At 35.7% G+C, this 72089-nt stretch overlaps 3 protein-coding genes across 3 annotated transcripts; 1 reads left to right on the plus strand and 2 right to left on the minus strand.

Moving 5' to 3' along the window:
* The first annotated feature begins 5898 nt into the window (after positions 1-5898).
* LOC121415627 lies at positions 5899-33707 on the plus strand. The gene is made up of 3 exons (XM_041608917.1): positions 5899-6040; positions 16165-16256; positions 28946-33707. The coding sequence occupies exons 1-3, from the start codon at positions 5899-5901 to the stop codon at positions 29882-29884; spliced, it is 1173 nt and encodes a 390-aa protein (XP_041464851.1). The 3' UTR covers positions 29885-33707.
* A 7393-nt stretch (positions 33708-41100) lies between these two features.
* On the minus strand, positions 41101-50497 carry LOC121415637. Its single transcript, XM_041608928.1, has 5 exons — positions 49633-50497; positions 46951-47074; positions 45708-45836; positions 45060-45176; positions 41101-42197 (listed from the first exon to the last, which is right to left on the minus strand). Exons 1-5 carry the CDS (start codon positions 50490-50492, stop codon positions 42123-42125), a joined length of 1305 nt encoding a protein of 434 aa, XP_041464862.1. The 5' UTR covers positions 50493-50497; the 3' UTR covers positions 41101-42122.
* Positions 50498-52808: 2311 nt separating this feature from the next.
* LOC121415648 (zinc finger protein 862-like) lies at positions 52809-64763 on the minus strand. Its single transcript, XM_041608940.1, has 3 exons — positions 63733-64763; positions 63206-63418; positions 52809-54162 (listed from the first exon to the last, which is right to left on the minus strand). Exons 1-3 carry the CDS (start codon positions 64053-64055, stop codon positions 53595-53597), a joined length of 1104 nt encoding a protein of 367 aa, XP_041464874.1. The 5' UTR covers positions 64056-64763; the 3' UTR covers positions 52809-53594.
* Positions 64764-72089: the final 7326 nt, after the last annotated feature.

The raw sequence follows: 72089 nt of genomic DNA on the forward strand, positions 1-72089 counted from the left end.
AAGGTGGAAAATGTGCATTAGAAATTGCACATGGTGGTAGTCATAATGGACCCCTATACTACATTCAACTGTTTCCCGGCCATTGCGTTGATTTTTTTCATACCTGGTACCACACCGTACCATGTATGGAAATACGTGGTACAGAAAAAATTACGCAATTTCGGAATTTGAAACGGCGCTACTCCTATTTTTTAAGGCTTATTCATGATTTTGAGTGTGGATTTTGGATGATTTGTGGAAAAACGAGGTACGGTACAGAATAAAAAGACGCAACAACCACTTGCCCGATCGGGCAATTGACTTTTAGAGGTGCTTGCCCGCACGTCATTTTCACTTGCCCCGGGCAATCGGGCAAGCGGGTTTGTCGCGCCCTGGACACTGAGAATTATTCAGAACTCAAATGGATGAAAACCTACAACTCTTCACAATTTTTTGTGATATCTTTGTTTGGCTGTTATTGGAGCTAAATTGTTGTCAGGAAAAAATTTTATAATTGGAATGAAGAATTGCAGATAGAATTGGAAAGCTCCATGTATGCCAAAAAAGCAGGAAAAAAATTATGGCAAGAACAAGTCCAAAACTGTAGATATCATCAAAGAAAGTAGAATGCATAATCTGATAAGCAGAAAAATCATATTTTTTTTCCCATTTGTATAAACCTTTGGATTCACAATGCTTCTATTAAACAGAACATGACACCACAGTCTTTAGGCTTGTGAAAAGTACAAGAAAACATTTTTTCAAAGTCCATTTTGGAGCTAATTTTATTGAAGAAAATGGCTGTTGTGGTCATCTATCAAACAAGCATAAGGATCAGCAACCTGTGAATCTTTTGGATTTAGTTAATGGACCTAAAAAACATCTTTGCTCTTGGAAAATGAATGCCTAAAAATGTATGAACATGTATCATCATGATATCATAAAATACTTGTATCAAGATTCGACATGATCATTGATCAACTAGATGTTGATTTGGTACCTACCAGTATTCTATCATTTGAAAAGAAGACAATGTGCATTAGGACATTCTTTACATTTGATTTTGACAAGAAATATGTTAAAGCAATCATATTTGCAGATTATACTGTGCATCTAGCATCAAGTTGCTACAACTTGTTTGAAGTTGTAGCAACTTGATTGTGCAACTTATACTGTTTAATCATATTTAAAAATGTACAAATCATCAATACAATAGCATTTGTTCCCCCCAAAAGTAATAAGAACTTCTTACAAGGTACTTTCAATGTATTTTAATTGTGTCTGTCTGTGATGTCCGCCCGAGATGTCCATCCGTGATGGAAAATGTTTGCAATTCTCTCAGAAGTTTGATATTGGTTAAGAATTTGATGATATGCTGAACATAGAAGCTAACATACATGTACCTGAGTATTAGTTGCATTAAAAATTATTGGTCTATGTTAAGCTATTTAGATAGAAACAGTAAAAATGTACAATTCTGAAAACCACATTTCTATCATGTCCATCCGTGATATGGCACATTTAGTGGATACCTATGTTTGTAGGTAACCATGGCAACAAACTTTTTTCATCATTCAGCATACTTTGTCCTACCCTTCACTATAAAACACAAAGGAACCTTGTTCATCTTATTCCTAATTTGTTACAAGCCTTCAAAATTTTCAAAGTCTATCAAATGTCCGTCCGTGATGAACCGATCACGCTCATATCTGAAAGTATATGGACCTAGTTCATGAAGCTTGGACATAAGATTAGTCAGGTATTACAAAACATCCTGCTTGAGTTTCAGGTCACATGACCAAGGTCAAAGGTCATTTAGGGTCAATGAACTTTTTTCCAAATTGGGGGGTATCTGTTGAATTACCATCATCACTTAAAATGTTTATGGATCTGATTCATGAAACTTGGATATAATAGTCAATGAACTTTGGCCAAATTTGGGATTTGGGATATTTGTTGAATTACCATCATAACTTTGAAAGTTTATTGGTCTAGTTCATAAAACTTGGACATTAGAGTAATCAAGTATCACTGAACATCCTGTGCGAATTTCAGGGGAGCGTTTCATCAATATTTTCATCCGACAAGTTGTCAGATCTGACATCTTTCCATGATTTTGATTGGCTGAGAGGCACTGTTCCTATGGTAACTATCGGATAAAATGGGACTTGTCGGATAAAACGTCTGACAAGTCCTTTCATGAAAAGCCCCCGGTCACATGACCAACGTCAAAGGTCAATGAAATTTGGCCATAATGGGATATCTGTTGAATTACCATCATAACTTTAAAAGTTTATGGACCTGATTCATGAAGCTGTGCCATAAGAGTAATCTAGTACCTTTGAACATCCCGTCCGAGATTCAGGTCACATGACTAAGGTCAAAGGTCATTTAAGGTCAGTGAACTTTGGCCATGTTCGGAGTATTTGTTGAATTACCGTTACCATTATATCTCTGTATTGTATTGGGCTAGTTAATAAAACTTGGACATAAGAGTAACCAAGTATCACTGTTCAGGTCACATTATTTGATTGCTGTCTTAACTTTCAAAGTGTATAGATATGGTCGCATGTCATAAGGTGGTCCAAATTCGCGAACAGGGTATAAATGGTCAAAATTTTTTTTGTTGATATGTTATAGCTATTACCATTCTCTAAATAATGGGAAAGTTTTAAGTCTCAAATACCTTTATTTTTCCTTAAAATGACTAATTAACAGCTAATTATTACATAGACGTCAATGTAAATGTGAATTTTGAAATGTGTTTTTCTCAAATTGGACCTGCTGCACATAAAATGGTGTCAAAAGTTAATGTAACATTGGATCACCCTAGTAAATTGCAGTTATAATCTTGAAACATCAATGATTAAATCTGTACCAAAAATCGAATAATTATCTATTATTGTATGCATATTAATTATACTAATTAATTAACAGTATTTAATTTCACATTTTTGCCCCCAAAATACCCGTCACTGTATTTATATGCTTGGCAAAATGACAACATCATGGGTAGAAATGTTTGTTGCAATGATACACAACATTTGTACTAAAAATTAAGATTACAAATTAGATAATTAACCAAATCTCTCCAGTTTACTAATTGATTAGGTTGCAGATCAGAGCTGACATACACATGTATTCCATTGCTGCATATTTTCAAAATTGTCAAATTTTTATGACATTTAGTTGTTCCCTGCTTTAAAACTCCCAGAAATATGAGGATAACAGTCATATTACATATTATAGTAAGTTGTTAATTAGGTTTAATTAATATTTTATCATTTACCGCATCCACCGGCTCCGCCACCCCTGTTACTTCAAACTTAATGTGCACTAGTTTTTGTTCCTGATATTGTATTGATCTAATTCATAGTAATATATTTAGCCTATAGTTCTAGCTTCAAAATGAGATATTACTCAATAAATTTGGTCAAGATGCTGTAATGTAGCAACAATTTATCCATGGCACCGTGTGGAAAATTGTTCATACGCCACCCTTTTTGCATACCCAACTTATGAAATGCGACCATATAGTGTATAAAATGTGGATATAGGGGTTATCAAGTATCACTGACAAGTTTTAGGTCACATGATCATGGTCAAATGTCAATGAACGTAGTATTTTATTATTTTATTGTAGTTTTCAAAGTCAGCACTGCTGCTACATGTATATTGAATCGCGTGATGCAGGTGAGACAGCCAGAGGCATTCCACTTGTTTTGTATTCCTTTTACATTATGTCAACATGAAATGATAATATTTTTTGTCTCAGGTCCGAGAAAAAAAACGGTCTGGGTAAAAACCAAAAAAATGGCCGCCCAAACCCCCCAAAATTATAGTTTTGGCCACAACTTCTTTATTTGGTGATCTTTTTCTCTGGTTTTCATATGTTTTGGGGGGCAGGCAATTTGTTTTTCCCAAAATTAGTACTTTTAAATCATTATTTGTAGAATTATAAGGTGATTTTACTTAAATTTACTAGCCCACATATCTTGGACTTATTACAGGCTTAATGCAACAACGGTTCCTTGGCATTTGCTCTTCTGTAAATTTCGCTATGAATGGAATGACCAACTTAAACCCTGGAATTAAAAGTATACCCCATCCTAAACCTAACATTGCAACCTAACTAGGCCTGTTTCGGGTACACGTGTACACGTGTACACGTGTACACGCACGGTCAAGTCAGTGCACGTGTACAAAATTCCATCACCGTGTACACGGTAGCATCTGCATAAAGCTTGCGTGGGACTGTAAAGTCAGTGAACAAGCTCACAGCCTCACATTAATTCTTAGTTCTAAGACACTGCACATGTTTTAATCACTAATATGTCAATATATTTCAATTAACCTTCCAAAATCGCCGATTTAATCCACATTTATTGTGGAGACTCAAGTTTTTGTACCACACGAAATGGGTATGCTCCGGTCAGTGCAGGGCCCTAGTTAGCGCCGACGTTCGTTGGATGCGCATTTTGCATACTGTACCGTACATACATGCACAGATCGCTGCAGAATTGAGTGTAACTGAAGTTACCGATTGATTTTCATTATTTTATTGCCGATTTGAGGAGCGTGTGTTTGTAGGCTTGTAGCACAGGTGTATGAGCGTATTACACCTAACGAGACTCTCGAAAGCGTTCTTCAATCACTTTTAGAGCCAATTTGAGGATCACCAATTGCGACAGCGATCATTGCTCCAGTTACTGTGTTATACGCTCATAAACATATGCTACAAGCCTACAAACACACGCTCCTCAAATTGGCAATAAAATAATGAAAATCAATCGATAACTTCAGTTACACTTAATTCTGCAGCGATCTGTGCATGCATGTACGGTACAGTATGCAAAATGCGCATGCAACGAACGTCGGCGTTAACTAGGGCCCTGCACTGATTTACTTTTGCATTCTTTATTAATTTAATGCGCTGCTACGCTGAGTAAACTTTTTAATTGCACCAATTTTTGTGGATTGATACTTCTAACTTCTCAGGTAAGCTTTAAAACCGTGACTTAGGCTACATGTAGGAAACACTGAAAACATACTGTAACTCACTCTCACTCAGTGTTTACAACGTGTACACGACCGAAAAACACGCCGTGTACACGTGCATCAAAAATGGACTTTCAAACCGGGCCTAAACCTAACCCTATCTAATAGAGCCAGGGTGCTACATAAGCACTTGCCCCATTGCCCTGGCAAGTAAAAGTTAGAGTCAGGCAAGTGTTTTTAATTAAAGACCAAAACTACTCGCCCGAAATGGGCAAGCAAAATTCTCACAGTAGAATGACCAAAAGTAGGGTCGATATATGATATTGACCCTAATTTTGCTCATGGCAGGCAAGATAAACTCACTTTGGAAAAAGAAATGCAAAAACAAGGTAGATCAGTTCATGTCAAAAGAGAGAAAAGGGGCAATGGTTTATATAACCACAAATCTTTCCTTTGAAGAGGTAAAACTTTTTTTTCAAGGATTTTTCAAGCAAATTAAATAGTATTTAGGGCAAGTATATCCAACTATAAAAAAATTTACTTGCCCAACTGGGCAAGTGTTTCTTAAAATTTATGTAGCACCCTGCTTAGACAAAATAAAGCCTTGAACAAGTGTCGTCCCACCACGCCCAGTTGTGACCAGAGTGCAAACATATTCATCAATTTGTAACTAGCCCACATAGCTTGGATTAATTATAGGCTTACGCCACAAGTTAAAGTTACTGCATTAGTGAGCCAACTATTTAACAAACATAAAAAAATGCAGATTCATTGAAATAAAAAACAGTGGGCTGATTGTTGTAACATTAGTAGCAAGAATCAGCTTGGCATGCTGTGATAAAATTGTTCAATTTCTTCCAGTTACACAATGAATAGTGTAATTAGTTTTAAGTCTCACATTTTTTCTGCTTTTATTATAAGATGACTGAAACTAAACTGCATCTTGACAATATTACCAAGTGCCCACAACCATCATCAAGATGGAACAAGTACTGTGACGAGGAGCCTGATGAAGCCAGTATTCCATATGAAGTTGGCTGCCAAGGACTTGAAATTCCATCAGGTTTGTCTAGATGATAAAAATAAGGTTGAATTTGGAGCTACATGTATTTGCCCTTTGGTATCCTTTGGCATGGTTAGCTACAAGTTTAATCTTATATCATGGATAGATTGAAGTATTCATTTCATATTTATCATCTGTTTTCTCTCCATTCGCCCCAGGAGGGTGTAGTGCTGTTGTCGGGAACAAAAATCATGTCGACATGCCGCATAAAAAATTAATCCCGACATCGACAATGCCGACATGGACAAGGATCGTAATTTAGGCTCCCTGACATTTTTGTCTCGCCCACCAGAGGTGAAGGCGAGACTTCAGGATCCAAATGTCCGTCGTCCGTCCGTCACAAACCTTATGACACCTAACTCCGCAACCGTATGTCACTTTTCAACAAAACTTGGATGGTAGATGTACTTAGGTGACCTGCATGTTATGCTGCAGTCGGAGGTCACCTGTTAAGGTCAAAGGTCATTTTCAGGTCAACATTAAAGTTTATGTGCAAGGCTCTTTTGACAAGTGTTATTCCGTCCCAGTCATTTCACAATCAAGTTTCGATACAATTCTGTTGCGTGCCCTCGCAAATCTTGATATTTCTGGTTATTTTCATAAGGGGGTGAGACACAAAATTGATTTTGCCTTGTTTATTTTCTGAGGAAATGACGCGGCGGGGGATGGGGGGGTTTAGTCCAGATTGGACGATGATATAAACTCATATTCAAAATTGAAAAGATTATGGAATCTTCAAATTTAAACCTATAATATACTAGTAGTATTATAGGTTGCCCAGCTGGCAACTAAAGAACAAGTTGAGTGAGAGCGGGGGCTTTGCATTTGACTTCAAAAAGAATTTAAAGTTTCAAGTTCTATTTTTGGTCCAAATTAATCTGACTTCCTAGCTTGCTTGATGGGCTCCACATTTTACCCGTTTGAGACTGAGCCCTTTATATATTCATGCTGGAGTCTCATGTTATAGTGAAAATATTTCAATCTCCGACCGTTTTACCGAATTCCAGTAGTGTTTCAAGTAAATTTTTTAGATTTGGCAATAAAAAGTTCAATCTGGATATGAAGAATATACATATATAAATATGTTATGTATTTATGCCTCCGGAGACAAAGTCTGGAGGGGGCGTTAAGTGTTGCCCCTGTCCATCTGTCTGTCCGTCTGTCCCCCACTCAAAAAATATTTAATGGATTTAAAAAATATTTGGTGTGTAGGTAGATGACACCAAAATACAAGCTCGAATTCACAGTACAAGGTCTAAGGTTGAAGGTCACAGCTCATTAAATATGCAAGATGATTTCCTCATGATAACTTATGAAATAATTAACGGATTAAACATTTTTGGGTGTGTAGGTAGATGACATCAAAATACAGGCTAAATTCGAATTCGGATTCCACAGGTCAACCAGACCAAGTTCGAATTTGGATTCCACAGGCCAAAGCTCAAGGTCACAGCTTATTAATATGCTCATTTTCACGGTCAAGGGTGTAACTTTCAAAATTCAAGATCAAAATTTCAAAATGGACTTTCATAAACATTTCTAATAAAACAGGTCAATAAATGTCTAAATTCTTCATTTCTGTCTCTTCCGGAGCTTAATTTACTTGAAAAAATTATGTGCAATTGTGGAAAATTGAATATAATCAGTCTTTTGATTTTATGACAAAAATTACAATTTTTTTGTGGAAAATATTTTCATTTGTCATTTTCATTCATAAATCAAATGTTCTTTGAAGTTTTTTAAAGTTTTGGAGTCAAACTTTATTAGTTTTCTAAAAATTTCTATGGGTTTTTGTCTCACCTGCGAAGCAGAGTGAGACTATAGGCGCCGCTTTTCCGACGGCGGCGGCGTCAACATCAAATCTTAACCTGAGGTTAAGTTTTTGAAATGACGTCATAACTTAGAAAGTATATGGACCTAGTTAATAAAACTTGGCCATAAGGTTAATCAAGTATTACTGAACATCCTATTAGAGTTTCATGTCACATGACCAAGGTCAAAGGTCATTTAGGGTCAATGAACTTAGACCATGTTGGAGGGATCAACATCGAAATCTTAACCTGAGGTTAAGTTTTTGAAATGTCATCATAACTTAGAAAATATATGGACCTAGTTCATGAAACTTGGACATAAGGTTAATCAAGTATCACTGAACATCCTGCACGAGTTTCACGTCACATGACCAAGGTCAAAGGTCATTTAGGGTCAATGAACTTTGGCAGAATTGGGGATATCTGTTGAATTCCCATCATAACTTTGAAAGTTTATGGATCTGATTCATGAAACTTGGACATAATAGTAATCAAGCATCACTGAACATTTTGTGCAAGTTTCAGGTCTCATGATTAAGGTCAAAGGTCATTTAGGGTCAATGAACTTTGGCCGAATTGGGGGTATCTGTTGAATTCCCATCATAACTTTGAAAGTTTATTGGTCTAGTTCATTAAACTTGGATATTATAGTAATCAAGTATCTTTGAACATCCTGTGCGCGTTTCAGGTCACATGACCAAGGTCAAAGGTCAATGAACTTTGGCTGAACTGGGTGTATCTGTTGAATTACCATCATAACTTTGAAAGTTTATGGATCTGATTCATGAAACTTGTACATAAGAGTAATCAAGTATCACTGAACATCCTGTGCGAGTTTCAGGTCACATGATCAAGGTCACAGGTCATGTAAGGTCAATGAACTTTGGCCATGCTGGGGTTTTTTGTTGAATAACCATCATATCTCTGTAAGTTTATTGGTCTAGTTCATAAAAAGTGGACATAAGAGTAACCATGTATCACTGAACATCTTGTGCGAGTTAGAGTAGTATTCAAAGGCAGCACTGCTGCTATATTGAACCGCGTGGTGCAGGTGAGACGGCCAGAGGCATTCCACTTGTTGAAATTTATCACAGATTTGGATTTTGACAACAAAGTGTTTAAAATTACACTTCTTCCAAGAGAAAGAGGAAAGCAAAAATTAATGTACATTTACTTCTCCATGAAGGTTTATTACTAACACAAATCCCATGGAAATCAGATACCAAATAAAAAAGTTGGAAATTTCTCACAGGTGTGTTTCGGAGGCTTCAGTTAACCAAAGTATGTGTTTCGGAGACTTCAGTCATGTTAGTACTATAAAAGTCCTTTATTAAAGCTGATCACTTAAACAAATCTACCTTTTTCAAATGGCATATCAGTTATAAGACTGAATGTAAACAAAATGAAACAAACTAATGTCTCGTGAATTGGAAAATGTAATTCACGAATGTTAACTATTACACAAAGAGAGCATATTCCAATGCCTTGGTGCCGAGATAGGTAAACATTCAGCTTTAAAGGGAATATAGTATAAATAGAAATGCATCTAATACAGAAAAGAATATTTATGATGCATAAACAAAGTGATGAAATGCCGAAACTTGTGTTTCAGTGGCTTTGCTAGGGATCACAGAGTGTTTCGGAGACTTTAATCATGTTAACATATCGCGTTTTCCATCATTTAGCTAACAGCTTAACAACTTTTACTGTGAACATTTCCAGGAATAATTATCTGCATTTAATATAGCCATGAGCAAACATGTGCGATTAGTGAAGTTTTCTGTGCTAGGGACTTAAATTGCTTATGATAGCTGGCCACTGCATTTTGTTTTATTTGTTATTGCTTACATGTCTATTTGTTATGTAAATTATCCCTCTATTATGTAATCGTCACAATTTGTCATTCTTTTATTTATTTTTGTACTTTATATACATTTTGATTGTTTTTATATCGAATTACCAATAAATGCAGAAACAACTGCCAATTTTTTTTTATTAATTCCTCACTTTCAGATAAGTACTTAATAGCAGTTTACTTTGCTTTATTCAACAAGCTGTTTTTTTAATAGTACATACAATACATGTAACTTATATGTACATGCTTATAATTCAAAACAATTGTTGGTATTGGAATCTATGGTACTGAATGGTGTTAGGGTAAATGGCAAAAGTACTAACTGTCCGCATATACCTACCTAGAGCTCAAGCTCACAAACTTAATCAGATTATAGTTGAAAAAAAAAATCATTTGCATGTATATTGTTAATCATAGGACATTACTATCAACACAGTCTTCCCAAGGATTTAGTTAGTTATTTTCTCAGTATCTCAGTATTAAAAAGCTGTATGTGCGCTATGAACGCCTAGCTTGGCCGGGTAATATAGGAGCGCATTGAGCACCTAACAAGGTGGATATGTGCGCAATATAAATACCCTCAGATATTATTATTATCTAGGTTTTAAATCACGTTTTGCTTTCATCTTGATCTTTTGTCATGTTACCATATCTTTGGCATTTTTTTTCTTCCCACTTTTTTCTAAACGATCACGTACATCATAAGCTGTACATAAAGTATTTAATCATATGAAATCACATTCTAAAATATATCTTAATACATCTTTCAAAACTTAATATATTTTTTCTAGACAACCTTGCAATTTAAATCTAAGTATAAGACAAAATTTTGAGCAGCTTAAATAAAGTCAACTGAAATCCTTCAAAGCAAACAGATGTCACAGAAAGTAATTTGATTTGAGAAAGTTGATAGGATTAAAATTGCTTAATTGATAATTAATTTGTGACCAGCCATCCCAAATCCAACTATGTGTTGCCAAAAATGAATTATGAGATTTTTATTGAGTGTAAATAATTTCATCTCAAGCTTTGAAATGGGATAAAACATGCCAAAATTAATCCATAATTAACCCACATAAGTCCTTGATTGAATAAAAAAAAAACATAAAAAATAAGGAAAAACAATGTTCAAAGTTTGGGGTCCACTCAAGCTTTAGATGCAGCAATCTCAGAGAAACTCCCAAACAGTCCACAAACAGTTCTGTCAAACAGACCATTTTATCTGATTTTTAAAAAATCTAAGTTTACAACTTGAGATTTTGACTGTATGAAGAAGAATTACTCTTTTCAATGAGTTCGTTTAAAAAAGCAATTAAGAATAGACTAGGAATTAAATCTGGATTTTTTTCTGGTATTCAATTGTAATTAACTATCTTTTGACTACTTTAATGATTTGGTAACAATCTACAGTTGCAACATCATTCAATTCACCAAAATGTCGAAAATGTGAGGGGGGGGGGGGGTTGAATTATTTTGCTGCCAACTGTAGCTATAACATATCAAAAAATAAAATTTTTGACCATTTTTACCCTGTTCTCGAAATCGGACCACCTTATGACATGCGACCCTGTACAAATGAATCTAAACAAAATCACTGATTACGAACATGTACATGTTATCTGATGATAAGTCTGTGTCACTCTGCATTGCTCACGTGTATCCAAGAAAATTACTCAAAAGGGGTAATGCCAATTACTGTCTTTGACCTAGTCTTTGTTACCAAGAGCTGATTGGGATAAATTGTAGTGACAGACTTTTATAAATTGAAAATATTTTCTTCACAATTTCCATCAAAACAGATTGTGCAGAAAAGTAGGCCTATTGATAAAATAATGATAGAAACAAAAGTACTATTATGGACTAAATGTTTAGAGAATGAGATCCCTTTATTTGGTATTCATGCCTATCTTGAAGATACATGCTATTAGAGGTTGCTTAAAATGTACATTAACTTCTCCATACCAATATGTTCATGATGACCTAGTCATTGTAATAACACTATACTTTTTTCTCAGAATCTATAAAAGGATGGTCTGTCCACCAATTTAATTTCTTTGGATGACAAACTTAAAGCCTAAACCTTATAATGGTATGGCAAAGAGAATGAAGCCTCTGAAACATATGAGAATTTACATGTATTTGCATGTACATGACTCAGATGCCTTGATAATTTCAGAAAATGCCAAGATTTATTTTAAATCTTTGTATATTAAAATGTTCCTAAACATTACATTGTATATTTGTGCGTATGTGTGTAAGTATGCACGTATCTACACACTAAAATAACGTGAATTTGATTCAATTCAATCTTTATTTCGCAAAATAGGATGAAAATACTAAGAAACATCAAATAATGTGATTAGATAATAAAATAAATTGCGTGGCTTTCCATGCAGGTTATAAGCAACCTGTAAGGCTGGATCGCCAAAACATAGTACAAAGACAACAATATTGAATAAAAAAACCCAGAATGTAATTATAGTAAATGCAATTTCGGAAAAAGGAGAGAAAAAACAACAACAAAGAATACAAAGAGGGGGGGGGGTAGATATGGTACAAGTAATGCATTGATATCAACTGCGAAAATTAATAATCATTTACTAGAAATTTTTTGTACTGTTTTCTAAAGGAAGATATAAATTATGAATTAGTTATTATTTAGGGAATCTTATTCCATTGTTTGGGACCTACATAACTCAATGATAAACCTTCGTGACTAGACTTGATAGACCATTAATGAAATTTATTGGAAGAACTGGTATTATGATTATGAACTTGATTATTGTATTATGGAATGGTATAGAGTTGTCAGATTTTTATGAAGCAAACTATGCTTAAGTTTATAAATCAAACCAGTATTCCTACTTATCTTATGTAATACATTTATCATATGGTACTTAAAACTCAAAAGATTATCCAATGTGACACCTAAAAAGTTAATGGAATTACTTAATTCGATACGTTTATTGTCGATATAAATGTGAATATGAGCGTTGTCAATTGGATTATAATTATTAGATTTGTCAGTATGGGTTCGTGTTAAAGATTTATTTTTTTTGAAACTAGATGCATCTAGTTTTATTGATACTCAGGGACAACTTATTTGCTTTTTACCAGTCGGAAATATTTTGGAGTTCATTGTTCAGGATGTGGATGGTATTATTTAGATCTTTAGAAGAATAAAAAATACTTGTGTCATCAGCAAATTGATGAAAGGTTAACAAATTACATGATTTACAAAGGTCATTTATATCTAAAAGAAATAACAAGGGGCCTAAAATTGATCCTTGCGGTAACCCAACGGAAACATTTAATGAAGAAGATAAGATACCGTGGACAAATGTATGTTGAACCCTATTTAAAAGGTAATCCCTAAACCAGTCTAACACGATCCCTCGAATTCCATATTGATTAAGTTTGAATAAAAGTGATGAATGGTCCCTAGAATCGAAAGCTTTAGATAGATCTAAGAAAACTCCAGTAACGTGTTCGTTAGCAATAAATGAATCCATTATTTTTTGTTTAACTTTTAAAAGAACTTGCTCACAGGAATAAGTGGGACGAAATCCGTATTGAGAATCACTAAAGATATCATTACTGTTTAAAAACTTATGTAATCGATTATATACTAGTCGTTCAAGCAATTTGGAGAAACATGGTAAGAGGGATATTGGTCTATAATTTACAAATTTATCGGAGTCATCTTTCTTAAAAACGGGACAGATTAAATACGTACTTGAGCTAAAGGCAAGGCAATGGCATAAATGACACGCTTAACAACTTTACAATTTACGTTATCAATTCCACAACTTGCACTACTTTTAAGGCATTTACAAATACTAATCAATTCATTTATATGTACAGGTGATAAAAGGAAGGAACACATTTGTCCGACAATAGAAATGAGAAGAATGAATAGATTGTGGGACCATATCGCTAATATTTTTTCCAATATTTACAAAATACTCATTAAATGCATCAGATATTTCAGTTGGTTGAGAATATATTTTTTTATTACATTTAACACTTTTGGGATTAGATTTTTCTTCTTACCTAATAACTCATTAATAGTTTTCCATGTCTTTTTGTACTACTCTGATTCATATAATATTTTTTGTAATATTCTTGACGAGATATACGACTGATATTGATAAGTTTATTTCTGTTTTTAAATTTACTCTCGTTACTGGCAAGTCTAGTTTGGCAAAATATTTTGAAACATTCTGTTTTTTGAATTAATCTTAAAATTTTGTTGGTAACCCACGGCTTTCTATTTCTTCTTCTCCTTTTTTGTTGTTGAAGTGGAAAATGTTTATCATAAAGTTTGATGAACACTTTCATGAATAAATTATAAGATTTGTCAGCATCGATACATGCTAGTTCTTCACTCCAGTCAACATTATACAGTTCAACATTGATAGAGGGTAACACATATTTACAACTGTAAAATTCAATCACAAATACAAGTTTTTTTGTATATCATTAAAAATATGAAAATCTGATGAAGACATACTCATCCTGTAATTTTGTAGATCAAAACCAAACATGCTGTTGAAAAAATGCCTAATTTTTCTCATCCAGGACATTGAAATAACAAAATATAGTGTTAACTCTTGTTTGAAGCCTCCGACACAAGTGTTAACATAAGTTCAGGATGCCTGTCCATTTGGGGAAATGCAGAGCTTTATTCTGAGCCACTGTATATTACAATATTAATAAACATTACATGTGTGAACTTGCTTTCTTGTAGCTGATGTGTAATTTTTGTAATCTGAGTTAGAAATTGGGAAATGCATGTTTTATGAGTGAAAAATTCCATCTCAAATAAATGTACTTAGCTCAGGTATAACTTAAGAAATAGTAATTTATAAAATCAAACATGTTTTTGCCCTTTAGTAGACCAAAACCAACAATAAAATTTAAATGTGAACACTCTCTTATCTATGAATAAAAAAAAAAACATAACTATTGTTCGAAGCCTCCGAAACAGAATTTTTATGTTATCAGCGAGTTCTGAAAAAAATTGAATTAATATACAAACAATTTCTACCTGAGGCCAGTCTATAAAACATAACATATGATTACAATACAAATTTAACCTGAAAATTTTTGATTGAAGTAACCATAAAATCAAAACAAATGATTTAACTGTTTTGGAGGCTTCAAAATGTTAACGGAAAGTTTGTATCTCTTATTTTCAAACAGCAAGGAATATCTCTGCTATTTATTGACAGGTGAACTAGGTGTACATAAACTATATTGTGATGTATTGATTTGTCAAGTTCCTTTGTTCATATTTATATGAGCGGTCTGTAAAGTTTGTTTCGGAGGCTTCAAAACAGTTAACGGAAAATTGACCTTCATCAGTTAGGCTTTGAAAAAATTGTAAAAAGAAGTGGGATCCAAGATATTTTGTTATTATTTGGAAGTTTATACTTCAAATGTTACATAAAGGAGAACTAGGGAGCAGAATTTCATTTTTTGAAAACCAATGCTCGGAATGCAAAGTTTGTTGGCTAGTGTTAACGGAAAATGAAGCCTCCGAAACAACAAATTGGACCACCCCGTTCTTAGAAATAAAGAAGCAGTCACACTAAAAACCTATCTGGTATTTTTCATTGAACATCTAACTTCACATTCTGCATAACAAAAGCAATCCTCAACATTCCAGAAATAATAAAGGACATTAAATTTATGTATTTTATGTACACAAAAAAGTGCAACTTTGGGTACTTATGTGACTGCCAAAATTGAACGAAGTAATGAGTGAAGATGTCTATGCTACCCGAGGTAGCACTCATTGAGGTCACTCATATGCCAAAGCATCTTCAAATTATGTGGCTTTATGAGAATGCTACAGATAAAAACATTGATATTTCAGAGTTACACCATATATTGTGAAAATGACCATATGCGAGTTTGTTTCCACATGATAACTTATGAAATATTCAACAGATTAAAAAACAAATTTGGTGTGTAGGTAGAGGACACGAAAATACAGGCTTATTCGAATTCAGAGTAAGCAGGTCAAAGGTCAGAGGTCACAGCTCTTTAAATATGCAAGTTTTTTTCCGCATGATAACTTATGAAATATTCAACAGATTTACATGTAACAAAATTTGGTGCCTGGGTAGATGACACCAAAATACAGTCAGATCACATCAAATGACCCGACTGTCATATCTTCTGTCAGAGATTATTATCGAAAGGGTAAGTCTTGTGGTCAAATGTCTAAATTTGCTCGTTACATATATGCATATTGGTAATTGCTTGATATTAAGTTTAATCACATTGAATTAATTTCTGATTGCGTTAAGCAGGGGCATCTGTGTCCTTTAGACACGTCAAATTCTAGTTTTATATGTCACAAAATCATAGAAGATGCCTCAATAAAGAATTGCACTTCATGAGGTTGCCATGGTCATAATAACACTTGTTTCATTCCCTTTCCCTATCAGAATATGTTATTACAGAAAGGCCATCTCGATTTAAGAGGAAGAAGAGTCAGAACCGCTATAACAGCAACCTACCCAACAAGCGCAGCAGACAGGTATTGAACAAACTGTATGTTCTCTGAACATGTTAGCGCTCCTTTTGTCAGACTTACCTTTTAAAAATAATTACAGAGTGCATATGAAGTATTGCCTTGGAAAAATCAATTGATGACTGTAACTTGCTCTACTATCAGGGTTGTAATAAAACACTTTGTTGTCTCGCCTGCAAACCAGCGCGAGACTATAAGCGTCGCTTTTCCGACGGCGGCAGCGGTGATGGCGGCGGCGTCGTCAACATTGAAACCTTAACCAAGGTTAAGTTTTTGAAATGCCCTCTTATCTGAAAGTATATGGACCTAGTTCATAAAACCTGGATATGTGGGTAATCAAGTATTATCTTGCTTGAGTTTTAGGTCACATGACCAAGGTTAAAGGGCATTTAGGGTCAATGAACTTAGACCATGTTGGGGAATCATCGAAATCTTAACTACGGTTTAGTTTTTGAAATGTCATCATAACAAGTATTTGGACCTAGTTCATGGAACTTAGTCATAAGGGTGATAGTGTGTCATTGAAGATTCTGCCTGAGTTATCGTTTAGGTCACAGGCCTCCCAGGCCGTCTCAGTCGTCGACCACGAGATCTCAGAAAATTTGCACATGGGTTGTTTGAGACATTAACTACAAAATTGTATAGTAATTTATTTCATGCGAATCAATATTTTAGTGCTTATGCTAATTTATGCGTAATTAGTATGCAAAATCATACTTTTTCCTCTAACTCCCTAAATAAAGCTCCAAATGTACTAATTTTTGGGATAGAAACTCTTTGTGGTGTTCTTTTCAAGTGTACATGAAAAACATTGCGATATCAAATAATTTTCTGATGTATTTTATTTCGTTAAGTACGGTACGAGAATTCAGCCAATAGCTGGCTGAATCGAGTCACATGAGATCCCGTTCCATGCTAAACCGCCATGTTCGTTTCTACCGCAGTACTGCCGAAACGTGTTTTGTTTGACTTGTCGGAATTAAGGATTTTATCATGGATAAAGACTCACAAAATTTAACCAAAAAGGATTGCGAGCTTAGTGAGCCCCAGGCAAACTCAGCTCTGAAGGTGAAGGAAATTCAGCCGAATTTTAAAGCCCCTGAAAAGAAGAAATTGAAGTCTTAGACCACAAAGAAAAAGCCCGCGCAGAGCGACAAAGCTATCACTAGCGGAGAGCCCAAGGCTTCTCCGCCCGCGGGCTCAGCCTGACCCGCCCGCAGCAGTGTCACAGGCCGCCCCGGTCGTAACTCCCGAGGTGGATCGCGGGTTTTCCGTATGTTTGTCAAAGCTGGAAACTATGTTCGAGAGGGTGATTGAAACTGTTGAACGTCAAAATCAGGCACATCTTCATGACAATGTCAGTGACAGAATGAGCATTTTCAGCGAGCAGGAAGGTGATCATGAGGATTTTAGACCGTCTTAATCTCCTCGTACTCGCCGTGATTTTCAGGCCCCCTTCATTGAGCTTGGAGATAACAACAGTGTTGCTGATTTTTTGTCAGCAAATCGTGCTGACGCTGAAATCGTTTATTGCCATCAGTGATACCAGAGACAAAAACAGTGAGAACAAGATCCCAGCCATGGCTCAAAACTTCGCTTCCCCGACTTCGATTGGTGAGCCCCTCGAAGAGGGTTTAGCTGACAATATCACGTTCATGATGGGGCAGAAACTGGACAAAAATCTTTGGACGAGGCAGCTGCCCGTTACCTATGCCCCTCGAACTGCCACCCCCTGAAACTCCGAGAATAAATCCAACCATATGGGAAAACATGTCTACAAGTACCTGCCACCTGGACTTGAAATTACAAACGATTCAGACATCACTTCTGAAAGGGATAAATGCACTTGCTCATTCTCTCCCCTCCACGCTGTCTGAAGAGCAACAAGATGCCCTAGCTCTACTCTGCGATGCTAATTTTTCCCTAAATTGCATGAGGAAAGATTGCATTAAGCCCGATATGAAATCTTTTTTTCATCATCTCTGCAAGCCTAATCAAAGGGTAACCAAACTCATTTTTGGAGATGACTTGGGGCGCCAAGTGAAGGAGATAAACGAGGAAAGGAAGACAATGTCCGGAATTATGCGATCAAAGCTTGGCACGAGCAAGGATCAGCACTGTTCACATCCGTACAGTAGGAAACATGATTCTGGTGCTCCTCGTGGACAGAATACAAACGTGAGTGCTGGATCCAGCCGTTATCCAGGACGTGATAGGGATGACCGCAGAGCAGGCCAACGAAATGAAACCTCTAACCAGCCTTTTTTAGGGAAGGCTTGGAAGGGGAAACCACGAGATCCCCCACACACTTTCAAGCCCACAGCAGCGGCAAGAGAGTACAACTACCCATCCCACCACAGGCAAGGCCAGGGAAAGAGATAAACCCAATTAATCCACCACTTGATTCTGGGAAGGTAGGTGGCAATAATTTTCAAATTTATTGGGGGTCGTCTGAAGCCATTTTATTCCTTATGGGAGAGGATTACAAATGATCCTTTTATTTTACAGGCAGTCCAAGGCTATTTAATAGAATTTGATGCAGATAAATTCCCTCCTAAGAGGGAGAGACTGCTAAAATTTTAAACGCATAATGTTGAAGAGACTGCAAAAATTGATTGTGAGATTCAGTCCCTAGAACAAAAGGAAGTAATAGAAAAATGTGCCCATGAACACAAGGAATTCATTTCCGAGATTTTCACTCGTCCTAAAAAGAATGGTAGCATATGACTAATCCTGGATCTGTCTTAACAAAAGTGTGAAGTACCTACATGTATATTTTAAAATGGACAGCATTCATTCTGCCATGACACTCCTTTCACATGGGTATTATTTGGCTTTAGTAGACCTCAGAGATGCTTATTACTAAATCGCTATCCATCATCTATCTCGTAAATACCTTCGTTTCTTTTGGAATGGTATATTGTGGCAATTTAAAGCTTTAATTCTTTTTGGTTTACTTGCTTAGGAGCCATAGCAAAATTAAGTCCCAATGAAAGGACTTGATGTTCATTCTCTGAACTTAACAAAAGTGTGAAGTACCTACATTTTAAAGTGGACAGCATTCATTCTGCCATGACACTCCTTTCACATGGGTATTATTTGGCTTCAGTAGACCTCAGAGATGCTTATTACTTCTTAGAAGCTTGCAAGAATTTGCTCAGTAAACAGAAACCAAGTATTTGTGAGGTTGCCAGGGTGATAGGCAAGATAGTAGCTGCATTACTTGCAGCACAATACTTAGAGATAGACAAATTTGAGTCACTTAAAAGAAACTCTGGGCATTTTGATCGTCACATGACTTTATCATCAAAGCAAAGGCAGAACTTACTTGGGTTTCCCATGCACATTTAGTGTCCAACCCTATATACAGAATGAAATCATCTGTCGAAATTCGTACAGACGCCAGTGGCCAGGGATGGGGTGCCACAGATATGAAATCTAAGGCGGGAGGCAGATGAAATTCCGAAGAGCTAGAAAGGGCCACAACAAATGAAATAAATTACTTAGAGATGTCAGCGGCTAACCTGGGACTCAAAAGCTTATGTCCAGATTTGAGGGACACCCACATATTAATGAGACTGGATAATACTACTGCAGTAGCTTACTTAAACAATATGGGTGGTGTTTAGTCCAAAGCCTGTAATGATATGGCCTCGCAGATATGGGATTGGTGTTGTAAGAGAGGTATATGGATAACAGCTTCCCATTTAGCTGGTTGTGAGAAAACAAGTTCAATGATAATATAGAGTGGATGTTGAACAAGTCAGTATTTGCCCAAATAACTGAGAAATATGGGTTACCAGACATAGACTTATTTGCGTCAAGACTCAATGCACACAGGGTTGGTCGGTAAATACCGCTAGCGGTAATTACCGGTGGTAAATACCGGTAAATACCGTCCGGTAAATAAGATGGGCGTCCGGTAAATATGTAAAAAACGGGAAATATGATTTATAATTATTTTTTTCAATAATTTTAGTTGTTTTTAACTTCTACAAGTGAAAATAAGTGTTCTGAAATAATTAGAATCACAAAACTCATAGTAGAAACACACAAACAGATAAAATCCATACTGCATACATGTATATACATGTACCCAAACACACATACATGTAGGATCTAAGTCCACACATACGTACACAAACTCAAATTATGTTCCTGGAAATTGAATAATCATATTAAAACATATTTCTCCCGGGTTTTTAACCCTAAATCTCCCAGGGTATTTTGATTCTTGTCATTCCGGGGGGGGGGATAAGATCTCAGCCGCGAATCGTGCCATCAAAAAAATTTGCATGATGGTAGAGAATGACGTAATCTACGCAGTTGCATTGGTAAATTTCACTGAATTCATATACATGTAGTCTTATTTTAATTTATTCATGAAATCATACTTTTTGCTCTAATTCACTAAACTAGTCTAGAATGCAATTTTTGCTGAAAATATTCTTTATAGCATTCCTAACAATTGTGAATGAAGAAAATTCTGGTACCAAGACCGATTTCTTATGTATTTTATTGTTTTTTAAATTTCTCTTGTATTTCTTTGTTTTTTATTGTTTTTTCAATGGAAATCGTTCCAGACTTAATTCTGATCATAAACAAGCAAAGTTAATTAAGTTTAATCAGTAAAAAAGAAATAATGATACATTTATGAATTTTGGCTAAATACACAATTTGCATTGGATTTGTACATGAAATCACGTTTATGAGCAATTTTGGGTCTGACATGCACTTACATAATTTTGCGTAATGTCGTCACCGTGTACCCGGGCGTCACAAATTTGGTATCAAAATATGCGTGAGACTTGAAAGTAAAAAGTCAGTGAGCAGCGAGGTCAAAAAATTTTGCGCAGCAGATATACAGCGAAAATTGTCGAGGGGGGGCATTATGCCCCCCCAGAAGGAATTAGGGTTAAGAAATATAAAATGAATTCAATAACAACATAATTGGCATACTTTTAGCTACTGCATGTTTCATGGGAAATGTAAAATAAATAACTTGTACAGTTTGTCATATTCATATTGATTGAAAGCTATTGTAAACAAATCAATCTTGGAGCATGCTCCATTGTTTCCCTTTACAATAGCTTCTTCTCTTTTTAATCAGTCACAGTGAGATCAACAAAATTTCAAAAGAACGTCTGGTGCACATTGATACAAGGATATCCTCGATATACATGTACATGTATGACCAAGGAGATGGTATGATGGAGAAAGATATAGCAGAGATACAATGTAGTGACATCAATGAGGATGACAGAGAAATTAAAGAATCTAAATTAGATGTATATTTGGGATCTTTTTAGTATTTTATTTTTTCCAGCATTTCATGATAACAGACATAGATAACACCCAAACACAAACATAAACACACACACAAACAAACACACACACTCACACAAATGGTACACACCAGAGCAACCATACTGGCCACCTTTCTTTTTATATTCAAAATTTGACAATCCCTATAGAAAACTGAGTGGAAAATTATATTTCCCAGTATTTCCCGGTGAAAAGTGGTAAATACCGGAAAAAAGCGGTAAATACCGGTAAATACCGCTTATTTCCCGGCGTCCGAGAAATAAGCCTCCGAAGCGGGAAATATGCCAACACTCAATGCACAACTCCCTAAATATATTTCCTGGATGCCTGATCCAGGGGCGTGGACAGAAAATGCATTCACGATAGACTGGGGATCGTTCACATTTTATGCCTTCCCACCCTTTTGCTTAATGGCAAAATGTCTTCAAAAGATCCGAGAGGACAAAGCAAAAGGAATCTTGATAGTCCCAATTTGGCCCACTCAACCTTGGTTTCCATTATTGTGTAACATGTTATGGGAAGAACCTTGGGAACTCCCGAACCAAAGGCAGTTGCTAACCCAACCTGTTACAGGCAGACCTCATCTTTTAACTCGTCTCTCTTTTTTGCACTGCAGAGTTGGAGCAGCCACTTCATAGCTCAAGGACTCTCGGAAGAGACAGCAAGTATAATGTCCGCTGGATGGAGACAATCTACTAAACAGCAGTATATGGTATATTTAAGGAAGTGGAGAAAGTTTTGTTTAGACCGTCGTTTAAATTGGACCCATACAAAAGTGGGAAACTTGTTCTTGTTTTAAAAATCTTTGTTAAAGAGTGGAGCGAGCTACAGCTCTATTAACACAGCCAGGAGTGCGTTGGCTTCAATTGTTATTTTGGATGATGAGAGATATTCTATTACAACACATCCTTGGATCATTAGATACTTTAGAGGCATTTTCAATCTGCATACCCCAACTCCAAGATACAGCTTTATTTGGGACATGGATAAGGTCCTGAATTATTTTTGTAATCAAACTCCAGCTCACAGGTTATCTTTGCGCCAGTTAACACTCAAACTATGCACCTTACTTGCACTTGTCACAATACAGAGGATACAAACATTGTCTCTCTTATCTCTTGACAACACGAAAGTGACCGCAGACTGCATCGAAATAGCGACAGAACTCTAAAGCAGAGTAGGCCTGGAAATATTGGTGGAAAATTGACACTCAAAGCTCTACCAACAGACAAGAAACTCTGCATTGTACACTATTTCAAGCAGTACATTCACAGAATCAAACCCCTGAGGAAATCAGAGAAAGGATTCTTTATCTGCTACAAACAGCCACATAAAAAGGCATCAAAGCAGACCATTGCTAGATGGATCAAGTCAACGCTCAAGATGTCTGGGGTAGACACTGATCAGTTCAAAGCTTGTTCCACCAGATAAGCATCTACCTCCTCAGCAAAGAGAAAAAACCTTCCACTAACAGACATTCTGAAACAAGCTGGATGGAAAAGTGAATCCACCTTTGTAAAATTCTACCTAAAACCAACTCAGAATGAATCTTCGTTTGAACAGACAATCCTGAATCAAGGAAAAAGATGATTGGTTACTACTCTTACCTTCTGTTGGGTATGTCACCCTACTTACATGTAACTTTTTACACGCATGACTACTGTGAAGCTTTGAAGTCTCACGTGACTCGATTCAGCCAGCTATTGGCTGAATTCTCGTACCGTACTTAAAGAAATAAAATAGAAAATTAAATGAAAAAATGAAATTGTTAAAATTTGATTAATATTTTGAGTTAAAGGGAGGTTATAGCTGACTTAAAGTCAACGCTTCCCAATTATGAAATCCTACATTGTCCTCGAAAGACCTCTAGAGGAGGAGGCACATGTGTCATCCATCGATCATCTGCCACCACATCCGTAAAGGAAATACACAAGTTTTCATCTTTCGAGCTCCTGGACTTTAGCATCCGTTTCTCACCGTCAGTTCTGCATCTGTATGCAGTTTATCGACCGCCAGCTTCTTCTTCAAACAAACTGACTTGCGGAATGTTCACATCTGAATTCTTCACTCTCTTGGAGTCTGCAGCTATCGATGATAATTGTCCCCTAATAGTTGGGGAATTCAACATTTATGTTGATAACACTAGTGCAAGCTACGTAAGAACCTTCCTCGGTTCTCTGGACTCACTTGGATTTCAACAGCATGTTCAGGAGCCGACTCACCGTGCTGGACATACCATAGACTTAATCATTTCAAGGAGAGTTGATGACATAGTCTCTGGTATCCATCTTCTGTCCAACCTGCCTTCTGATCATTCTGCTGTCATTGCAAGAATTAAGACCGAAAGTTCTGGGAATCCAAGGAAGCGGATCACGTACAGGAAGTTACAGAGTATAGCTATCTGCTCCATCAGACAAGACGTTTTGAATTCATTAGGCATGTCTTTGTTATCATCATGTAAACATGTATAATATGAAATTGTTGGATCTCCTCAATAAGCATGCTCCTGTTGAAAGCAAGGTCATCACAATCAAGCCCAAAGCTCCATGGTATAGTGAAGAAATCAATGAAGCGAAGAGGTGCAGACGTCGTGCTGAGCGACTGATGCTGAAATCTGGACTTTGTATTCATTAACAGCTTTACATTCCAAGCAGGAATGTGACTCTTACTACAGTAAACTCTTTGAGGCCAAGTCAAGCTACTTCAAAGGTGAGATCACAGGATCAGATTCAAAGCAGCTGTTCCAGATCGTGAAGAAATTGTCTTCATCTCTGCAGTCCACCACATTTCCTGATCATGACTCTGATGGGGACCTTGCCATCAGATTTGGGGAGTTCTTCGAGAATAAGGTCGCGTCTATCATTTCTTCATTCAACGTCCCTTTTTCTGATGATGTATTACTGCCTTCTCAGACTGGGATTTCACATGACTCCAACCTTTCAGAATTTGACCTTGTTTCTGAAATGCAGGTTAAGCGTGTCATCAAGTCACTTCAAAATCTTGTAGCTTGGATCCCCTCCCAACTTGGCTAGTGAAGGCATGCCTCGACGAACTCCTGCCTGTTATAACTGTCATTATGAACCTTTCCTCATCATCTGGTGTTGTTCCTGAGTCTTTTAAAACAGCCTGTGTTTTGCCACTTTTGAAAAAAAAACCAGCCTGGAAACCAATGATTTCAAGAACTACAGACCTATTGCTAATTTGCCATTTCTTAGTAAAGTTCTTGAAAGAATTGTTGCTGCTCAGCTCCGAACTCACCTTGATGAAAAGGGGCTGTTTCCACCAAATCAGTCAGCTTATCGCCATTTTCATTCTACTGAAACGGCCCTGTTAAAGGTTCAGAATGATCTTCTGCTTGCTGTGGATAAAGGACAAGAGGCTGTTCTTATCTTTTTGGATTACTCAGCTGCGTTTGACACGCTGGACCATGGTGTTCTTCTTCAACGTTTGGAACATGATTACGGCTTCAGCGGAACTGTTCTTCTTTGGTTGGAATCCTACCTTGCCGGACAGAGCCATAAGGTTGTCGTGAATGGTTTATTTTCTAAACCCTTTTCTCTGCCCTATGGTGTCCCGCAAGGCTCCGTTATTGGACCTCTTTTGTACATCCTGTATACTGGTCCTTTAGGAAGGATTATTAACTCCCATACAGGAATCCAGTATAGTACCTATGTTGATGATACTCAGATATATCTCACCATGAAGCCAGCTGATCGAGGAGTTGCAGTTCAAAGACTGTCTGCCTGCATTGCTGATATCAAGCGTTGGTCATCCGACAACAAGGTTCAGCTCAATGAACTAAAAACTGAGATGCTGCATGTTTTCTCTAGGTTTAGGAGCTCAGGTCATTTACCTTGTTTAGATTTTCTCGCTGGAAATATCAGTGGTTCAGATACTGTAAGGGACCTTGGATTTATTATTGATAACAACTTGACCCTTAACCAGCATATCAGAAATGTTTGTCGTTGTGCATCATGGGGTATTTGTAAGATAGGGAAGTTAAGAAAGTATCTTGATAAATCATCTACTGAACGTAGTGTACATGCCTTTGTATCATCCCATTTAGATTATTGTAATGCTTTACTTGCTGGTTTACCTCAATCTAGTATAGCCCCCCTTCAAAGAATTCAAAATACTGCAGCTAGATTGGTAACCCTCACAAAGAAATTTGAACATATCACCCCTATTCTCTACTCCCTCCATTGGCTTCACGTTCATAATAGAATTATTTTCAAACTCCTTCTTGTCTATGAAATCATCCATGGTCTTGCCCTATCCTACCTTCAAAATCTTATCTCTCTCTGTCCCTCATCTTCTGCAACTCAACGTCTCTGATCTTCTTCTACTGCTCACCTTCGACTATCTCTAGGACCCCGCACTTTTACCCGTTTTGGCGATCTTGCTTTTTCTGCTCTTGCCCCTAAACTATGGAGCAATCTCCCCATCTCCATCCGTAATGCATTTCACTGTCGAGTCCTCCCGGACTCATAATAGCTTGAGTTTTAGATCTCAAGGACATTTATTAAATTTCAGGTACGTTTGTTTTCACAGTACTCATCTGCTTTGAATAATGGCGGTTGAGCATGGAACGGGCTCTCACGTGACTCGATTCAGCCAGCTTTTGGCTGAATTCTCCTAACCTCCCTTTAACTCATAAAATATTAATCAAATTTCAAAAATTTCATTTTATCATTTAATTTTCTATTATATTGTTTTTTTTGCAATTTCTTATGTTTTTCTTAATTTTTTCAATGAAATTTGTTGTGTACTCTTCTGAGATCATAATAAGCATAAAATAAATACATTTAGACCAGCAAAACTAAAAATAATCATACATTTATGAATTATGGTTGAAAACACAAATTTCATTGAATTTATTCACAAACCATGTTTTTGAGCAATTTTGGGTCTGACATGCACTTAAATAATGTTGTGTAATTTCGGAACCACGAACCCGGGTGACGCAAAATTGGTCTCAAAAGTTGCGCAAGACTTAAAAGTATAAAGTCAGCGAGCGGCGCGGACATACAATGTCGCGCAGCGAAAATATCGTGAGATTCGTTGAGGGGGGGGGGGGCCTCCAAGGCCCCCCCCTGGCCTAGATAGGGTTAATACCTATACGTGCATCCCAAAAATAGTCTTGAACGAGATGACATAACCTTGTCGAGTTATGTTTTTATCATATAAATTTTATTGGGAAATTAAGGTCCCCTAGGACCGTTGGGGTTAAAGTTTGCTAGCTGATTTTTTAAATACTATTTAAAGTCCTTTTCTCCATCTTAACCCTATCTAGGTCGGGGTATTTTAGGAGTTCATATGGCCGGGGGGGGGCCTCCCAGGCCCCCCCCCTAAGATCTCGGCCGTCGACCGCGCGATCACGCCGAAAATTGGCATGCTGGTTGCCTGGGACATAATCTCCAAGATTGTATAGTAATTTTTTTCGTGGGAGTCGCTATTAAGTGATTATGCTAATTTATGCGTAATTAGTATGCGAAATCATACTTTATCCTCTAACTCCCTAAATAAAGCTCCAAATGTACTAATTTTTGGTATAGAAACTCTTTGTGGTGTTCTTAGCAAGTGTACATGAAAAAAATTGCGATATCAAATCATTTTCTTATGTATTTTATTGTTTTTTGCAATTTCTTATGTATTTCTTTGTTTTTTGACCTTTTGTTTTTCATTGTTTTTTCAATGAAATTTGTTGGGGACTCTTCTGTGATCATAAAAAGCATAAAATAAATACATTTAGAGCAGCAAAACTAAAAATAATCATACATTTATGAATTTTGGTTGAAAACACTATTTGCATTGACTTTGTACACGAAATCACGTTTTTGAGCAATTTTCGGTCTGACATGCACTTACATAATGTTGCGTAATTTCGGAACCACGTACCCGGAGGACGCAAAGTTGGTCTCAAAAGTTGCGCAAGACTTGAAAGTAAAAAGTCAGCAAGTGGCGCGGTCAAAAAATTTCGCGCGGCGAAAATATTGCGCGATTTGTTGAGGGGGGGCCTCCGAGGCCCCCCCCGGCCTAGATAGGGTTCACGATCGCAAAGCCTTCACATTTACCTCAAGAGTACGATGTCGGTAGTACAGTCTTATTGTTATGCTAATGCAACACTTCCACTTCATTCAAGTACTACCATTACATTTATCTGCGTTTATTTGTAATAGTGTTTCTTTCCCTGTCAAAAAAGTGACCAGAACACTCAGATATGTTTTTTTAAGAACAAGTCCAGCCAAGTCCAGTTGATTTGATTAAAAAGAGAAAAATCAAACTGGTATAACACTGAGAATTTCATCAAAATTTGATGTAAAAGAAAAAGAAAGTTATGACATTTTAAAATTTCACTTAATTTCACAAAGCGTTTATACATGTATGCACATCCTGGTCAGTATGCAAATGAGGAGACTGATGACATCACTCACTATTTCTTTCATATTTTATCATATGAAATCTAAAACATTCTCATTTTCTCCTAATTGTGCAGTGAAACATTGATTAATTCCTCCCTATGTTCCTCCTGGTGTAATAAATTAGCATTGGTTAATTCTATGGTTCAGTCAATTTGGTCCTTATTGTCAAATTTGTACAAAACAAAATAATGTATAAAAACAAACAAACAAACAAAAGAAATAGTGAGTGAGAGACATCATTGACCATCTCATTTGCATGTCACTGAGTTGTGCATCATTGTTTTGTGAAAAATAAGCGATACTTTAAAATGTCATAACTTTCTTATTTTACATTTGATTTTGATGAAATTTTCATCGTAATGGTTTTTTGATATTACCCCATTTATTCAAATGAACATTTTCTGGGATAGACTTGACCTTAAAAATGAGATTATTCTTATGGATTGATGTGCACAATTGAGCAGGAAGGAAAGGCAGTTGACAAAGCAATGGAGACAGAGAGAATAAAGGGGGATAGAGAGTGGTGTTGAGAAATAATTTTAGCTAGTTTAAGGAAAATAATACACAGCTTAAGAATTAGAAGTAAGAAAAAAAACACATTCATCTAACCATGAAAATTTACAACACAAGTCTAAGCGGTGTTCTTTTAACATATTTTGTAAAAAAAATCTTGGGTGTTTTAAAAAGTGATTTAATATGCACCATTTAAAAAGTGCCAACCCTGTCTTCTATAAATTAATATGTTATGGCATCTATATAATTCTTTATTTTTAAGGAATAATGAAACTGATATTTTGTGTGATGGACAAGGTAAATTTGGCTCAATAATGCATCATGTTATGGGTTGGGGTGTTATCCCCTGCAATTAAAATCTAGTATAAATGCAGCACTGCTTTGTTTGAAATTGCAATGTTAATGTAATTTAATGGTTGTACACTTCATTTACAGGAGGGTAGCAGAAGTGATTTGGAAACCTTGCCAGAGTCTAATCAGCAGGAGAGTGGCCTGTACCCTGGATGTTCTTCAGCTGAGGAACCCAATTGGGAAAGCCACTGCTCGCAGGTTGATGTTAGACAGAGGAAGAGAAATATGAATACTTCAAGCAGACAAGCAAACTTGTCCAACCTGGAGAATGACCCTATTACCTACTGTGGCCAGATGACCCAAAAGGCAGGAGAAACTGTTCCTGTCATCAGCAAGGAGAAAGACCAGCAGCAGCATTTCAGAGGAATCTCTATTAAATTTGCTTCACGTCATGATACAACCAATTCCTTTGCAGCTGTTGGATCTGTAAACAGCAAATGGGCTGTGTTTGCAGAACCTGCCTCTGACATTGATGGTGAAGCTGACTTTGGAGAAGAGGAATCACTTGATAACGTTCATTCGCACAGGGAGAATAGTGAGTTGGGAGAGCTTGAAAATTGTGATAATTCTTCCAGAGCATTTTCAACTCCACAAGAAGTTAGTAAACTTGAAAATCTGAACAGTGATGAGATAAGCAGTGTAAGCACATTCCACTTCGCCGACACACAGGAAAGTCATCATCACAGTTGCAGAACGTCTAGACAGAATGACATCAAGGAGTCATATCGAAGTAAGAAAATGGAGTATAAAGGCTCTTTTGATCATCCCGATTGTCGTCCCGTCTCAAGAACTCTCCAGAGTGATATTTTGAGCAACATTCAGAATTCAAGTTCATCTTCCGCAGGGTCAAGATGTCACACGGTTTCTGAAATACAACCAACGGTTACAAATTCTGCATGTCAATGTTCAGGTAAAGCTGCCAGGGCGTTGGGCAGTTGTGACAAAAGTGAACTGGTACGTCAACGGTTTCAAATACCTGATGAATGTCTTGAAGATTTGCCAGATGACTTCGATGTGTGGTAATGGACAATGTTTCGTATGCTTTCTACAGATCCGGTAATTGCTGAATGATAAACTTGAAGATATTCTGCTTGTACAGGACACTTCTGCAAGGTCACCTTTTTCATCTGACCGGTTCATTATAATCCAGAAGAAAAGACTCTAGAAAAGGACTTTGAATCTTGATTGTATCTTGATCACATTGATATATGCAGAACAGTTTTAATTACTTCTGTTGCATCATGCAATCCATGAGCCTGGAGCAAGACATAAGGCTCTCAAAAATCTTTTTACTTGACTTAAACTTAGCGGCATCTATGTCACATTGACAGCCTTGATAAAATTCTGCATAACAAGACTTCAACAAGTATATTAACTTCAAAGATAGGTGCCACTCCTGGTCTATGTTCAACACTACCTTTTCATTGTATGACCTGTCAGCATGGAACATAACATCCAGAACATCTTTGAACTTGACTGATGATTTGAATGCCTTTCCCACAGAGCAAGACACTGACAAGGTGCTGAGAATCTTCCAAGTCAAGTAACATTTCCTGATTCATTTTAAGCCAATTGTCCAGGAAACAGGTATCTTGTGTGATTTGGTGTACTGAGCTGAAATATGGGAGTTTACATTTGAAGGGATGATGGATCATATTCTTTATTATCACTGGCTATGATAGTAGTTTTCTGCTACATACATATATATATATATGTATATATATACAATATATATATACACACATGCATGTGGTTATGAAATTGTTTGATTTAGATGTTGTTGTCTGGGCATGCCCAAGATACATGTACTAAACCTATACCATTCATACTGTGGTCTTGAACAGAATTCTTCCTTTGATGTAAGCCTGGCCAAGGCTTACTTATTGAGAACTGAATTCCGAAATACTCCAAACTCTAATGCTATTTTTTTTTTACTCTCAAGTACATCCTACCAACTGTAAGTTTGTGCAAACAGGCCCTGTTGTTTGTTTCATTAAGTTGACTTTGTTAACCGGAATGCCAGTTACCTTGATTGGTAATGATTTTTAAAAATACATGTATTTTGGGTTTGCCCACTATCAGAATAATGCACCATTGACCTACAGAAGTAGGATGAATGTGTATGCTGATGGCATTGCATTGTGATTTGATGATATGCTTAGAACTACAAGTTCTGTTGAATGTACATGTACAATGTACCTAGGTGTACATATTTTAAGAATGATTTAAGGATAATTGAACACAAGATTAAAAAGGGACTAATCACCGTTAAAATGTTAAATAGCATTATCAATGGCTATGGTTCTCCTGCTAAAATTCAAGCAAAAACAGGATTTTCAATTCTTTCTTTTTACCTTTTGAAAGATGATAGAAAGTGACTATTTCACATGTGTGTTAACATGCTAAACCATTCTCAAGAGGGTACCTTTCCATTAAAAAAAGGAATTGTTCAAGCAGTTTTATTATGGCTGCATGCTGAAATTACAAGCTGTATAAGGTGATTAGTTCCCTTCATTGTAAAAAAACTTGATGTGTGTATGAGCCGCTCTCAGTGTGTCTTTGGATAACATGAATGTGACAATATGTCTTGATCGATGAATGACAGGCTGATCTATGCGATATTTCAGAATTTAGGCTAGTTGTGTGAAAAACAAAATCATTATTGTGATATTTTGACTCTACGAGCAATTAGATATAGCTTGTGCCTAGGTGCTTTATTGATAAGTAATTTGATACCGTGATTCGAAAGCAATGCAGCTCCCTGATCGCGGCAATCGCAGCGATGTCTCACTCTCCATCTTTGAGAGATAATAGATCTCCTTATGACTACAAGACTGTTGGTTAAACCAATTTTTGAGTTACATTGGTTAAACCAATTTTTGTCTCACCCACTGGAGGTGAAGGTGAGACTTCGGGAACGAATCTGAGAGGTAACCTGGGTCTTCGTCCTGCATAGAATAAGACATAGTTTTGCACATCTGAAATCGCCATCATTCTTCAAGTGGTACCCAAATTAATCTTCCAAACACTACTGCAGTAGATGTATGTCTACCTGCAAGACCAGTCGAGCCATTCGTTTGTGCTGTTTTATCAAAGTGTCCTTTAAGTTTTGGTTACAGTTGGTCCAGGCGTTGCAACAGTATTCAAGATGCGGTAAAACTAATGAATTTGCCAAGAGTTTAGCACTTAAAACTGCCATGTACTTCCGTAATCTAGCAAAAAGAGCAAGTCTAGACGCAACTTTTTTTATAGGTTTTGTTTACAAGAGTTCGCCACGTGGTTGTTCATCAAAATTTACTCCGGGATATTTGAAATTCGACACTTTCAATTCTATGTTGTTCAATGAATAGGTTTAGATCACAATTCTTGAGTCTTTGTTGGGTTCCAAAATGCATGTACTGGGTTTTTGTTAAATTGAGTACCAAATGATTGTTCATTAACCAACGATTCACATTTTGTAGATCTTCATTCATGACAGCTTCGATTTCTTGAGTATATGTACCACTGTATGAGAGCTGCATCATCTGCGAACAACATGATTTCACACTTATCTACAACCTTGGTAATATCGTTTACCATGATTGAGAATAAGAGTGGCCCCAAGATAGATAGACCCTGGGGGAACTCCCATACTCGCTTTTACAATTTTAGATGATACCCCTTTTACACATGTTCGTTGAGTTTTGCCTTTCAGGTATGAACTGAACCACTCAAGTTCCTATCCTTTAATACCATAAACAGAAAGTTTCTCCAGTAATAGATCGTGGTCGACGGAATCAAATGCTTTCCTGAGATCCAGCAAAACTACACCAGTCAGTCGACCACGAATGAAGCGTTTGCACCAGAAGAACTATATATTTTATTGAACTCATTTGCTATTTTCTTAGGATCACACAATTCGTTCCCGTTAATATTGAGAATATTTGTAGTTTGTCTAGGTCTAGATATTAACACACTAATGGAAGTTCAATATTTAATGGAAATTTAGAATCTGCTAAATGTTCTTTACAACATCTATACCAAATGGAATTGAAAGCATTTAGATTGTCATCCACACAATATATTTAATTAAATTCTTACAATCCTTGATGTACAGTCACCCATGGATAATACATCTTGAGCTAAATCATTCTTCCACTGCTGCAAGTCTATGTCATTTTTAAAGCCTTAAAGTTCACTGAGTGATCTCACTTGCAGTCTCATATATAGGTCTCATATTTGGATAGAACTGATAAATCTATTCCTCTACTTCATGTATGTCTGGTTCGGATAGCCTATCAATTTCAGAAGGAGACTCTGCTGTGGTAGAAGGTGCAATAAACCTCGGGTATCACACCTCTTTGGCAGAGCTTGATAATGTCTGCCTTCTTCAAATGGCTGATTGGAAGCTGCTCCTTGTAGAGGTGTCGAAGATTAATCTTCTCACCTCGAATCGAGGCCTTAACACTGATTGTGCGGAAAGACTCATCAAAGTCATACCTGAAGAGGATGTCATAAGGCTCACTCTTCTGATATCGGAGCTGCTTGATCTTAAGCCACTTGGCATAGTTTCCCTCCACATCTTTCTTCATATACTTGAACAACTGAGCATCCAAGTTTTTGAAGTCGATGAAGTCCCAATGCTGAAGCTGTACAGTGACATATGGATTCTGCTTGCATGCCAACTTAATGACATTCACCCACTCCTTCGGATGTTAGATGGATGCCCTTTTCTTGGAGTATTCTATGGCTGAGTGGATTGAATTCACCTCCATGTGGGTGTGTCCTGTTTCCAGGAACTTTAGGGACAGTGATTTTCCGCGATCGCGGAAAACGGACGGAATCAGCTGTTTGAAACGGAAAGTGGCTTTTCAAACGGAAAACATGTTTTTTCTCAAAATGCACAAAAAAGCAACAGAAATTAATCCCAAATCCTCAACAAAATACGAATATCAACTGAAAAAACACGATCTCACTTTGCAACAACAATCATGACAATCAACACATCGTAACTACACTCGAGCCTCTCCATCACTCGATCGTATCCAAACTAGTTTACACTTACGTCCGCATAGAAGGCAGAATCCGGCCGTGTGTTGCTGCCCTCTACGTTCGGTCATAATATAATGATCACAGTGATTCATCAAATCCAAAATGGCGGATATTCGGAAGTCGTCGACTGATCAAAACGATGTCCGAAAAGTCCCCAAATCAGCGATAAAATCCCATTTAACAATAAAATAATGCTAATAATATGAAAGGTGAGAATATATTCATGTTGATTATGTTTCCCTAAATATTTTATGAGCTTGAATCTCTTCGATTAATATGGATTTTAAAGCGATGTTAGTACATTGGTAGATGCAAATTTTGAGCAGCGCTAGCATTTTGACATCGCTACTCGTTGCGTATTGGTTTTCTATGTAAACGGAATTGTCAATTATCTTGTACACAAAGTCTATGGGGAAACGGAATTTCCGTTTTCAGACATGCTGAAACGGAATTTGAGATTTTCTGAAACGGAAAAGGCAATTTTTAGAAACGGAAAATCACTGTCCCTAAAACTTCTGGTCAATGACGTCCAATGGACTGGTTCTTACAACATAATTAAGGCAAGCCGACACATATCTGTTGCGGTTCTGACCACCGCAACAGTCAGAGAGGAGACTTACATATTTAGTGGATGGTGGCAACTTGGCAAGTCAAACAATGCTCTCATGAGGCAAGTCCCTATTTCACAGGCACCTCTCTAATCTTGGTGTTCTCACCAAATGTAACAGGTAGCACCTGCAGTATCTTGTTCATACATTGTCAGATATGTGAAAAATTTCCTCTTGTAATAGAAAAGGCTGGCATTAGCACAAGGAGTAGGCAAGGTCTGCTGAAGGTCAAAGGTAAAACTCTTGAAGGATGGATCTGTTTTACTTCTTTCTTTGTGAGCTGTCTTTTCTGCTCGAGCTCTCACCTTGTCAAGTGAAACTGGTAGTCTTCCAGAGCTTTCTCTTTTTTCTTCTCTGTCATACTGAAGAAGGATTCATGAGCACTTACTGAATTGGCCCTTTGGATGGTGGAAGAAGAAGTTGTAATTACATGTAGAGCAAAACACCTGCCGATACACGTGGGGAGAACAAGGACCTCTTTCGTTTCTGCACTTATCTTGGTACAACCTGTACATTATGGAAATATTCAGATCGGATGTAAGGTACTTTCTTGGGAAACTCTCGTTCACGGATTTGTTGGACATCTTTTACAGATGTCTTATTCTCGGGCAGATGCTTACCTCTACGGTCTGATGGAGAGAAGTCCCCTTCTTTCTTTTACAGAGTGTCCTTTCTACAGTATTTTGTAGGAAAGTAGTACACACGTCTTACATAAAAAATTTGATATGTCTCTATCACCGTAGCTTGGATCGATGACATATATCAAGAATGATATTTTGGAGGTTGATAATGTTCAGTATTCCATGAAACAAAAATGGACATAAGAAGACTGAATATGTTGAACATAAATTGTGTCTAATTAAATAAACAAAACTGAATTTTGTGTGAGTCTTTGTTGATGCACATACTGACTGCTATCATTTTTAAAAGATGGAATTTCAATTTCCATGGCAGAAAGCTGGGCCTGTAAAAAAGATCACACAGATACAGCATCACTTTCCATTTCTTTCCTGAGAGTGAATCACAAGATTCAATGGTCTTTTGTAGCAGAAATCTATGAAAAGCACTACTTACTACTTGAGGATGGAAAGCACTGATCTAGGTGACAGTAATTAAAATTCTAATTCATGTGATATTTCAAAGTTTAAGCCATTCATATTAATCAATTTAATCTGACTTAGTCAGAAATATGTATTAAGATATTATGTTCATGGCCAAATTGAAATATCTTTTACACTAGGAACAGTTTCTAGCACTAACTACTTTTAGATTACTAAGACCCCCACAAAAAAAAACAAACCCAAACATAACAGTCTGCTGAATGTACTTACATTCGAGTTCTTCATGGTTTCGGCAATCATCTGCCAGAAAGTGGGTTAAGCACAAGAGCGTCATGCACGCATATACTTCCCCTACACAGATGGCGTTTGAGCACAAACGTTGATGGTCGGGAAGGTGAGCTTGAAGCGTTGCCTTTTCTTTCAACATTGGACCTGGTCGCTTTGGTCATATTTCATCTAAACATCCTTTCTTTTTCTAGCTGTGTCCGTACATAGTTTTAAAAAATTGAAAAAATCTTAGTAACTTCTTCATATTTTAAAACATACATATATGGGTATTTCTATTAATATGGGTACCAGAGTGTGACATTTATCTTAAAATTTCAGACTAATTATGTTGTGATGAAATCTTGTTGTTTTGTGCTGTATTTTATATAAGATAGAAACAAATAGATATTACATTAATCAGATGCTTGGTTTTAATGGTAGGATCATTTAGTTACAATTACCAAAGAATGTTTCATGTGCAACATGAACACAAAAAAACAGAATACCAATTGGGATTATACCTGTATCCAAAAATTGTATTTCTTCATTTCAGTCATTTTTCACACTTCGTCTTGAGACAATCAGGATTGTGGTAAGTATCTGATGGCTGTTTTTTACACAGTGTTGTTGAAGAGACTTCGTAGATTCCTTTAAAAGTTGGAGCATGCAATGCTGCATTTACCGTTTGAAGTTTCAATGACACATTTTTGCAGTACTCACAAAGGCATCCTCTGTAGTGGGCCTGTCCTCTTGTTTTCACATTTTTAGGCCGCAGCTTGAAGAACATTGCCTTACTGATGTTAACATATGGATGCTTCTTCTTGAACTGATCAAATGCATCTTGCACTGATCATATGCATCTTGCAGTGAGGTGGTAAGTATTCTAGCAGGCTTGCCCGTCTTCTTGCTGATGAGTTTCTTATCAGGTAAACAGAATTTGGTCACGACAGTCTTCCCTTCCCGGGCAACACGCTTCCTGCCAGCTTTGAACTTTTTAGAATTATTGTTTTCTGCTAACTCCGAAATTTCTAGAGGCCATCCTAAGAAGGTTGTACTTCTTGAGGATGTGCAAAAAGCATCCAAAGGACCTCCTTGCTGATGACTGTTTGGGCTGAGATAAGATATTTGAAATCGCCTCTATCATAGACTTATCCATCCTCGACTCCTTCGTGGTCTTGATATCCATGTTTTCTAGTCTGGAGACTTTCCTTGGGGATGCTTTGTTTATAAGGCCATGAACCGTAGTGACATACTCTGCAGCTTGTTTAGGCATGGCTTGTCTCACACGCTGCAGGCACTTTCTTTGAGCAGCAGGACTTTGAATGTCTTCACCATCATTCTGGAGCTGCACTCTCAAATGCTCTTGTACCTCTTTTTTTCTGGTAACTTCTGATGCTCTTCCTAGACTCTTTCTAAATGTCTTTGCTCTTTTTCTTCTTGCTGTATTTTGTGTTGTAGAACAGCTTCCTTTTTCTTGTCTCTGTTTAGTCTGTATAATTCTCTTCGTTTCAGATATTTTTTTCAGCAGGTGTCATGGAAGCTCTTTCCCTTTTTCGTTTCTCAGCAATTTTTGCATTTTGTTCTTTGCTTTTCAGCTTATAAAAATAACCTTAGCCCTTTTGCATAAAAAAAATGAAATCAAACCATGCGGAATCAAACCTTAGATGGGCATCAGCCACCCAGTATCAAGCAATCTAAGACAAAGGTTTGATTTCAAACCTTATGCAACAGGGCCTTTCAAGAAAGGACAATATCTTTTTCTTTCTCATTCTGCAAACTGTTTGTCACTCCAAAATCATTAGTTTTAAAGGGATGGGAGGAATTATCCTGGCTCCAATGGACTGAGAAGCTGACAAGCCAAAAATAAAAGAAACACACACAAAAAATAATAAAAAGATATAAAAAGGACTACCACGACTTTGAGAAAGTGACTTTGGGCTAACTAATAATTTAGGGGGACACAGGAAATAATTTGACAAGCCCCCCCCCCCAGAAAAAAGGTCATCAACAAAAAAATTTAGGGGGGGGCCATGTGAATTTTATTCGGAAGCAGTGGAATAAAAATTGACCAATGGCAAGTGGAGAAAAGAAACTTGTCTTGTATAGGGTTAAAAATGGGTTTGGTCATTTGTAACACGTAATGAATCATGTCTTTGAGTACAGATTCTGCAGCATTATTTGATTCATCCTATAAGGATGAAAACAGCAGAACAAAAACTTCAATTGCATTTTTCTCAGAAAGTCTCCTTGCTATGACTACCGTTTTGCAGCAGTTTGTCACATCATTAGTCAATGTTCCACTTAAATATGTATTTCGTGATATCATTTTAAAGCTTAGAGAATGTACTTTGAACTTATGTAATAATCTGAAAATGATTTTGTGACTTTTCACTCATATTGTAGTTGTGGAGGGTCACTTATGACCTAGTATCACATGCAGTGTTGTAGTCAAGGCTCAAACCTCAAAGGCCAAGGCCAAGGCTAAGGCCAAGGCTTTAATACCCAAGGCCAAGGCTTCAATAACCAAGGCTGAGGCCAAGGCATGGAAACCCAAGGCCAAGGCCAAGGCCTGAAAACCTCAAGGCCAAGGCATTTCAATTGAACAATATAATTATTGAAAAAAAATTAGACAACAATGCTTAGGCGGCATACATGACACAGGACCAAATGTATAAAAGGTGTGAGCGAGCAAAATTTTTGACCCTTGTACATTTAAAACAAAAATAATTTCATGATAGATCATGTAGATTTAGACATAAAAACATTTTATTGTTCTAGGCGATACACATTGCAATAATTATTATTACCAAGGTGATCTGATCCTCGCATGCCCATTCTCAACATATGTCTTTCTCCTCTACCTGGTACAGGGGAGGCAGAATGTATTTTTTTTTTTTTGGGGGGGGGGGGTCAAAGCCAAAAATGCACTTACAAAGTCAAAATGAGAATTTTGGTGCAGTTCAGCAAAGCTTTTTTTAAGTGATTTCTAATTGATAAGACAGATATTTTGATTTAGGCTTTAATTTCCCTCTATAGAAAGCATAGCGAGCAAGTGGTTTTGAAAAAAAAAAATAAATTTTGAAGTTGTAAAACTCGATTTTGGGTCAATTATGGTGCTAATCACTGTTAAAAGGGCATCCTTGCGAGATGTTGTAATAAGATGTAATAAGAAATGAAATTTAAATATTTCGAGCTGTTTTTGTAATCATGAAAAAGGTGTGCATCTTACTAAACAAATTAACGCGAGCACAAAACACGAGCTGAAATTTTTACTGACCACAAAAGGAAGCTGTTCTGGACTGCATTTAGTGACTCATAAATAGGATACATAACTCACCAATCAAATAATGCGAGCGCAAAGCGCGAGCTCAAAAATTTGTAATATTCCGACCTAAAAACTAGACATTCTAAGCATTTTTTTGGTGTAAATTGAATGCGAACCTTAACAATAATTTATGCAAGCACAATCCAAAATTTGTTGATTTTGAAACCTAAAATTTTGCTCAGTATGCCATGCTTGGTCCCTCAAATTTTTTTTGGCTCATCATGCCATTGATGCCATAGCCCATTTGGAAATGACGAAATTGAAGTTTGTGTTCAAGTTTACCGAATCTTTTCAGAATATCATTAAGACTTAAAACATTCTTGTTGGTCAAAGAAAATAATACAAGGAAAACCTAATGGGATAGAAATCAACCTTGTTATCATTCTTTAGAGTAAGCTATTTTTAAAGTATGAAAATCAAAATTGCAGTCAGATCTGTCAGAATTATTCCTGTAATCAGTGGCGTACCGTGGGTCACGGCATTGGGGGGCACCAGCAAAAATTCGGAACTGCCTAGTGAGCTCGCGAAGCGCGCCCAGTTGCCACGTATACTGACCTAATAGAGATATTTTTGTAAGGACAGTGACAATAAATGGACATGTTCGCGCGAGCTTAAAATTTTTGATATTCAAACCTAAAAAGGGACATTACAATCAATCTTTTGTAATCATGATACGTACCTGTCTCGCTAAATAATGCGAGCGCGAAGCGCGAACTGAAATTTTTGTAGATATTGACCCAAAACAGGAAGATTTTAAGGACTATATTTTAGGAATCTTTTATCTATTAAGATTATACACATCTCACCATAGTCATTTAATGGGAGTGCCAATAAGCGCTTGCTGATTTTGTTAGATTTACATCTAAACATGCACATAAAGCACTTGTAATCATGATTAACATACCCATCTCACTAATCAAATCTTGCGAGCGCGAAGCGCGAGCTGAAAATTTAGGAAATTCAGACCTGAAGAGGGGCATTTTAAGGCTTGTTTGTAGGAATTCAAGAAGACCTTACGTAGTTCACTAACCAAATGATGCGAGCGCGAAGCGCAAGCTGAAAATTTTTGATATTCAGATCAGAAAACAGAAAAAGGGGACATTTTAAGGACTCATTCTAGGAATTGATGGAGAGCAGACATCTTTCACCAATCCACTACTGCGAACGTAAGCACGGACAGGAAATGTTTTATATTAAGACCTTAAAATGGGACAATCACTTAAAGTATTCATGAAAAAGAAGCATACTATTGTACATGTAAAAGAATAACTCGAAGTGCAAGGAAATACATTTGGTAGTTTGGTGTATATTGACTTGAAAACGGGAGGTTTTAGTATAACAAGATTATATATCTCGGTAAACAGGCAATGGGAGAACCAGGAACAATGAAGACATATATGCCCTGAGCCAATTATGTTTCAATTATATGAAAAAATGTTCCTTATGTAATGTAACATAACATAATTATAACATTATAATGAACATTCAATGTCTTCTTTCCCACGTTTCTCTTCCTTTCTCCCTTTTTTCCTCCTTTTTTAGTCAGCCGATGGGGGGGGGGGGCACGTGCCCCCATGCCCCCCCCCTGTAGTTACGCCACTGACTATAATCCTATCATAATTATTATCATTATTATTGATATTGTCATTATCCTTATTAGTCATGATTACATCATATTACCAATAAATATTAATTTTCATCACTTCTCTTTGTTACATAATTATGTGATGATAATTGCAATTGATGGCACTGCTAAGTACACTTACTGCTTCTGCTGCTACTGACTGGTAGTATTTAGTGTCATTAGATATACAGAACAATTGAAACATAATTACTTTTATAAAACAAATGAAAGTACAAAATACAAAATGCCTTGAAAATGCCTTGAAATTTCAAGGCTCAAAATCCTCAAGGCCAAGGCCCTCTCAAGGCCAAGGCTTAAATGTTCAAGGCCAAGGCTTTGAAAAAATAGGCCTTAAGGCGCCTTAAGGCCAAGGCCGAGCATCAAGGCACTGCAACACTGATCACATGTTGTGTGAACATGAAAGGTTGTCATTGTGTCATGCTTGAATGAGCATACTTTGAAAATTGCACAAAAAATGCTAAAATGTACTGCTGATACATCATGAAAAATTACCCATGTGATTTTTCAAAAGTGACATTTTGCCTTCAGGAAAAACCAATTCAAAATAGCTGAGTACAATGACCTATATCCCAGCCTTTCCAATCACCTCTACTTGTATGAAAGTCTTCACAGAAACTTACATACTGTACATGAAATTTCACATCTTCTATATTTCTCAAAAAATAGACCCTTGAAAACTGTATGTTGTGTAGAAAACCATTTTCATCGACATGTTGTCTAAAGGTTTAGAAAATATGAAACGTTTTAGAAAAAAGGTAAAAAGTAGTATTTCACATAAAATATGATTGGAGAGCCGATTGTATATGTCATCAGTGTTGCCGATTTTTAAAGCGAAGAGTAATTTGCAAAAATATGTAAATGAGTAATTTATTTCTTTCTTCACCAATTTTGATTATTCCTTTTTTAATATGCAGTTCAAATTATTCTCATTTTATTGAAATTGCAACATATTAGGTGTGAACTAACCCTGTAAGAGAGTGTATTTTTACCAGGCTTCATGATGATAACCATTCATACCTAAAGTTGACCTATTATAATACATGAAAATAAATTTAGTTTCTTGTTCTACCCCAGGTCTTTGAAGACCATTTTTCTGGCACTCCATAATCCAATGCAAAACAGGAACGATAAAAGTTTAGAAGAGATCATAAAAGAGAGATAAAGTAGAGCTAAATATGTAATGAATTCTATTGTCTCACCATCAAGTTGGATGTCTTTAATTTGCCTTCGTTTGAATTCTGCTATCCTTCCTGTATCCATCATTAATAGGATCTTTGAAATATCAGTCCTCTCCAAAATATCCGATGTTGCCCTGTAGTATACATTATGCACATCTAACTAAAGTATGGCCCAGATGATCGATGATCCATTTTTGTTGTTGTGGGCTAACATCAAGTCCCTGAACATCAAAGGAAACAGATACATGAGGTACGGAGTTTGTGTTGATAATGTGAGCATTGTGAATAATACAACTAGCTAATATAATGAAGAAGTGCATGTGAAATGACAAATAGAAAGCAAAATTAGTGCCTTGGTGATAATGAAACACCCCTTTATATGCCTAGTACAGAGTTTGCACAGAAAATTGGACAATATGATTTTTTTTTCTATACAGTCCCAAATAAAACTAGCATGGTCTGATAAATAAGTGAAATACTTCAGTTTACATAAGCACATTTTCTACAGAATGAAAACAGGCAAGCTAAACTCAACCTTTCATTGAATATTATTGAGTATGTTTTCAACATGTTTCATGTTTAAGGTCAAAGTTACCTGCACATAAGATGTAAACAAACTTTAAGTAAATAATCAAATATACAACTAAGGTAAAGTCTGACCTCTCTTATTTTATATCTACCCACGTTTTGACCACAGTTCATCCCAATAAAAGTAAATGATTTGGCTAGATATGGGTGAATCAATCTGGAATACATTTAGCTGCCCACCCATTTCTAGCTGAAGTTCTCTAGCCTACTTCTGTAACATTTGCACATCTGCAAAAACATGACTGTGGATATGTCTGGATGATGAAGAGATCCACATGAAACCAGTTAACAGAGGGCGGAATGTACAATTATATGAATAAAGAATAGAGGTATTTGACGCCATCCAATGAGCATGTACGCAGCGTTCTCGCCAGAAAAAAATTCACCCATGTCGGGGACTTGTGCTGCCACTCCCGGGGGGTGGGAGCGCGGAAGCGACGGCCTTTTCATCAAATAGAGACGCCAAGGAAGCCCCATTGTGGCGTATTTTTAAGCCCACACAAATGCACATAAATGCTAGGCCTGGGAGTAAACATTGAATGGTTCGATTGGCATGCCGCCAATCACCAATCGATTAGCAAAATTTACACAAATCGAACGTTCGGCAGATCCCGATTATGACATTGGGAGAACTCGAATACCCAAGTAATAATAACAAAATGACAAGAAAACAATGATGACACTTCATACAGGTTTAAAAATTATGTTACCGAGATAATTTTTCAAAAATAATCAATGATTGTATTACATTCACAGTTACACACCAACATGAAAGCGCTCCAAATTTTTTTTAATCCCACCCAACCTTGCCCTCGATTCACAAAATGAGTTCATTGTCTGCGTGCACAAAACAATAAGAAAACACACAACCAAGCTCACTTGAGCTGATTGGACCTTCGGATAGCCAATGAAACTTTTGGGGAAACAAAGAAGAAGGCAGTGGTTCCCTTATCAGGAGAGGTCATGACTTCAGAAATAAATTGACCCCTCCCCATCTGTGTGTGTGTGAGGGAGAGAGAAAGATAAGGGTGGGAGCTGGAGAATTCCTTTCATGTTTCAAAACAATAATGCAACCTTTTTTCTATCCCCCTCACACAATGAAAACTACATTCCAACATGCGCCCGTCTTCACCGGTACTTTCTCGACTAGTCTCCAAAAATAGACCCAGTTATACATGTAGGTTCAAATGATAAAAAATCGTAATTTTAAAAGGTATTTCAAATTAAATATTTTGCAAAATATTTTTTTTTGAATACATGTGTTGAATCATGGGCAGTGCCACAAGTGGGGGTGGGGACATGGTGTGGGCAAGGGATGAAATTGTTCAAGAAATGCTCCACCTGGGGTCAGTCTCAAAGAATAGTTCATGAATGAGTTGTTTACATCTTTGGGCTTTGGACTCGGTCGGCTGATCTGGGCTGATTCATTCATATGCAGGGGTGTGGCACTTGGAGGGATGCATGCATAATACCAGAGTACCAGCATGGATTTAGGAAGGATTTTCATTGGAACAATAAACTGAAAGTTTAATCTCATTTCATGTAGTTTCTTTTGATATAAATATCATGGAGAAGGGGAAAAAGGTCCTACTTTCATTTATTCTAAACATATGAATTTGATGGAGATTTCACCATAAAGTAGGTCAACTATTGTGACTTAAAAGACCTGATTCCCGACGAACAATCGAATCATTCAATTATTTTTTCAGGAAATAATTGAATGGTAAAAATGACAATCGTCCCAGGCCTAACATCCATGCACCATAGCGGTCACGCACAGTTCTCAAACTCCTTTGCTATTCATTCATTGTGTGCAGAGAGGGCGGGATAAAATGACAAACACAGTTCAACTCCTTTGCTATTCGTTCATTGTGTGTATAGAGGGCGGGATAAATGACAAACACAGAACAAGTACATGTTCCTTGTATATACAATGCATTTATTCCTAGTTCCACTCCTATCATATCAGTAAGCGCAGCTACCGGTAGGTCATGGAGCATAGCCGGTGTGATTTGCGGGGCAGACGGGGGAATAGGCAACGGAACGACCGTACCGTGCCGTCATATGCCCGCAATAGCAGCCGCGAGCTAGCTGGGCACCTTGCCACTTTCCTAGCCGTAGTAGGCCTGTAAGTGGTCTTAAGTTGGTGGGACTTCGGCGCAACCCGATAAATGAAGTTGATATCACTAAGATGAGTTCATGGAGTGTATTATTTTTTTCTGAATATTTCCATTTAATTTTTCCACGCATGTCGCCACGCATGTCACTGAAATTTTACGCATGGTTCCACTTGGTCTCCATTTCCGCACGCATGGTGTTTGCACCATGCGTATTATACACTGGCGAGAACGCTGCATGTACGTGTGCTCCAACCTCAAACAAAAACCAAGAAGTATTCCAAATTGTTCCTTTGTACAAAATACTGACTAATAACACTGATGTCGTTTCCTTTTTTATTTGTTTTCTTAATTTTCAAAGTTAGAATTAATGTCTACCTGGATCATAGTGGCCATAAAACGTCGGCAATTTGTAGCCCGGATTCTCTCTGGGGATACAAGCTCTGCTTCATGTGCCACAGATGCTACCGCATGACCCCCTCTGATGACTCCTGCCACCATCTGTGCCGTTTCTTCAGTAAGCAAACTTTGTCAGAAAAACGTACCTTACGTATGCTTCACCAGAATGGCGCGCATGACGTAGGATAGTAAGCAAATTATTCTTACAGCTCCCTTGTAATATCCACTGCATTAAAAATAATATTAGCTCATGGTCAAATCCATTATTTTCCTGTTATATGTTCTTTAGGTATCTAAAAAATAAACTTTTTCAGAATTTAATAGATTCTATAAACTTTAAAGCTCACAAACAGAAATTTAATCAGATCATTATCTCCTCTACAAATATACAAATTTTGAAATTGAATTAGTCCTTAAATCGATTTTGATCACATTTGATCAGGATTAGATATATCCTCCATCAAAATCCAAATAAATGGGATAAAAAAGCACAAGAAAATAATATATTGGGAAAAAATTTGTTGTGGTATATCATAAACACACATTTGAATCTATAAGTCTATTTTATTTTTATTTGGGAAAAAAACTTTATCATTATAAAGCTCAATATATAAATATATGATTCTTACCACTGTTTGCAAACACATATGGATTTGATGAGGATATCCCTGCATCTTGTCTCACATTAGCTGATGTCACAAAGTCTAGAAGAGGCTTAATGTCCGCACTAACCAGAAGGGGAACAAATTTGCCATGCTAAATAATGGAAACAATGGAAGAATACATTATCTAGCTGGAAAACTTAACTAAATATGTTCAATTAGCACCAACCCTAAAAATTCAAAGTTGGTACCTATAGGGGAGGACATATCGCTACAACACAACAAGCATGAATGATATAACCACAAATCTTTAACAATTCTACTAATATTTTGCACTGTTTGAATGATTGGGTTTTAGCCTTTGAATAATAATGAATCAATAAACAAGTGTGTAGTTCTTGCACAGCATTGACACCCCCCCCTCGGAATGGACAATAAGATACAAATCAAATTTTCATGCTTTAAAAAGAAAACGAAATTGTGATCTCAGAAATTAGACGTTCAAATACCATAATAATGTATTCATGCAATTATCAATATCAAGATAATGAATGTGTTTCCATACTAGCTAGGTATCGCATGTCTTTGTCCTTGGTGACTCTCTCATGCTAATTTTGAGTTTCGAAGTTTATTAGAAATACGGGGGGGGGGGGGGGGCACTTCCATTGACGAGTGGATACCATGCGTGTCCATGGGGTTTCAAAAAGCACCCTAAACAAGTATTTTCTATGTTCTGAAAATGCACCCCTTAACGAGTATTGGCGTGTGAATCAATACCCTTAACAAGTATTGGAATCAAAATGGTACCCTTGACAAAAATTCCCTTAATTTGACCCCTAAACAAAACACAGCGATTACGAACTTCGGCTTAACCTTTACTTACTTTGGATTTCGTACTGCCCCACCTCACACACCTCGCTCAAATCGGACCCTAAGCACGTAGTGTTGGTGCAATCTTTTAGTGTTTTTATACCCTCGCAAATTGGACCCTAAACACGTAGCTTTCCTAGTGAAATATATACCCTTTTTCAGTATTTTAGCGTTTTTGACACCCTTATTACGTTACGTACGTAACTTGCCCTGTCTTGATTTAAATACCCTTTTTACTTGTTTTTTTGGACACCCATGGTATCCACTCTTCAATGGAAGTGGCCCCCCCCCCCCGGATTAGAAAGCATATTGGGATAGTAGAAGAAAACAGTGGAAACACCGGCCCTTGAATACTTTTTACATACAGTGTTTGGCACAGCTTAATCGATGCACTTTACCTTGCCTCTAATCATTATGACATCTTGTGTCTTCAGCAGATAGTGTTCAAATTGCGTTAGCTTCCCAACAACTTCCGGGCAAACTTCGTCTTCACCGCTACGTCTGGCCTTGTAGTCAGACAAGCTATCAGGACAGACAAAATACATTATCAATATACAATCATACCTGGTTTGCTCAAATAAAGCTAAGTAGTAGGTGAAAGGCATCTGCTTAATCCCAATCCAATGAATATTTTGTGTCTTGAGACACCATGGGGGAGGGATTAAGGGTGACGAGAAGGCATATTTGGCCCCCTTCCTTTCAGATCTTGCAAAGGTCACACAATCGCCACAAAGTTTTGCATGCTGGTAGAGTATTGCATAAACAACACAAGATGGTTCTTGAACAACTAGTGTCGCCCGATCTCGCAATACACCTTTTTAAGCAGGTTAAAGGTAAAATGATCTTGGACCTTGACACGTTAACTTCAGGTACAGTGTATGTCGATACATGAAAGGTCTCATAGTGCAGCTTTGACTCAAGTTTAGTTGTAATAAGACTGAAACAAATAAGCAAAAGGAATTTGAAAATTGACCTCAAATGACCTTATCATATGATCTGTGACCTTGTCATGTGACCATGAAGTGCATCCAAATGGGAAGGTACCTTATAGTGCACCTATATTCCAAGTTAGGTAGTAAATGAGATATAATAACAAGTTTGTCATAAAATTTGACTAGCTTGCTGGAATTTTTTACAGTTAGTTGCAAGCATGCCACTATTTAAACAATTCTCTGACTAACTCGCAAAAAAAGGAGAGTGACAAGCTGGCAAGAAAAAGGATGGTGGCTAGCTAGGGACAATTAAGCTTTCCAGAAAATTTGCAAGATAGGTGGAGAAAGAAATCCACAGGAAAATTTTTAAGAGTGGATATGGGAGTGAAAAGCTTGCAAATAACTTTGTTGCAAACTGCATGCTTGCAACTGGACCGTGGCAAAAACAAGCTCTATATGCAAATTAGGTAATTTGCATACAAAACACAGGGTGTGTGCAGTTCAGTATTTTTGTACAATCTATTTGATTAACTCCATTACTGATAATTTAATCCAATTTAATATTTTTCCTAAATGTTAAGATCGATCAATAAACAACATGTATCGAATTTCAATAATATATTTCAATTACACCTAATTAAACAGGAATTCAAGAATAACTAACCAGGAAAAAAGTATATTTACTCAAATACCAGTGTATGGGAGATACAACTCAAAATTAATTCAAAGTATGGCAGACTAGCATGGCAAGCTTTACATGAAGAAGCTGCAGAACTAGCTTGCAAGCAAGCTTGTTTCAAATAACTTGTGGGAAGCTGGTTTTGCTTGAACAAGCTTGCCACTAGCTTGTTTTCAGCAAGCTGCATGCTTGCCCAACTAGCTCCCACACCTTGTCCAACTAGCTATATCACGCTTACCAAACTAGCTTGCTCAATTACAAGCTTGTCGCAATCTTGTTTAACTAGCTAGTTTTGTTCCAAATATGCAAATGAGCTGCACGCTTGCCAAACTAGTTTGTTGCAAGCTTGTTTTACTAGCTAGTGTCAAGCTGGTTGCGTTCCAATACAAGCTAGTCACTGAGCTAGTTCTATAGCTTGCTGCAAGCTAGTTTGAGCAAACAAGCGTGCAACTCATTTACATATTTGGAACGAAACTAGCTAGTCGCAAGCTAGTTAAACAAGCTTGTTACAAGCTAGTCAAACAAGATTGTACAAAATTTGTATAAGGGTAAACTGTTAAAACAGGAACAATTTTAAAAAGATTACCAGTAACCAAATTTACCTACAATTTGACTGCAATTAAATGACCATGTGATGTGACCTTTGACCTTGTCATGTGACCTGGATGCACGTCATAACTTGCAGGCTTGGTTACAAATGAAGAGAGTTTATTCTAACAGGAGCAATTTCAAAAAGGTTAACCGAAACTTTAACAGAGAGCCGGACATACAGAATTTTGATCGCTGTGTCCCTATGAACATTCGCTCAGGCAATACAAAAACAGCATACCAAACTTAGATGGATATTGATATTGAATTAACTCCCATTTCATATGAAAAACGCCCATCCATATATCACTCAAATCTTACTTAAAGGAGAATTTACCCTGACATTAATTTGTTGTCAGTGAATGAAGAAAAATACAACAATCAAACTTTGAAAATTTTAGCAAAGTTCAAAAGTTCCTAATTTTCAAAATTTTGATTTACACCTCTGATGGGCATCCCTGAGTTGGCAACCTACAGACACAAACTGGCTGCCAACATGGAGAACTTTCCTTTCACTTATTACACAGAATTTTACATTTTTTCTTTTTGAAAAAAGTACACAAAATTTAGCATTTTTGTTTTGAGTATGATATGGATATATTTATTTTGCAGGCATTTTGGAGAGAATCATGTTGATTCCTCATCCACTTTTCTTGAAACCAATGGTGAAAAGAACAATTTTGAATTTGCGCTAAACTTTTTGATGACCTTGCCAGCATGTTTAAGCATGCTCTTAACGTGTGCAAAGCTTACCCATACCATATTTATGGTATACCAGTGTTTTTGCCCAATTCTTCATATGCGGGCATACGCTGCCTAAAATGCCAAGATGTAACAGCATAACATGCACTCTAAAACACATTTTGAAAACTTTTTCTTACCTTAAAGCCTGTACTTCTCCTGGCCTTCTTCTATTGTATGCAATAAGGCTGGCTTCAGCGATTAGCACCACTTTCTTGTAGTTGGAGAATGAGTGATCATCAAGGTCTGCACGTCTTGCTTCATCTTTGAGATGTGTAGCAAACTTCTCAATGTCAGCGGGCAGAGGCAGAGGCACCTTCTTCCTGTGCTTCCTCTCCTGAAGCAGCACTCTCTCCAGCTTTGTTGACCATTCTATTTCCATTAACTTCAGAAAGTCCTTTGCCCTTCTTCTCCTTCCTTCATCTCCAGACTTGATGGCACTTACTAAGGTCATTGAGGCAAGCCTTTTGAGATCACTGCCTAATTTTAAGGCATGAGATGGTGTCTTCAAATTTTCTGGATCTCTCTCATCAGGACTGCATGTCAGTAGTGCTGCTTCTGCCACATCTGCAAAATGGGCGGGGACTAAGAAATCTTCCAGAAATATTCCTGTGGCTGGTCGGGCTAGTGTTCTTAAATGAAGAAGAAGCCTACTCAGAAGGCGCATGACTGCAGAAGCAGGGCAATTCTGTTGGTGGCGCGCAATGATCGTAATTCGTAACCACTCAAAGCAAGAAGGACAGGGTCCATAGTCTTCTTTGGCAAAGGAAGTTTCATCTTCATTCAATCGCCTAGACAACAGTAACTCCCCGCTTTTCTTATGCAAGACCTTTACATTATGCATGTTGTCCCCTTTGTTTCTAAGGATTGCATTGCCAGAAGATCCTTTCACTTTTTTTTGTATTTCTTTGCTTTGTTTGTCATGGCTCATTATCTCTACAACTTCTTGTTCATCATGATGCTGTTTTCCCAGAACATGCTGAGCAAAGTTGGATACCATTTTTTCACAGTAGGGGCAGCAATGCCTTGAATTATATACTCTGACTTCTTCTTATGCCCATTCCAGGAGGTAGAGGACTTCCTTACTTTTGTGACATATACTGAACTATCCCGCATATCTCTTATGACTTCATCATCAAACTTTTTCACATCCTCCGTATCAGATGTTGACAAGTCGTTTGACCCGCTGTCACTCTCAGAGATTGACTCAGAATATCTTGATGTACAATCACTGGTAGATGCTCGTGATTCGAAGCTTGTCACACTTGTCTTTCTTTTTCCCTTTTCTTGACCTTTCAACTCCAATGCTCATGTCTTCAATTCCATCCAGCTCATCTGCATCACTACTGGGTACAATACTTGTAGTGTCAATGATCCTTCTGTGTAACTTTGACTTTTGTGGATAAATACGTTGAGATCTGTCCAAGTTGAGTTCTGCCTGCTCTCCATGAAGCATTTCCATCTTCCTCATTTGATGCTGCTCCTGCATTTCCTGCAGTTCTTGTTTTTGCTTCTTTAGTTTCTCCCAACTGATGCGAAGACGTTCAGCCTCTTCTGCTCTAATTTGTTTCCTGATGTCTTCCAAACTTTTTGCATCTGACTCCTGGCCAAGTTTAGAGGCAGACTTTTGTTCATGTTCGTCTTGTTGTAAACTCTGCTGTGTGATGATCATTGACATCTCCAAGCATTTCTCGTCTCTCCGTTCCAATTTAGTATTCTCCTTCTCTGTTGAATCCTTTGTAAATAAACAAAATATATTTATCACACAGTATGTTCAACTGGAGCTATATTACGGTCTAAGGCTTAGTTACAAAGTATCATATCAGATTAAGCATATCAGATTTTGTTGATGAAGGCAACCTTACTATTTCACCAATATTGGTAAGCATATTAGCAAATTGCATACATAACAACCCCTTTCAATATTTCCGATCGTATTTATAAGCAGACTGATTAGTCATAGGTGTCTGAAAGGTGTTATATTGGTTTCAGGAACCGTTTTGACACTACAGAGTTTATGGGTAATAGTCACAATTTAGTAGTCAATGGGTTGATAAATAAAAAAGTGCCATACAGCAGGGCTCCACACTAACTTTTTTTTTTACTGGTCCAACCTGATTTGGTCGGACCAGTAGATACCCAGTTTTTCATTTTTTTACTGGTCCGAACCTAAATTTTACTGGTCCACAAAAATAAAGGAAAACATAAAAAAAAAGACTTCAATTTATTTTGCCGTCTGTTATTGCAGCCGTTTATTGGTTATTCCCCCCCCCCAAAAAAAAAAGGAAACACACATGTCTTAGCGTTAAAAAGGACATCATGCAATATCATACATGTACATAAACATGGACCCTGGTGCACACAGAATGAGATACATATCAATCTCAACACTCGGTGTCACATCAACCCTGCATACATGCACTCAAAATGCAAAACATCAGCAGTAATAATAACTCAATACACAGTGCTAGTTATAATGAAAGAAGTAAAAATGGTCGTGATCAACTAACAAGTAACACTAACAGTAATTTTTGCTATCATGGTAAAGGTTGGCAAGTAATTCAACAGTGACAACAGCCCAATTTAACTTGCCAGTAACATCTAGAATTGAGGTTGAGTTTTAATGCAGTCTATAGAATAGTGTACTCTACGAAACCTGTTCTAATTGTCATACATTTTTTGCAATTTGAAAACTTCTTAGAAACAGAAGTATGATTTAAAAAACTTTCAGTACTTTGTACTAAAGATAGTCATAGTGCTTTCAACAAAGTGACTAGTGATAAATCAATAACATACATGTACACCCAAAATTATCTTGTCAGTAATTGACAAAGGAGCTTGAATTTTTAAGCAAAAACAGTTTGTAATAAGACAGCCCTGAATAAGAAACTAAATATTTTTGCAATTTGAAAACATCTTAGTCTTAGAAACAGCTAAGGCTACAAGGTAAAAAGCAGCTGCTAAATGTAAATTAAGATGGATAGTCATAGCGTATTCAACAAAGTGAGTGACAAAGTTACTGTGACTGTCTCACAACAGCCAAACTTAAGTTATTGTTACTGACAAGGAAGCTTACACTTTTATGCACTAATGCAGTCTAGACCTGCTATAATGAACAAACATGTCATATTTTTGCAACTTGAAAGCATCTAAAAAACATTGCAAGATAAAAAGTAGCTGCAACAAATTTCAGATTCTAAATAGGCATGATTGGCATTTACAATGAACAGTCTACACTGTCAGTGGCGGACCGTGACCCCGTGGAGACAAAGCATTGGGGGGGGGGGGGGCACGGCATTGTTCACAAACAATGCAGTGCCCCCCAATGCTTTGTCTCCTCCGGGTCACGGTCCGCTACTGTACACTGTCCACACCCAGGCACACCACATGAACAAACCCTGTTTTGCACAATTTCCTGATATCTTATTTTATATTGCATGTTATTTCACATAAAATTACTAAGAAATAATCTTATAAAGCCTTGTTTATAAATTTGAATCTGAAACTAACCGAATGAATGTATCTCACACATGTGGTTTGAATGTATTTGGAGTTTACAGTCTACATACTCTCAATACTGAAACATGCCCTGTAGTACATTTCCCCCAAATATGGCAAGTTAATAGTTAACACACCCCTAGCTGGATATAGCCTGGTTAAACTCATAAGTCATAAACTTAAGGATTTGCGATTGCACCCTAATAAAGATGACATACTTCACACACAACGACAATGACAGTAAAACCGGACGGTATTAAGATAAAGATGGCAAGTACTAAGCCTGAGAATTGGCATAATTGACAACTGTCAATCTCCACACCCCAATACTGAATAATGATGATACCAGCACTGCACAATGGTACCCTGTTTTACATTTTTCACTATACTTAATTATAATTTACAAAACTAATGAACTTTAGACTCTTTGTTTATAAAAGTAAAAAATATATATCATTTTAGTTTTCACACACATTAAAAGTAAGATAAGTTTTAGTTTGAAAGTTATTCTTTGCACTCAAGTCCTGCAATACTGAGTTGTGTATTTCAAAGTCATTTTAGGTGTTACTGTTTGCGAACTTTGCGTCACTCATGGTTAAGTAATCTAATCCATGTAGTCGGTGCGCCGTGTTCTCTCTGACTTCCACCATACTTTGAGTGCACCGGCTGCATTGAAGTCTTTCACCTCTGGGCCATTTAACACAACAAACATCAACTTAGAGAGCATATCAACTGTCAAAGATGATCGCCAGTCGGATTTCACCCGCTTCATACAACTGAAGCCTCTTTCACAAGCCGCTGTAGAAATGGGAAGAACCAGAAGTATCTCCACAATGTGAAGTAAGTTTGGAATCTTTGCTCGCAGCTCTTCATCCATTATAATGTCCTTCCAAGCACTCTGCTGTCTTGCTCTTGGGAGGCCAGAGATGTATAGCTTGGCCTCCTGCCACTCATACATAATGCTTTCCAACTCACACTTATGATGCTCCAGGATTGCCTTAAAATGCCGACACACAAAGTCAACTGAAGTATTTCCATACGACTCCAATTCATCAGATGTTTGGGGCCACTGGATGGTGTTCAAGATGGTAGTAGCTGCGGACACTTCGTCTTGCCTTAAACTTTCAAAGCGCTTGGTGAGGTGCCTCTGAAGTTTATTCACCACATCTGACCTACAAATAAAGACAAAATTAATGAAAAATTATATGAGTTGACAACTAACTACTTTTACTGAATTATCTAAGATCTGTCTATCATCATGGTCTACAAAACTGAAATTAAGCTAGAATGAATGTTTGCATGTTTTTTACAAAAAAATGGTTGGGTTAACATGACTAAAATGAATGAAATTATAAAGTGAAAGATATTTGATATGCCATGGTGATGCAGAGGTAGTTATTATGGTACTCCTATCAGGGTTGGCGATTTTTTTGATTTTTTAAAAAAAATAAAAAAAATCGGATTTATTTGATTTAAATCAGATTTTTTTTATTTAAATCAGATTTTTTTGATTTTTTTAAAAGTTCCTTTGAAAAAAAAGGGTAATTATCCCCCCTTACTCTTACAATGACATCAATATTGATGTTATACATTTCACCCCTAATATTGTTCTTAACCACATATTTTGTAATTAAAATCCAGTAAAAATGGACAATTCAAAATAAATTTGAGGAATCATGTATCTGAACTTAATTCTATCATACATAGGCCTATGAAGGAATATTCCATAGGGAATTCCCAGTGAGTAGAGAAAATTCCCCTCTGGGATTTTTCATTCAAATATTTAAAAAATCCAAGAGAAAAAAAATCCCTTATCAAAACTGCCAACAAACCCTTTGCCAATTACTAATAATTCAAATCAATGATTTTTTTCAATTAGTGGGCAAGTCCAAGAATTCGCGCGCGTTACGTATGGGACGTTTCAGAGGCTTTAATGACCTGAAAAATAGTGTTAAATGACTTTGATTAGATTGAATACCCTCATGATGGTAGACATCTAGGAAAAGAATAATCATGCAAAAAATGGTGACATTTGACCTTGACCTTGACCTTTTAGAGGGAAAAGATGGGCCGTTACGTATGGGACGCAGAAAAAAGACAATTTTTGAAACATTTTTTTCAAGTTGAGAATTCTCTAAAAGTATTTCATTTGACAACTTGTAACTTACTGTGATAAAAGTCACAATACTCTAGTATATCTAAGGCAAATTTTATGTCATAAGCGAAATCCCTCTAATTACAGACTCTAATTAAACAAATTAATGACATGTTACGTATGGGACAGTTACGTATGGGACATTTTGTCCCCATAGAGAACGTACACAATTTTCCCCATAATTCAAAAAATTGAAATAATTTAAAATATGGAAATAACAAAAGAGTTTCAGTCTTTTAAAATGTTCTATTGAGACATATTTGATATGACTGAAGAGGAAATTAGCCATTTCAACATTTTTTTTCTTGTTTTTTCATGGTTTCATGAATTTCTTATGTATTTCTATTGTTTTTATTTTTTTTCATATTTTTCCATTTTCACAAATTTTTTGTTTCACTTGCTTTCATTAATCAGTATTCATAACAAATCAGTCTTTAAAAACTAAAGAAAAGGTAAATAATCACTTTTTAGAGCACTCTTGAAATTTGTTTTTCTCCATTCACTTTGTACACAAATCTCCCCATTGACATTGTGTGTAAATGTCCCATACGTAACATGTTGTCCCATACGTAACAATTTTTTAATTAACTTTTAATTAAAAGGTGAACTCTATTTTTGAAACTTTTTTGGGTATAACATTTTCATACTTTATAAATTAGAACTTCCCAGAGATGCAACAATACAAGTATTGTATTATGAGAAATAACTTAAAAAAACGTCCTCAAAATGTTACGTATGGGACATTCCATCGTTGGACAAGACCTAATTTGCATAATTAATTAGATGACACCACTTTTTTTCCCCAAAAATTAATAAGATGTTAGGGGGTCCATGTCCCACCTATGACTAAATCTCACAAGTTTTCTTTTCATTTTCTATGAGTTTTTATAATTGTCCCATACGTAACGCCCATTTTACCAATTATGCAAATTAGGTGCCCCAAATTAGCATAAATATGCATATGGGCAAGTCCAAGAAAAGGTCACCCTAGAAGGCAAAATTTCATCTTTAATTTAAGAAGTTATCTTTGGTGGAGTAAGAAAGCCTAAATGTGGAATTTTAAAATTTCATTAAGAAAAATGTGATAATATGCATATTTATGCTAATTTGGGTCACCTAATTTGCATAATTGGTAAAATGGGCGTTACGTATGGGACAATTATAAAAACTCATAGAAAATAAAAACAAAACTTGTGAGATTTAGTCATAGGTGGGACATGGACCCCCTAACATCTTAATACTTATGAGGGAAAAAAAGTGGTGTCATCTAATTAATTATGCAAATTAGGTCTTGTCCAAGGATGGAATGTCCCATACGTAACATTTTGAGGATGTTTTTTTAAGTTATTTCTCATAATACAATACTTTTATTGTTGCATCTCTGGGAAGTTCTAATTTATAAAGTATGAAAATGTTATACCACAAAAAGTTTCAAAAATAGAGTTTACTTTTTAATTAAAAGTTAATTAAAAAATTGTTACGTATGGGACAACATGTTACGTATGGGACATTTACACACAATGTCAATGGGGAGATTTGTGTACAAAGTGAATGGAGAAAAAACAAATTTCAAGAGTGCTCTAAACAGTGATTATTTACCTTTTCTTTAGTTTTTAAAGACTGATTTGTTATAAATACTGATTAATGAAAACAACTGAAGCGAAAAAATTTTGAAAATGGAAAAATATGAAAAAAATATAAAACAATAGAAATACATAAGAAATTCATGAAACCATGAAAAACAAGAAAAAAAAATGTTAAAATGGCTAATTTCCTTTTCAGTCATATCAAATATGTCTCAATAGAACATTTGAAAAGACAGAAACTCTTTGGTTATTTCTATATTTTAAATTATTTCAATTTTTTTAATTATGGGGAAAATTGTGTACGTTCTCTATGGGGACAAAATGTCCCATACGTAACTGTCCCATACGTAACATGTCATTAATTTGTTTAATTAGAGTCTGTAATTAGAGGGATTTGACTTATGACATGAAACTTGCCTTAGATATACTAGAGTATTGTGAATTCTATCACACTAAGTTACAAGTTGTCAAATGAAATACTTTCAGAGAATTCTCAACTTGAAAAAAATGTTCTAAAAATTGTCTTTTTTCTGCGTCCCATACGTAACGGCCCATCTTTTCTCTCTAAAAGGTCAAGGTCAAGGTCATATGTCACCATTTTTTCCATGATTATTCTTCTCCTAGATGTCTACCATCATGAGGGTATTCAATCTAATCAAAGTCAATTAACACTATTTTTCAGGTCATTGAAGCCTCTGAAATGTCCCATACGTAACGCGCGCGAATTCTTGGACTTGCCCATATAATCAAATTTTTCTTAATGAAATTTTAAAATTCAACATTTGGGCTTTCTTACCCCACCAAAGATAACTTCTTAAATTAAAGATGAAATTTTGCCTTCTAGGGTGACCTTTTCTTGGACTTGCCCTAGTCACAGCTTTACAATAGTCGAAAAGAGACTACAACTGTACATGTTTAGGATCTTTTTAGTTTGATAAAAAGCTCTTCTCTTGCTACAGATATAGATGCAAAACTCTCAGTTTTGGAGAACAATATAAGAGATAGCTTTAATAGTCAAAGGGTGACTTTACTTAACTATGTCACTGTGATTTTTTTACATTAATCTACAATTTTTATTCCCATATTCTCTACAAAAAAATCTGTTTGATCCATGAAGTATGAAAAAGAATCTACTTACTTTTAACTTAAAGGATAAAAACTGCAAAACTGCTTAAATTACAACATATGTATTACAAAAAGAAGTATTTTATTTTAAATGAGACACAGCTTACAACTGCCAATGATTGTAACTGAAGTACCTGCATCTTAACATTTAAATGCAGTGTTAAATGTTTATTCTGAGTTTAGCAAATTGTTGTTATGGAGCTCTTTCCATTATTACATGCAGATACAAAACTTCCATTATTTGTGGCACTGAACATAAAATGGGCTGCAGTGACTTAAAAGGTTTATAAGAGAAAGCTTTTCTCAACAGTCAAATCATGACTGTACTACAATATGTTAATGCGATTTTTATAATTATGTTATTTAAAACATCAAATGTATGATAAATGTAACAATACGAAATAAGAGGCATGTTAAATATGTTGATTACATACAGGTATCATTTTTTATTTTACATGACAGAAGTAGTTACCGTATGTGTAGGCGAAGGATCAAAACTGGAAAACTGCCAACAAACCTTTTCTCATTGACTTTTATATATTATATATCTTTTTTTTACAAATTGCTCTCTGAAAAGTCTTTGGATTATGTGAAAACTTTATGTTAAAGAAATTGACTAATAATTGAAAAAGAATCTAAAATTTCAGAAGAAAAACTCGACATAATTTACAAAAAATGAGTACCTATTGACAACATACATCTGTATTTTTTTAAGGAATTACCTGATTTTATTAATTTGATTTTAATTTGTTTTAAGTAGATATGAATACTCTGTTGATCTTTTGTTGATATAAAGTTAATTCAAAGTTTTTCAGCTGACTTGAAGAATTAAAACTGCATTGAACAAATACTTTGTCCATGATTTGTACATTTTTCAATGGAAGTGATTTAAATCAATGATTTAAAAAAAAAAAAATCATGGTGATTTAAATCGCGATTTAAATCACGATTTAAATCGAAGTGATTTAAATCCGCCAACCCTGACTCCTATTAATGGTTTTAGTTGAAATTAAATCAAATGTAGGGCAAGTCCAAGAATTCGCGCGCGTTACGTATGGGACATTTCAGAGGTTTAATAACCTGAAAAATAGTGTTAATGAGCATGATCGGTTCATCACGGACGGACATTTGATAGATTTTGAAGGCTTGTAACAAATTAGGAATAAGATGAACAAGGTTCCTTTGTGTTTTATAGTGAAGGGTAGGACATAGTATGCTGAATGATTAAAAAAGTTTGTTGCCATGGTTACCTACAAACACAGGTATCCACTAAATGTGCCATATCACGGACGGACAAGATAGAAATGTGGTTTTTAGAATTTTTGTACATTTTTATTGTTTCTATCTAAACAGCTTTACATGGACCAATTATTGTTAATGCACCTAACACTCGGGTATGTTAGCTTCTATGTTCAGCATATTGAATTCTTAACCAATATCAAACTTCCGAGAGAATTGCAAATATTTTCCATCACGGACGGACATCATGGACGGACATCACGGACGGACACAATTAAAATACAATGGAAGTACTCTGTAAAAAGTTCTTAGTACTTTTTTGGTAAACAAATGCAATTGTTTTGATGATTTGTACATATTTTAATAATATTAAACAGTATTAGTTGCACAATCAAGTTGCTACAACTTCAATCAAGTTGCTGCAACTTGATTTAAGATGTAGCAACTTGATTTCTATGCTAGACGCACAGTATAATCTAGACATACGATTGCTCTTAACACATTTCTTGTCAAAATCGAACGTAAAGAATAAGTGATGTATAACAAAAAAAACGTAAAAAGCCATTGATATGCAGGCAGAAAGGAGCAAATTCACATGACAGTCCTTTTACTTTTAGAAGATGTTAGTATTCATAGAGAATTAGCAAGTGAAAAGACTTTAAATGAAAAATTGACATCCTGGTTCTTCCCGCATACATTTTTTACATAGTTTTTGTGGCTCAACTTACCCCAGACGATGGCACAACTTACCCCACAGATGGGGCAAGTTGAGCAATTTGACATCCTTTTTTTCAAAGGTCACAATGACATTCAGCGTGGGGGTAGAAAGTTATATATAGGTGAAAAATATTTCCCAAGAATCAAATTTAAAGGTAAGGTACTTATTTCTACAATATTACTAGTCATATCAATTCTAACGTGCAAAATGCAAAAAGTGTCACAACTTACCCCGCCTTCCCCTATTGTCTTTTTAAAGTTTAGAATACAAGTAGGTTCAAAATCAACAGCTAGTTGATTATTTATCATGTTGATACAAGTATTTTTATGATCATGATGATTTTAGGCATTAATTTTCCAAGAGCAAAGATGTTTTTTAAGGTCCAAAAACTAAATCTAAAAGATTAACAGGTCACTGATCCTTATGCTTGTTTGTTGGATCAACACTTGTCAGGGGCTCTCTTTAAATCCATCTTTTGCATTAAAGCGGAGACACCCCATAACATCAACAGCCCTCATGTATTTAGGCCCTGACCGAATCCAAAATTGAAATTGATATTCCAATCCAAAGCTTAACTTCTAAACACTGCAGTGCAAGCTTTATGCATTTTCACAGCTTAAAATTAGCTCCAAAATGGACTTCGAAAAAAGGTATTCATGTAATTTTCACAAACCTATGTTCTGTTAGAAGCATTGTGAATCCATAAGTTTGTACATGGAAAAATTGATTTTTCTGCTTATCAGATTATGCATTGCATTCTACTTCTTCTCCATCACTTTCTGCAAGCTTGAATTGATGAAATCTACAGCTTTGGACGTGTTCTTGCCATACTTTGTTTCCCGCTTTTTTGGCATATACATGTACATGTAGCTTTTCAACTCTATCTGCATTCCAATAATGCTTAACAATTTTCCTGACAACAATATAGCCCCAATAACGGCCAAACAAAGATATCACAAAAAATTGTGAAGAGTTGTAGGCTTATTCCATTTGAGTTCTGAAAAATTCTCGGAGCCATTTTTCACTGCAATTAGAAGCTAAAATTAAACTCAAAATCTGCTCAGCAAAATTTCTCATTTGCATATATGAATCTTTCCACAAGTATTTCACTCGTCCGTCCGTGATGAAATTAATGTCCGTCCGTGATCATTTTTCATTGATTTATTAAATGCATAAAATGTATGGATTTTAGCTATGTTCAAATAAAATGATGAACAGTGTCCAGTGAAATACTTCTACACACTTTTATTTCTGTTTCTATTCTGATAAAGAATAAAAAGCTGAATCCATAGACATTATCCTAATAAAAATGATCACAGACGGACATTAATTTCATCACGGACGGACGGAAATGTTAACATCTACAAGGAAAGTTTACTTCCATATTTTTTTCCTACTAATTTATGTTTGATGATAGATTAATGTTCAGAGTGCAAGACCATTAAAAAAATTGGAGTAACTTTGAAAACAATAAAACTAGAGTGAAATGAATTTGAGTGAATTAACTTTGTCCGTCCGTGATCAAATTAATGTCCGTCCGTGATCATTTTTGACTGAGTTTATGATATGGATAAAATGTATGGATTTTAGCCATGTTCAAATAAAATCATGTACAGTGTTTAGAGAGATACCTCTAAACCTTTTTATTTTTTATTTCTACTCTGATAAAGAATAAAAAAACTTTTCATCTTTTTTTCCATCACGGACGGAAATTTCAAAATGGAAATGTTAACACCTACCAAAAAAAATTAGTTCCCAATATTTTTTTTCTACTATATTATGTCTGATAATAGAGAAATGTTCAGAGTGCAAGAACATCCAAACCAAATTAGAGTAACTTTAAAAACAATAAAACTAGAGTGAATTTAATTTGAGTAGAAATGTCCGTCCGTGATGAGAGGTAGCAGCACCCCCATGAATAAAATGGACTATTCCGGTACTTTCGGAATCATCAATCTTCATGAAACTTAGTTTTTTGAAACCTGAGATCAAAGATCATTTTAAAAGCAAATTTGATAAAAGTACCTTAAAAATTTTTTTTCACCTCAATGCGAACCCTTAACCGATCATGCTCTAATGGACTTTGATTAGATTGAATACCCTCATGATGGTAAACAGCTAGGAGAAGAATAATCATGCAAAAAATTGTGACATATGACCTTGATCTTGACCTTTTAGAGCGAAAAGTTGCGCCGTTATGTATGGGACGCAGAGAAAAGACAATTTTTAATACATTTTTTTCAAGTAGAGAATTCTCTGAAAGTATTTCACTTGACAACTTGAAACTTAGTGTGATAGAAGTCTCAATACTATAGTATATTCATGGTAAATTTCATGTCATAAGCCAAATCCCTCTAATTACAGACTCTAATTAAATAAATTAATAACATGTTACGTATGGGACAGTTACGTATGGGACATTTTGTCCCCATAGAGAACGTACACAATTTTCCCCATAATTCAAAAAATTGAAATAGATTAAAAATATGGAAATTACAAAGAGTTTCTTTCTTTTTAAATGTTCTACTGAGACATATTTGATTATGACTGAAGGGGAAATTATCCATTTCAACCTTTTTATTCCTTGTTTTTCATGGTTTTATGAATTTCTTATGTATTTCTATTGTTTTTATTTTTTCATATTTTTCCATGTTCACATTTTTTTTTGCTTCGATTGTATTCATTAATCAGTATTCATAACAAATCAGTGTTTAAAAACTAAAGAAAAGGTAAATAATCACTTTTTAGAGCACTCTTGAAATTTGTTTTTCTCCATTCACTTTGTACACAAATCTCCCCATTGACATTGTGTGTAAATGTCCCATACGTAACATGTTGTCCCATACGTAACAATTTTTTAATTAACTTTTAATTAAAAAGTAAACTCCATTTTTGAAACTTTTTGTGGTATAACATTTTCATACTTAATAAATTAGAACTTCCCAGAGATGCAACAATACAAGTATTGTATTATGAGAAATAACTTAAAAAAAATCCTCAAAATGTTACGTATGGGACATTCCATCCTTGGACAAGACCTAATTTGCATAATTAATTAGATGACACCACTTTTTTCTGCCAAAAGTAATAAGATGTTAGGGGGTCCATGTCCCACCTATGACTAAATCTCAGAAGTTTTGTTTTCATTTTCTATGAGTTTTTATAATTGTCCCATACGTAACGCCCATTTTACTGATTATGCAAATTAGGTGCCCCAAATTAGCATACATATGCATATTATCAGATTTTTCTTAATGAAATTTTAAAATTCAACATTTGGGCTTTCTTACCCCACCAAAGATAACTTCTTAAAATCAAGATGAAATTTTGCCTTCCAGGGTGACCTTTTCTTGGACTTGCCCTGTAGTACTCTGAATGATAAAAAAATTAACCTGTTTCTGTCGAATTTGTCTTCCATCTCAACCCTCTTCAGTTCATGCCCCCTGAATGAAGTTTGGTCATCTGATCCCCTCATCTCCTCTAAGAATGACTGAAGGTGTTTCCCTGCCTCCCTTCCCAAATTTCCAAGCTGGAAGGAGGTTGCATCTACTGCACGTGAAGCTTCAGCAAGGCTAGATGAATCTTTTTGTAGATTCTTGCTCAGCCTGCAAAGATGACAAAGACAAAGAAAGAAAGCATATAAAATGGGTTAAGTTCTTGATAAATTATTGATAAATTTGATTTTTTTTAGTATTAAGAACTTTTACTTCAGCCCAATCATGGTAGATGAAAAATATAAATGAATTATTATAGATATATTTCTCATTGATATTTTGAAGAAATCTAAATTTTACATTTGGTAATTTATTGTTTTTTGTTTATTATAAGTGAAAAAAGTTGCATGTATTGAAACTAACTACTTAGACTGCATTTGAAGTATAATACATGTATTAACAAAGCAACCAAACTGTTAACATACTTGCTCATACTGTCAAGGATGTCTTGCAAGAAGAACATGAACTTAAGTGTCGGGAAATCAGTTATGATCTTCAGGATGCGTCTGGCTTTGCCTTGAAGATCAGCACTCGATCGCCGGTCTGCAACAAGATCCTCTAGGTGGCTTATCAGCGGGGCATAGTTTTTCAGGATTGCATCCAGAGCATTTCCAAGATGTGCCAGCCACCTGGTTCCCTGAGTGCGATTTGGTTTTCTGACCTTTGCACCCATCAGTTCCGCCATCTCCTGCAACTCTCTATAAAGCTTTGGAGAAACCTTATACACCTTGTAATTCATCTCCATCATGTCCAGGATGTCAGGATGTTTGGAGAGGACCAAACACGAACCCTCACCTGAGGTAGTGATGACCACACTCCATCTGCATGATCTGGACCTGAATTCTCAAGGTTTGCGGCCTAAGTGATGTCCTAGGCCTAGAGTCACAAAAAAAAACAAAATATAACTTTAGTCTACAAAAAATAAAAGTTTAAACTGCCAGCCAAATCATGAAATAGGCCTTAGTCCCGCCTTTTTTTTTTAAATTAGATTTTATTATTATTCACTGTTCATAGGCCTTAGGCCTAACGTTAAGCCTATTATTTTTTTTTTGCGTGTTTAGGTCTAACGTTAATTGGTAAGGAGATCAGCGAGGTCCTTGCGGCCGCTAACAAAACAAACGCATGTAAAGTTAACTGTCAATGTTAAGGAGGGGTGGACTATTTCACGAAAATGCCAAACTGCATTTTATGTTTAATTTCATCAGATAATTGACATCAATTAAAAACTTACAGATTTCCTGACGACTCGACACCGGCTGGCTTCAGGTCCGGACGTCCGCATCGAAATTACACGAGGCTCGGCCGCGGCGCGCTGGCTAAATCGCGCGCGGTGACGGTTAGTGCATTGATTGCAGCGTACAATATGTATATAACATGTATGTTCTCATTTTTTTCTCATTTATTGGTTTCTGCAACACTTTTTAATGAACATATTAACAAAGAAAATACAATAATAATATACATATAACTGACAAGCAAAACATACAAAAAAAATGATAATAATGCATTTTCTATTAAAACATCGATTATTAGAAGGTTGCAGGGGTTGCCACTATAAGCTGAGCTTGACTGCGTGGCAACCCCAGAAAACGATAATTATTCTTACTACATTATCTTAACGTAAGGGTGCAGGTGCATAATGACGGGGGAGGGGGGGGGCGCTTGGTCCTCATAATGTATGCTTTATTTGTATTCTTACAGTTGTTGTTTTCCAGTTTTTTAAAACATGTGTTTCATAAGATATAGAGAAATAGCCTATTAACTTTGTGAATATTTATTCAGTAATAGTGATTTAATACCTTTTTTGAAAGGAGAAATGAATCTTAACTGTTTCAGCGAACTAGGCAATGTATTCCATATGTCAGGCCCATGATGTCTAAGTGTTTTATGTGCTAATAGTGTTCTAGGATTTTCTAAGTGAATATTCTGACAAGTCCGTGTTGGATATGAATGTAAGTTGTTATTATATGAAAAGAAATCGGTAAATACAGAAGGAAGTAGTTTGTAATGATATTTATACATGAAAATAGCTATTTGTATGGTATTTATATCATATATCTTATACGTTTTTAGACGATAAAAAAGAGGATCAGTGTGTGAAAGATATGTTGATTTTGTGCAAATTCTAACAGCTTTCTTTTGTAATAAAAGTAAATGTTCAAGGTTGGTTTTACTACAGTTTCCCCAAATAAGGTTACAATATATGGTAGTATCAATGCATTGTATATCATTAAAAGGGAGTGCTCTGGCAAAAAATACTTCAATTTGTATAATCCAATTCCTTTAGCCATTGATGAGGATATTTTGCTTACGTGTTGGTTCCATGATAAATGTTTGTCTATTGTTATGCCCAGAAATTTCACAGATTCTTTTTTATCTATTGGCTCATTGTCAATTAGAATGTCTTTGGGAAAATCGTCATTCCTATGAGTGGCTTGAAAATGAACAAAATGAGTTTTACTTATGTTTAAGGATAACTTGTTACATTTAAACCACGACGAAACATTTTTTTAGTTCTAAATTCATTGTATTGATCAATTCATCTAAATTTCTGTGAGACAATAAAATGTTGGAGTCGTCAGCATATAAAATAAACGAAAGAATTTGGGAAGAATTTACTATATCATTAATATATATCAAAAACAGAAGTGGCCCCAAAATCGAACCTTGTGGCACTCCACAATTAAGAAAGGACAACGGAGATTTAATAGCATTAAATGAGACGAATTGTTGTCGATTTGAAAGATAACTTTTAATCCATGACCAGGCAACTCCACGTATTCCGTAATTATATAATTTATGTAATAAAATCTAATGATCAATGGTGTCGAAGGCTTTACTTAGATCCATAAATAAAGCGATTATATGACTTCTTTTTGAAAGGGAGTCAACAACTTTATCAAGTAATTTAGTAATTGCAAAATCGGTTGAGAATTTTTTTCTAAATCCGAATTGGGTTGGAATAAGAATTTTATTTAATGACAAAAAAGAATCCAATCGTTTGTACACAATTTTTTCAATATTTTTGATAAACATGGTAAAAGTGATATAGGACGATAATTATTAACTTTAGTTGGGTCATCTTTTTTGTAAACTGGGACTACTTTTGCTATTTTTAATAAATTGGGACAACAGCCAGTAGAGAGAGATAGATTAAAGATATGTTCTAAAGGAAAGACAATGCTATATATTACATGTTTTAAAAGTTTTGTGCTGATTCCATCATATCCTTTAGATTTTTTAGATGCTAAGGCTTCAACGATCTTAATTATTTCATGTTGATCTGTTGGAATGAAACACATTGTATTTGAGATGGGCTCGGAGAGATACTCAGTAAAATTTTTACCATCACTTTGTATTTTTGAAGCCAGGTCAGGACCAATGCGCGTGAAAAAATTATTAAACTCTTGAGCAATTTCAAAAGGTTCAGTAAAGAATTTATTTTCAACTTCAAGTTTTTCAATTTAATCATGGGGTTTACTTTTGTTTATTAATTTGTTTATGACATTCCAAGTTGAATTCAAATTCCCTTCTGCGTTTTTTATTTCTTTTGAATAATATATTTTTTTCGAAGATCGAATTACGCTGGTGAGTGTATTGCGATACTTTTTATACTTGATAAAATTATGTTCAGATCTATCAGAAATGAATGATTTATAAAGTTTATTACGTTTTTTGATAGACTGTAAAATTCCTCGAGTAATCCATGGATTTCTGATCTCATTTTTACGCTTCTTGCTTTGAACAAGTGGTATATTTTTATCATAGTAATGAGTGAATTTATCTAGGAACAATTTATAAGCAACATTTGCATCATTTTCTTCCAAAATGTCATTCCAATTCTCATTGGTTAAATCTTCAATCAAAGCTGAAATAGTGTTTATATTTTCTTTCCTATATGTTTTCGTAATATTTTCTTTATCAATATTAACTTCGTATTCTGAAGAAATAAAAAATATTGGCAAATGATCCGTAATATCATACGTAAAAACTCCACTATTGTTATCATTGCTAAAAGAATTTGTAAATATATTATCGATCAATGTTGCTGACGTGGACGTCATTCTAGTACATGTAGGTATGTTGATACAAGGATGAAAAGCATATGAGGAAAGTATATTGAGAAATGTGTTTGCACTATTATAGCTATTATGATTCCTTACTTTATTGTTAATGTTATTGTAAGATGGTTTGTTGTACAAAATGTCTGATAAATCAATATTTAAGTCGCCCATTATATAGATTTGTTTGTTTTCACGGGATATCTTTTCAAGTTCTTTATCAAAATTATCGATAAAATTGCCGATGTTATTAGGCGGTCTGTATAATGTTCCTTCTCCTATCAACATGTACCATGCGATAATTAGGTATATTATATATGTCCGGGGAATGTGAACTCAGCCAAGTTTCAGAAACACCAATAATTGAAAATGAAAACGTGTTTAGGGAATTTAAAAAAGTTTCTACGGAATCAAAATTTCGGTTAAAACTTCTTGAATTAAAATGTACAAGACTGAGATTATTGATGTTGTTATCATTTGATTCAAAAGCTGATATAAATTCTTGGGAGGTATAATAAGCGCAATTTCGAATTTCATTCCTGTTATTTATTTGGTCTACTTCATCTAAATTAGAGTTCATTTAAAAAGGTAGGTGACACCTGTAAGGACCAAGCATGAGGGAATGTGTCGTGGGGGGGTAGAGTGCATGCAGTCATATTTGAACAATTCTAACATTGTAGTGAACATAACAGTTACAATGTGGTCTCAAAAATGTTTTTTTTGTGTGTGTGGGACTTCGGGTATCTAAATCATATCCACACAAAAATATACAAATTATATACATGTTTGAAAGTATTACATCAATAATGTCCTTTCATACTTAAACATTCAACAAAATAAATTGAGCATGATACAAGTAATAATGGATGAATTAAAATCAAGTACACCTATATTATCAAGGATCAAAACAAATCCAGCACTGAGGGGCCGCAAACAGCGACCAACCAAACAATGAATCCGTTTCCAATCCAAAACTCAATAAAATCTAATCTTTTGATTTTTAAATTTTTAATAATTTGATATCATATTCACCTTGTTCAACGCATTCATGATATATCCATGTGAAAAAAGGTAAATGGATTCGCTTGAAAAGTCGCAAGTAATATTAGTCCATTTGGCAGATGACTTAAATGATTAAAGACCAAAAAAAGGAAAAATGTAAAGGAGCTTAGGAAGGACATCTGAATAACCTAACATTCTATGGCAATTATAGAACGAAACGTCATGCTGCCAAACATAAAAATATGTAAAATAAAGAAGACACTCCAGTAAACTGTAGGTACAGCATATAATTTGAAGGTGGTATTAAGACTTTCCATTATCAAAAATAATGTGACTAAATAGACAAGAATTTGCTTTGGTCTTGCGAACACAAGAACGTATATCGAGCCGGCGATCAGTCAACCAATTAAGTTAAGCAATCTTTGCATGCTTAAAAAGCGCCAACGAAACTAAAGCTCAATTGCAACTTCATGTATCATCGAAATGTTGGACAATGTAGTTACTTGGCAGCTGCTCTATACACCTGAATTCAGTTGATATATAATTAAATTGATTTGTGGATTGTATTACAGAGTAACGCATGAGAAAAAAAAATCAACATTCCATAAGAAAAAAGAATCAGGTACGAGATCCGGAACGAAATAGTACAATTCAGAGGAAATCACTTGACCGTGTTAACATCATCTCTATGAGAGTCACCATCGATACGCGGAACATGCATTTGAGTAAAAGGACACAGTTCATCAGTTAATGATTAGATTGATCTTACACAACGATCCAAGCATGAACAATTGTGCTTGAACGTTATATCAAAATGTATTAAATAATAAAATGCCATAAAATTATGTTTACATAAAAGGATGTGTTATTCACTTCGGAAAACGATATGTCAAAATAGTGTTTATCTGTTTTTTACATGCTATTGTGGATAATAATTTACAAAGTGCATTGTTTCACATTACCTGTGAAAATCTAGCTCTGCAGCATTTCTGTAAAGAAAGAGCGACAGTTGAATAATGTTCTTATCCATGATTTAATTTTCAAGTGAATCTATCCTCTTCTGTAAACATGGTAAAAGAGTGAGTATTAATGATAGAGATATCGACTCAGTTGTGGCATTTATCTAGGTTGTGTAATATTCTGTAATTTCTACCACCACTTCTTTGAGAAAATGGTACAATCTTTTTATCATTATGGTAGTTTAGTGATTTGTTTCCTAAGCCTCAGTAGCTATTACATGTTACATTCGCTGGCTTAACATAATATGGCAATTAAAAAAAAAAAAAAAAAAAAATTGGTAATACACACATTGTTCGTGATAGTACTTTATGTTTTTTATATCAGACGCTTCAGTTTACATTTACTCAAATTAGAGGATATGGATTATGAACTACACATGTTCTCACTCTTTTATCCAATTTAATACTTTATTTGAGAAGATAATATAGATTTCAGTGGATTAGAAATTGATAAAGAAAAACTGAAACCAAGACTTTAGGCTGATTACAATGTGTGTATTATCAATTGTGTCATTAATGAACAATATCGACATGATATCTTCATGACTGCCACAGACCTATAAACAGTACAATTCATTTCGAAAATAATATCAAACAAAGAGATTCAAAGATATATGTACCACTACCATGACTACAGTCACGACAGTATGTAGATTACAATCTACAGAGTAGACAGAGCATATGATAAATGTTGCTATATCAGCTTAAAATTGCTAAAAAGAATGTGGATTGATCACAAGAGTATTAATTACTCCGATCACGAAAAGGTACGAATCTTACACGTATCTGTATAGGTATGTTATTTTCTGTATTCTTTTTAATATCTTAATATTTTATATCATTTACGCTGATCTCTGTTTATGTACAGAACTATAGGTGGAGTAATGCACAAATTAATCATGTTGATCCAACGAACAAGGTCCTGTATAGGATGTTTTGTTGGAAAGACATTTTTATGTATCGTTTGCTTTGATGTACATTAAGGTTTTATAGAGTTATAGCAAGTAAGTCGTTAACCAATCAAGAAAGTTTAGTTGTTGATTACGGGACCTATAACTGACTGTACTAGAGAAGACAGGTACTCGGAAGTATTATTCATTCCAAAGTTAGAGGTTAGGTATGAATATTCTTTTCTTGATGGCATCTAGACTTTTCAACAGAAGACTGTATAAAGGTATGTTACAAATGTCACACCAAGAAAATCGATATGAATTAAAGATTGAATGCAAAATAAAGAATTTGAATTAACGATGCACTAGCTATTGAATGATGATTAAGTATAACACTTCCAGTAAAGAGATTAATTTGTATTTGCACATATGACATGAATTGTTCCATCAACATGATAAAGATTGTAAAAATTCACATTTCATGTACGTGCTATTATAATAGTTCCAACATGTATATAATAATCAATTATTGACGAAATGTTAACATGTAATATAGTTGAAAAATGTATTTAATTGTTTTTTGTTGTTCAACTTGTAGGTAGATAAAAAAAAGTAACAGTTGTGTGATTTTCCAATAAATATTGATTAGTACAAGAATGACTAGAATCATACATTGTTCTGTCTAATAAAAAGCCAGATCATGAAGAACAATCAGTTTTAAAGCTTATATATCAAGTTTCAAACAAAATGCAGACCTACATTTTGTGTATGATCATCTATGGTGAAAATATCTTTAAATTCTATAACACATGTTTTATCATAATCTATTTTAGTAGCTGTGATCACTCTGTAACAAACACTGTTTGGTCATTTCCTAGAAAAAGAAATAAAAAAAACATGCATATGACATGTGCATCTACAGTGTATACTATGATCTATATTTAATGGTCGGAACTTTTTAATAAAACCATCACAATATACTCTTTTAAAATGAAAAAAAAAAACAGGATCTCTTTGCTGAGAGATGCTCATAAAAAGTAAATTCTAGGTTTGAGGGAGATGTGAGCATTTTTTATTCTGGATAAAGATCTCCGCAACTCGGAGGAAGGTAATCTACAAGTACACTGTTTTATCGTTCATAACGAAAGTAGAAAAGTGATCAGTTTAAGGCTGATATTAAGTTTAAAGCAAAATGCAAGCCTAAATTTTGTGCATGATCATTGAAGATGTATCTTTAGAATTTGTTTTCTTATCTTGTTCGAATGATATTTTCTTCATTTAAAGAAATGATAGAATCTATACCTGTACTAGCTGTAATCATCTTACCAAACACTGTTTGATCAGGCTTATTTCGAAAGGGTGGGTGCTGTCGCGTTAGGGTGCGTCAACGCGAACGCGAAGATTCGTCCAAAGCCCCCCCGGTTTGGCCGAAAGGGTGCGTTGGGAGCGCCACGTCGCGTCGCGTTCACTGGAACGCGCCCTTTCGTCCAAAGCCCCCCTTGTTTGGACGAAAGGGTGTGTTTAATAATAATGAATAAATAAATACAAATATTCATAAGAAAGCTGAACAAACAAAAAAGACGAGTGATATGTGAAATTTGCATTGGAACATAAATCATCATATGGCACAAACATTCTTTTTAAGGTAAAAAAAAACAATGACGGCATGCTGCATGAGGATTTTTCGGTGGAAATGTTTTATGGTGTAAAATTGATACATGTAAAAATTATGACTGATTTCAAGGTTCTTTCAAATAAAAAAAAGTAACTTACCTTCAATTTTATACTTTGCAGGTGTGTATTTATTACA

This window comes from Lytechinus variegatus, chromosome 1 (genome assembly GCF_018143015.1).
Source record: "Lytechinus variegatus isolate NC3 chromosome 1, Lvar_3.0, whole genome shotgun sequence".
NCBI lineage: Eukaryota > Metazoa > Echinodermata > Echinoidea > Temnopleuroida > Toxopneustidae > Lytechinus > Lytechinus variegatus.

Coding starts and splice junctions, on each gene's coding strand:
- LOC121415637 (XM_041608928.1), bottom strand. CDS start 50,492: ATGGTATCCAACTTTGCTCAGCATGTTCTGGGAAAACAGCATCATGAT. Junction 45,837..46,950: donor TCATAATGATTAGAGGCAAG/GTAAAGTGCATC, acceptor TCCATTATTTAG/CATGGCAAATTTGTTCCCCT. Junction 42,198..45,059: donor TTATGGCCACTATGATCCAG/GTAGACATTAAT, acceptor TTTGATGTTCAG/GGACTTGATGTTAGCCCACA.
- LOC121415648 (XM_041608940.1), bottom strand. CDS start 64,055: ATGATGGAGATGAATTACAAGGTGTATAAGGTTTCTCCAAAGCTTTAT. Junction 63,419..63,732: donor ATCCTTGACAGTATGAGCAA/GTATGTTAACAG, acceptor TCATCTTTGCAG/GCTGAGCAAGAATCTACAAA. Junction 54,163..63,205: donor GACAAATTCGACAGAAACAG/GTTAATTTTTTT, acceptor CTTTATTTGTAG/GTCAGATGTGGTGAATAAAC.
- LOC121415627 (XM_041608917.1), top strand. CDS start 5,899: ATGACTGAAACTAAACTGCATCTTGACAATATTACCAAGTGCCCACAA. Junction 6,041..16,164: donor AGGACTTGAAATTCCATCAG/GTTTGTCTAGAT, acceptor TTTCCCTATCAG/AATATGTTATTACAGAAAGG. Junction 16,257..28,945: donor CCAACAAGCGCAGCAGACAG/GTATTGAACAAA, acceptor CTTCATTTACAG/GAGGGTAGCAGAAGTGATTT.